This window comes from Stylophora pistillata, chromosome 5, assembly GCF_964205215.1.
Source record: "Stylophora pistillata chromosome 5, jaStyPist1.2, whole genome shotgun sequence".
NCBI classification, from domain to species: Eukaryota; Metazoa; Cnidaria; class Anthozoa; order Scleractinia; family Pocilloporidae; genus Stylophora; species Stylophora pistillata.
In genome coordinates, this window is record NC_142523.1 from 16072628 (window position 1) to 16144200 (window position 71573).

At 39.7% G+C, this 71573-nt stretch overlaps 6 protein-coding genes and 4 pseudogenes across 7 annotated transcripts; 6 read left to right on the forward strand and 4 right to left on the reverse strand.

The window, feature by feature from the left end:
* Positions 1-2048: 2048 nt before the first annotated feature.
* On the forward strand, positions 2049-2501 carry LOC148730531 (uncharacterized). Its single transcript, XM_088761811.1, has one exon. It carries the CDS (start codon positions 2049-2051, stop codon positions 2499-2501), a length of 453 nt encoding a protein of 150 aa, XP_088617937.1.
* A 3446-nt stretch (positions 2502-5947) lies between these two features.
* On the forward strand, positions 5948-9775 carry LOC111320434 (uncharacterized). The gene is made up of 3 exons (XM_088761308.1): positions 5948-6175; positions 8152-8556; positions 8775-9775. Exons 1-3 carry the CDS (start codon positions 6047-6049, stop codon positions 8982-8984), a joined length of 744 nt encoding a protein of 247 aa, XP_088617434.1. The 5' UTR covers positions 5948-6046; the 3' UTR covers positions 8985-9775.
* A 9962-nt stretch (positions 9776-19737) lies between these two features.
* Positions 19738-21818, forward strand: LOC148730532 (uncharacterized). The gene is made up of 2 exons (XM_088761812.1): positions 19738-19893; positions 20027-21818. The coding sequence occupies exons 1-2, from the start codon at positions 19738-19740 to the stop codon at positions 20693-20695; spliced, it is 825 nt and encodes a 274-aa protein (XP_088617938.1). The 3' UTR covers positions 20696-21818.
* A 5371-nt stretch (positions 21819-27189) lies between these two features.
* On the forward strand, positions 27190-28967 carry LOC148730533 (uncharacterized; annotated as a pseudogene).
* Positions 28968-29344: 377 nt separating this feature from the next.
* LOC148730534 (uncharacterized) lies at positions 29345-30569 on the forward strand. Its single transcript, XM_088761813.1, has 3 exons — positions 29345-29850; positions 30180-30351; positions 30433-30569. The coding sequence occupies exons 1-3, from the start codon at positions 29473-29475 to the stop codon at positions 30567-30569; spliced, it is 687 nt and encodes a 228-aa protein (XP_088617939.1). The 5' UTR covers positions 29345-29472.
* Positions 30395-32091, reverse strand: LOC148730535 (uncharacterized). The gene is made up of 3 exons (XM_088761310.1): positions 31798-32091; positions 31462-31707; positions 30395-31063 (listed from the first exon to the last, which is right to left on the reverse strand). Exons 1-3 carry the CDS (start codon positions 32040-32042, stop codon positions 31039-31041), a joined length of 516 nt encoding a protein of 171 aa, XP_088617436.1. The 5' UTR covers positions 32043-32091; the 3' UTR covers positions 30395-31038.
* A 373-nt stretch (positions 32092-32464) lies between these two features.
* On the reverse strand, positions 32465-34621 carry LOC148730536 (uncharacterized; annotated as a pseudogene). The gene is made up of 2 exons (XR_016001776.1): positions 33943-34621; positions 32465-33643 (listed from the first exon to the last, which is right to left on the reverse strand). The product of XR_016001776.1 is annotated as an uncharacterized LOC148730536 (transcript).
* Positions 34622-49943: 15322 nt separating this feature from the next.
* Positions 49944-59568, forward strand: LOC148730537 (uncharacterized). Its single transcript, XM_088761313.1, has 3 exons — positions 49944-50072; positions 58429-58833; positions 59042-59568. The coding sequence occupies exons 1-3, from the start codon at positions 49944-49946 to the stop codon at positions 59399-59401; spliced, it is 894 nt and encodes a 297-aa protein (XP_088617439.1). The 3' UTR covers positions 59402-59568.
* LOC148730538 (uncharacterized) lies at positions 53547-57848 on the reverse strand (annotated as a pseudogene).
* On the reverse strand, positions 54838-56978 carry LOC148730539 (uncharacterized; annotated as a pseudogene).
* Positions 59569-71573: the final 12005 nt, after the last annotated feature.

The following is a 71573-nucleotide window of genomic DNA, read 5'->3' on the forward strand; positions in this document are numbered from 1 at the left end:
GATTCGTAATAAACCCGTGAAAGTGATAAATGAGATACAATGAATATATGAAGATCATATATTCATATATTCATTGTATCTCATTTATCACTTTCACGGGTTTATTACGAATCAACTTAACGGCCTGCTCCCAGTTGGCTTGTTAGCTCAATTGGTAGAGCGCTGCAGTAGTATCGCAGAGGGTCGGTGGTTCGAGTCCCGTACAGGCCTGATTTTTTTCAGGTCTGATTTTCGCTATTGCTTAAATAGCGCTATCTACTGCGAGGATCGTGCATCATACGTATCTAATACCACAGTTCAAAATACATGATCTTCATGTATTCATTGTATCTCAATGATATATTGCTGACTATGTACATAAATCATTGACAAATAAACGTTGAATTGCTTTACCTGTGGTGTATAGTCGTCCTTTTGCCTCAAAAATGTTTTTTTTTTGAGCGATTTTGAATAAGTCTGATTTCGACGTTAATGTAATGCATTGAAGAAAGACAAGGGTGGAAGCCTTGTTTTGAAAGGGTTCAAGCGCCCGAGCAATTTTGAACCCGAAAATCGCATCGCTCCGCTTTCAAACCTCGCAGCATTAAGGTCAAAAGATGCACGATTCTTCTCGTACCTTCCAATCGAAAATCCATCCAAACGGACTGGAGCTAGCCCTCGAAGAGAATCAAAATCCCACAGTATTTTAGCGTCTGCAATGCGTTGCAAGATTCTCATGTGCCAGCCAGAAACCGTCATGTTAATTTCCCTTTTCTGATTGGACGACGTTCAACGAGAACCAATTCAAAATATCTAACGAGGGTGGGGAACCATTGGCGTTTAGTGACCCCTCAACTGTTTACCCACCAGACTCAGGTCGTGTGTCTTGACGCTCACCGGAAGCGACTTACATTTTCGTCCATTGTTCGCATCTCCTTCATCAATTGCATCAAAAGTAAACAGGTCACCCGGCAACATTAAGAGGCCGAGCCAGGCTTTTGATGAAAGCATAGGAAATATCGCTGCACTTTCCCATGCGCACTTCTCGCAGACAAGCGACGAATAGCTAGGCCTTGTCACGGCGCCATCTTTACGGGTAGGCAAAGCGGTCAGAAATTACAGTGTTTGTATGGGAATCCCATGGCAAATAACTTTTCCCAAAATCAAATTTTACGAAATTTATGAATCGCAACGTTAAAATACTGAGCAGAAGATTGTATTCACCAAGTTTGAAGAATGTAGGTTAGATAGAAGACGCTCAATTAATTTTTCTAATTTTCCATACATTTGTCTGTAATTTTCCGCGCCGCCCCTTCTACCCTGCGAAAATTTCGCTCTGTGCATTCAAAGTCTTTTAACCGATCAGCCGGGATTGCAATATTTGAATACTAAACAATCTGTTTACTGTTCATTCATTGGCGAACGCGAACAATGGGCGAAAATGTAAGTTGCTTCCGGTGAGCGTCAAGACACACGACCTGAGTATGGTGGGTAAACGGTTGAGGGGTCACTAAACGCCAATGGTTCCCCATCCTCGTTACATATTTTGAATTGGTCCTCGTTTAACGCCGTCCAAACAGAAAAGGGAAATTAACATGACGGTTTCTGGCTGGCACATGAGAATCTTGCTACGCATCCCAGACGCTAAAATACTGTGGGATTTTGATTCTCTTCGAGGGCTAGCTCCGGTCCGTTTAGATGGATTTTCGATTGGAAGGTACGAGGAGAATCGTGCATCTTTTGATCTTAATGCTGCGAAGTTTGAAACGGAGCGATGCGATTTTTGGGGTCAAAATCGCTCGGGCGCTTGAACCCTTTCAAAACAACGCTTCCACCCTTGTCTTTCTTTAATGCATTACATTAACGACGAAATCAGACTTATTCAAAATCGCTCAAAAAAAAAAACCATATTGAGGCAAAAGGACGACTATGCACCACAGGTAAAGTAATTCAACGTTTATTTATCAATGATTTATGTACATAGTCAGCAATATATCACTCTAGGTGAGGCAAACGGTAAATCTGGTACATTCACTATAAAACAACGATCGGCTACACAAGCAGATTGTATGGGCCCCCTGTGGTCAGACACAGTGGTTGTTAAGAAGTTACTGGAGGACAGTGTAGACGACCAGCAGGAATTCATCAAAGAGGCTAGAATGCTTCATGGCCTTCAGCATGAAAACGTTGTTTCATTCAAAGCATTCTGCCAAAGGCCTTGTGCTATCATGTTGGGATATGTATCTTTTGATTTTTCGCCGTTCGGTGATGACATCGATAAAAAAGTGCATAGCCTTCAAGAATTTCTGGGTTTCGTCGATAAACAAGATGCATTGGAAAGTTTTAATGAGTGTGGATTCGTCGCTAAGACTGCCAAAGATATGGCCAGTGGCTTGCGTTACCTCCACAGTAAGGACATTACTGACATTGTGCATAGAGACCTGAAAACTGCTAATGTGTTGGTGAGTAACCAACATTATAGCAACATTACAAGCGAAGAAGATCTCTCCAAAGAACTGTAGGAAAACCCCATCATGTGCAAAGTAACCGACTTTGGGGGAAAATCTGATAGATTACCAGTAGTCAGTGGTGTACCGCAAGGGAGTGTACAAGGAGCATTATTATTTAGCATTTATGTAAACGACCTTCCAAACATCTGTTAGAATTGTTCAACTCAATGCTATGTGGACGACACAAAACTTCTATTATCCTTTAGTGCGAATGATTCTGCCAAACCTATAGAAAGAGTGAACTCTGATCTACAACGTATACGCGATTGGTGTTTCGACAATTGCTTAATGCTTAATCCTGAGAAGACTAAACTGATGGTCTTTGGCAGTCGAAGAATGTCTCTTAAAGTTCCAGACTTTAAGTTGTCCCTGCTCGGAAAGGAAATCATCCCAGCTCAAACAGTCAAGGATCTTGGTGTTATTTTCGATCCCACACTATCCTTTGACAATCATATCTCTGCGACTTTCTCATTTTGCATGTCGAAACTATCCCAACTAGGTCGCATTAGATTCGCCTTTAACAAAGATCTGCTTGAAACTATAATTAACGCCCTCGTTTTCAGTAAGATGTACTACTGTTCGTCAGTATGGTCGTCCACATCAGCTTGTAATGTTCATAAGCTACAATATGTTCAAAATTTTGCCGCCCGAATTATTTGCAATGTAAAGAAGTACGATCATATTTCTTCCACATTAGGGTATCTACGCTGGCTACCGGTAAAAACAATTATCCTGTACTATCGTGACGCTACCTTATCATTCAAACATAAACCGGGCTAGCTAGGTACCATTTTGATACCCATGGCTATTGGGACCTAGCTATGCCAATCTTTTTGTAGGTTTTGTCGAACACCAATTTTTCAGCCAATAAAACGGCTTCAAACCTGAACTCTACGGTCGCTACATCGACGACTGTATGGGCGCCACCTCCTCTACCAGAGAGGAGCTGACTCAATTCATAACCGCAGTCAATTCTTTTCACCCGGCTCTAAAATATACCTGAGGAATTTCTGACAATTCTTTATCCTTTTTAGACATCAAAGTTTCAACTGAAGGCAACTGTTTATGCACTAGTGTGTATTACAAACCTACAGACTCGCATAATTACTTGTTGTATTCGTCTCCGCCGCATCCACCTCACGTTAAGAATTCCATTCCTTTTTCTCAGTTTCTAAGACTTCGTCGTTTATATAGTGATGACTCTGATTTCCACCACAAATCAGAGTCAATGTGCCAGTTTTTCGATAAACGTGGTTACCCTGATTCTGTCGTTCAAGCGGGTTACCACCGCGCCCAACTTATTGATCGACATTCAGCACTACAAACGTCACAAAAGGAAAATTCCGACCGCATTCCATTCACTCTCACGTTTCACCCTCATAACCACTCAGTTAAATCCATCATTCTTAAAACCTTTAAATTACTTCAAAACGATCCAGAGACAAGCACCATCTTTTCACAGCCTCCGCTCATTTCATTCAAACGCGACAAAAACATAGGCAATTTTTTGGTCGGAAGTTCTTTTCAGACTAATGACCAACCAGACACTTTTAAATGCGCTCGTGCACAATGCAAAACGTGTCCTTTCATTGACAACACTGAGAAAATATCGGGACCCAAACGATCCATTAAGATCACCGATCACTTCACGTGCACCTCCAACAATGTAATCTATTGCATAACTTGCACTTATTGCAAAAAAATTTACATCAGCGAAACAGGCCGAAGACTAGGTGACCGATTCCGAGAACACCTTCGCGACGTGGAGAGGAATGACAAGGACACATCGAAACCAGTCGCTAGACATTTTAATTTACCTAACCATTCTAAGCAACACATGGCAATCTGCGGTCTTTCCTTACACTTAGGTAGCACGGAAAGCCGGAAAACTCTTGAACAAAAGCTCATCTTTCAAACCAGCAGTCTAAATTCCACAGGTATAAACGAACGCTTTTCATTCCACTAATTTATTAGTGTTTTTCTCGTTGCCATATTCCCACCAATCACGTAACTCCTTTTTCTGCCTTTAAAAGCATACACAATCCACAATTCCCCTATTCGCTCCGACGAAGGGCTGAACGCTCGAAACGTCAGCTTTTATAATCGTAACGGTGGCCAATTTACCATTTCAACTTTGTTGATATATTCAAATTATTTCGTTACCCCCACCGACGCAGCCCCAAACAGTTTCTTTGGAAACTATCAGCCTTTATTCACTTTCATAAATGGCTGCCGGATTAATATTCTTTTGTTTAAATTTAAATTAGCCCTTCTGGCCTCGCTTGAGATAATGTATTCTTTTGAATTTTGTACTGGAGAACGAGGCAAGAAGGGCTAATTTAAATTTAAACAAAAGAATATTAATCCGGCAGCCATTTATGAAAGTGGTCTATAAATCGTGCCAACAACTAATCACTGATCGTTGATAAAATAATTATGAAAACTTTTAAGTTAAAACTATTGATGAGCGTAATTATTGTTATCATCACTAGAAGTTTCAAGAAAATTTTGTGTTTTAACTTCTCGGAATTAAGTTAGATTTTTAAATAAAAGCCGGTTAAATATGGAAAATATTTAATTCCCCACTGTACCAGCCAGATCTGTGATTATCAATCTGCTAAATTCATTATTTTCGAAGCACTTGGGACTGCTCTATATATTTAACTAGAAGGCAGTCATAGGCCATTGCAATAGTTTTCGAGAAAACGACCACCAGCCCCTTCTGGTGAGCACAGGCTACAAACAAAATGTCGCCAATTTTTAATGCACATACGTTAGAGTGAAATTATATCTAGGAAGAAGTGAAAATAGAGCACTTTTCCCTAAAATGCGCTTCAGGTCTCCAGGAACACCACACTTTACATCCGAAGGCTTTCCCGCTTTTATCTTCCCACATTTTTCGAATTACAACACGATTATCTGTGATATTAATAACGAGCTAGGTCAAACTAACTTAATCACCTATAGCTATTTCCTCATTCAGACACATTATTGTTTCAGTTAAACAAGATACTTGGTGAGACACGTCTGCAATGTGCACCTGATGATCAAAACACATTCATGAACGGAGTTTAAGGATTAAAACTATGATCTCGCCTCAGAGTGAATCTAACGCACGGCGTTTAAAACGTTTAAGAATTGATGCAGACTACGTGAAACCGTCCAAAGACCAAACTAAGATCATGTCACACAGCATATCAAATGTCTCTTCCTCATTAATATGTCACGTTTGATAAGAAGTGGAAACTTAACTACGTGGTCCAGATGTTGAGAGTTGTTTCTCTAAACTTATGGGGATTACTTGTCAATACGTGCTTGACCAATGAACGTGACAAGGATATCAGAATTAAGTTGTTTACCCGTGTGTGATTTCAAGTAGTTTCAGACTTCCCGTTATCATTAGCTCTGTCGCTTCCTTAATTAAGTTCTCGATTTAGCCTGGTAACTAACAGTTTACATTTCAAGGAAATTCTGTAGGATATAAAAATGCACACACGTTGGAAGATATTTCATAGCAAACATAAAGTATTCAAGCAAAGTAACCATCCGGGCCTAGTATGACGAAGCTTCTGATAGTCGCTACTTTGTTATTTTTCTTACTCAAACCAGGAGTAAGTTCAATGGGAACAACTACCAGTCCTCAACAACAGAATCCTCAGGCTGACGCTGACAAAGAGCCATGTGAGGTAAACTTTGTGCTTTATTCTAGTAGCTCTCAAGAGCGGTTGAGACTCACGCGAATTAATTAAATCTTATGTTCTTGCGCTGAAACTATTATTTCTCACGCAGTTAAGGTTTCTGATTAAATTCTGATTACATGTAATGAACTCCTTGTTTCCTTTGTGCTCGCTTCGAACATTTTCTAACAGTGGGAAGTCTCGCTCAGAATAATGAAATGCACGTCTTAGCTACTAATTCATTTTTTTACTGAAAAATTTATAGGGAAGCATGGTCCCATATCCCCACCCGCTCCAAGAAAGTAATGCCTGCGGTGTCGCAATCGAAGGCTTTGGAATCGAAAATCTCACTATTTGCAACCAAATCAACTCTAGAGCTCTTAAAAACTAACAAATTTAAAAACTGAAAAAAGACTTTTAACACTCATGTCTGCCAAGCCAAGTGCAAGACAAATCCTTTATCAATCATTAGTTTTAGAACATCTGTTGAAAGATATGATTTCATAAAGATTTACATTTTTATCACAGTGACTTGTGTTGCCATTGAAAACTAAACAGGGGTCAATCTTCGTAGATTGATCGTCGATGGAAGGAAACAATACACAAAAGATCGTCGTGACAGTCATTTGACTACAGTCTGTGTGCCAAACAAGCCCTGATGTTCATTTAAACGTTTTCTGGGCTTTTTTTCCTACGCGTTCTCTCGTTGACGAGCGTCGGATCGTGACACCGGATACCAAAAAATGTTTCAAAGTTTTTTAAATTACATTTTTTATATATACGCAAATAAAGTAATTATATTTCGGTGAAGCCTCTTTCTTTAACTTTCATTGCCCCTGTTTACCATACAACCTATTAGCTGAATAATTGTTCTGTGTATGGAGGATTTTGCTCGCTATTGCCACTACGCACTCCAGCTGCGCATAAGCCATGTTCGTGCATGTTCGGGTGGAAAGACTCGTCTCCCGCAATGATCACGCGAGAGAGACCAGCCGCGATGAAAGGGATGTTTAGCCCCATAACTTACGGGTCAAATTGGTTTAATCGTGCAGCCTAAGGTCAAAACTGAAAAGAAACTCTATTGGACAATTGGTTCCCATAGAAAAACAAGATGAAATGAGAAATGATATTTTACACATTAACTTCAATCAGACAGCACTTTACGGACATACCATAGTGTAACCATGATATTTAATTTACCGGGCTGTGGAAACGCCAAATTGTCACTGGGCCTTAATTACTTAAAGTAGAGGCTGATAGTATGCTATAAAGTAGTATAGTTCGGGTTTCACTTTATAGCCATAATTCGCATCGCATCGAAGAATCGGAATGTCATTGACTCGGAAACTTATTCCGTCGCCTCTAAGACTTTGATATCCATTATTTTTCGAACAGAGTATTCGATAGCATATTCACTTTTCATTTTGAGCTCCAGAAGGTCTATCGAGGTCGGAAAGGAACGGAAAATCCGACCTTAAAATTTTGAAAGTCGGCCGCATGGACTTCAGTTAAATCATTTGTTGTGATCGCATTAGTACTACTTAGCATGGGGAGGTAGGGGGAAAGCCTCTCTCACACAAGGCAATCGCACTACACGGTTGCCAATGTTTTTTCTCACAGGGGAGGTGTTAGGACACCTTGAATAAAATGCGATGACAAATTTAAAAAAAACCTGAGATAGCTTAGAAAACGCGTGATGACTCTTTTTGTTATAGCACCGAACAACAGTTAGACCTCTACAAACACAGAGCTAATTTTCCATTCAGTGCAAAAACTGTTTTGCCAGAATTTATGATTTTGTAAGTGAGAGTGATCAGTAATAAGTATTAAGTATTTTATTTTATTCTATGATTTTATATTATAAAATCCCCTGATGAGTGAGCAATCACGAAACAGGTTTGTAGGGATAAAAGCGTAGTCTTTGTATTTTTCTAAATCAACACTCAATCTAGCACGTCGATCCAATTACCTTTTTTTCTTTCCAGAAATCCATCTTTGCTCGGGGATTTTCAGGGATTCCAGGGTCCAATGGCATACCAGGAGTGCCGGGAATTCCTGGGCCCCCGGGGTTGCAAGGACAACCGGGAAAAGATGGAGCCAAGGGAGAGCCTGGTGTCAAGGGACCAAGAGGCATAACAGGGACAAGAGGAGAAAAAGGAAATCAAGGGTCACGTGGTAAAAATGGAGCACCTGGAATGATGGGAATAAAAGGAGATAAAGGCAATGAAGGGTCACATGGTAGCAATGGCCCGCCAGGAATGAAGGGTGCGAAAGGAGGACTGGGGCCTAAGGGAGAGAAAGGAGAAAGTGTGAATAGTGCAGTGTCACAGACCAACTGGAAACAGTGTGTGTGGAAAAAAGATGATGGTAGAGATAGTGGAAAGATCAAGGTATAGAAATATCTAGAACATGTCATAAAAAAATTTGGGAGTTGGATTAAATAAATATTTTTAAAATTCTAAAATGGAAGTTAACAAAATTAATTTGTATACAATTCTGTGCCTCATAGCAGGCAGGAAAAGTACAAAGTCATTGAATTCTTTCCTAATGTGTACCATTATTATAAAATTTTTTTGCACTGATACTGTCTTCTTGCCATTTGTTCCAGGATTGCTCATTCAACAAGCTGCAGTCTGATACAGCCATTAAAGTCTCATTCCAGGGAAATATGAGAGTCCAAGGCACTTCAAGTAAATGCAACCGGTGGTTCTTCAAATTTAATGGAAATGAATGCAGTGGACCAATGACAATTGAGGCTGCTGTGTACAACCATTGGCCATCTGGTAATCCCAATCTGCTTCACCACAGATCATTTTAGGGATTTTGTGAAAACATCCCACAAGGCAGGGTTACTGTGGAGTTATGGGTAGGAAAGTGTCCCAGTGGTCATACACAGGGTGATGCCGCCACTGGATGGGGATCAGTATCCCGAATAATGATCGAGGAAGTCTCTAGAGCCCAGTCCTAATTTCTCCTGTCGTTTTCAGACAAGGAACGGTGAAGACTATTCCATTTTGTTTTTTCCGTCATCCTAGCTCGATCTCAAGATTTTCTCCTATTATCGAGGTCCCAAAGTAAATAATATATTCTTTTATGTCGCTGAAAATGTTTTCTCTGAACATTTCCCCTACTTTTTGCGTGAATGAGATGACGTAATTTCGTTTTATTAACAGAGTTAACAAGGTTGCTGATCTCTTTTCAGTCGCGTGCTAGACTTCGCCGAGATGGAGGGACTACTCGTAGTCTATAATTTACAAGTTTTCACCAAAGTGGAGGTGGTAGATGTTTAACGAGCAGTGAAGGGATGGAGTAGATATCCACCCTAGAATTGAAAAGTTATTTTAGTATAGCACAAAAAGATGAATTTAACTCGTTTATTCCTGCAACGGTTACGATATTTTCGGGCGCAAATTTCGTGTGCGTTTCCAAGAGGTGAATATCAAAAAATAATCGGAACCTGAGTAGTCAATCAGAGCGCGCCCTAAACGCTAGTCTCGGTAAATACCAATAGCAATTATATTATTATCACCATTGTCATTAACATTACTATTATTGTCATTAATGTTATTATTAAAGAATTGTTTTAAATAAAAGTTAATCGTGCTCGAACATCTTGCAGGTACAAAGCTTGGTCATATTTCAGCCATTATTCATTGACCGACCGGCTAGATCAAGTGACATGTATTGGTGGTTCCGTTTACTGATAGGAACTTACCTCAAAGAATTTGTCAAACTTAACATAAAGTGTGCTATCAACCTCTTGAAGGCTAGATTTTGAACAGAAGCGCGAGGTCACTATGCTAAGTTTAGAAAGACGAGTTGACCATGGAATACATGTAACTTCTTGTATCAGCCAAATCTGTAGTTATTACTCGGCTAAATCCAACACTTTCGTAACGCTGAGAAATTCCCTAGATATTTCACGTAGAGAAAACTTCTCTAATTCCAAAGAAGGCCAAGGCCACAATGAAAATTAACAAAGAAATTAAAACTTGTCCTCTCTAATGAACACTAGCTAGCTAGGGTCAGATAAATCATGGCGGCAATTTTGGGCATAATGCAATGGTCAAAGTATGGAGCTTAACGCCGGGATGAAGACTTAACTTCGTTTACAGTTAACTGTAGCCTGAGAATGTCAATGGTAAGCCTGGTCTGCTTTTCTTGTTTCCACTCTAGAAATTTGATGCAGTAAAACGTTGTGTTCTGAACTCTGGTAGACCTTTATTGTTAGCAAGGGGGAGGGGATCAGCTTTAGAAACTCTCTACGATGGCCAATCAAATCAACTGATCAAACCAATTATCTTGCAATACCCCCTTACTGATACAGCCCCAGGTTTCTTCAGAAAACTACCCTCTTTCAACATCTAAGGACTTGCCCGCTTTTATCCTGCGCATACCGGTTTTTCAAATTACAGCACTGTTATCTGTGATATTAACGCTGAAGGTGGTAAAACTTCAGTTATCTCCTCAATCAAACCGGTTATTCTTCCAGTGTTTATTAGATACTCAGCAAGCCAACTTATTAGGACCTTAGGAGGGAAACAAGCACGCCTGAACAAGCACGCCTGAACAAGCACGCCTGAACAAGCACGCTGAGTGCAAGGCACCACATAAGCGCTGGAGCAGGAAGGGACGATGGGGGCTGTAGCCCCCTCCCACTTAGAACAAAAATTTGGTGTTTTGATGCGAAAATATCGCTTAAATGCGAAAATATCGCTTAAAATTTCCAAAGTATTTAGTCTCGTGATTTTTTTTCACAAATCCTTATATCAGCATCGCGCTTGTCAAAATAATATGTTGTAAAACATTTTTTGAACAGCTCCGCAGTTCAACTGCAGCAATTTCCGTTAAACTGGACAGCATATCTATAGGAAATTTGGGAGCGAAATCGAATGCGAAGCTGAAAGATTTTAGGATGTGCTATTTTAGAATCTGTCTTGAATACGTGAACACTATAATCGACTGCAGTTCAAAACAATGTTGGGACGCTAGTAAGAAAGTACCTTAAGCAAACTCGTCAAGCGGAAGGCGCGAAGAGCCTTGGATCACATAGATCAAAGATTTTTCTTTAATGTATCATACCTAGCTGCTGCAACGTCTGGTTTCTCTCGCTGATTAATTCAAACTCTAAAGTCTTACTCCAATTCAACTTCAACCCCTGACTTTAGACTTCATGATAACTCCAAATACAACTTATCACTATCAATCGAAAGCTAGACGCTTATATTCTCACTTGGTTGTGTTCTCTTAACTTTGAAGGTTGACACCACACCTGTGATTTTTGGGAGAGAGCGGCATATATGACCGTGTGATAAACAATCTACCGCATCAGAGGCTTAAATCAGTGATAAACTCCACGGTCAAAAAACAATCACAGATGTTAACCTTACGTAGGAGAATATGAACAGTTCAAAGTCTCTTGCCTTACGCATATAACTAGGCGTTATTAATCAAGCTTGTTCGGTTAAGATGGCTGGAAATTAGCGGAGTTATTTTTCGCATTTCTTTGGACGGAGACAAAGTCGAGGTCCATAAAAACGCGAAAAAAGAACCCGGCCAATATCCAGCCATCTTGACCGAACATGCTTGGGTAATAAAGGATTTATCATATAGCAAAAATATTTCGCTTTATTGTTTACTTCGAGAGCCGAGAAAAGCTATAGGGCGCTTTGGAAATGAGTAGGAATGTGCCTGTGGCAGTGTGAAAGATACCCCCCTCCCCCACGTTGCTAAACGCCCTGCCACCTCTACACCAAGGCTTAGATGACAAAAGCTTCTTCTTTGATGTATCATGCCTGGCTACTGCAACGTCGACAGTATTTTCTCCCTAATTAACTCCAACTCTAACCTAACCTCAACTTTAACTACTTTAGACTACAACTAATCACTATTAACCGAAAGCTATGTGCTTATATCCTCCTTTAGTTGTTTTCTCAACCTTGGAAGTTGACACCACACCCGTGCTCTGTGATAGCGGCACATATGACCGTGCGATAAACAATCTGCAGCAGCGTAACCAGAAAACCTCCACAGATGTGAACTTTACAGTGGTAATTATGAAAACCAATCAAACTCTTTAATTATGCATAAGGTAAGTGAACCCATGTGTGACGTGTTTATTCACTTCCAGGGTTACAGTTATCATTATCACTCTTTCCAGTAAACATTTTTATTTACATCGCAATCCAAGAATATTCCAGGTTAAACTTACACGTTCATATTTTGAACGAGTTTTTTTTAGCTCTTTGACGTAACGTGTTAAAATAAATGATTGATTGATTGATTGCTTGATGATTGATTGATTGAACTAATTTAACATTTCACTCACACTACTTTCACTTTGTAAAACTGATTATAAAAGTTCATCGTTTGTAATACTCGTGCTATCTGTTTCGCTAGTGGATGAGCAAGGTCCATGTAGTTTAACCAGGTGCCCATTGGGCTCCTGGTTTAACACGCTGCTCTAAACTGGGTTCCTCAGTACTTAAACAGGGTATATGACCTTCGTCCAGTCCAGTTCTCGAATGAATTTTTCTTCAACACCTAAATTATATAACTTCGTGGCACAAGAAATTCTCAAAGAATGAACTGTTTTCGGTTTAATTTCTTAACAACCAACTTTTCTATGTACTCCGTGAGCTTCTGTACTTCTAGCATTAAAACATTCGAGCAAAAAAAAAAAACTTCCGAAGCTTTAAAAAACAAAACACACCACTCATCACACTGACTAGCTTTCGGATCAAGGTTCAAAATTATCCGAGCTTTTGAGATCATGGATCACAAATATGGATAACAATAGGAAAAATGTATATCGTGGAATCTAAAACCTGAGTCAATATTTTTTTATCACGAAACCCGCGTATCTCCCTAAAACGGGACCGAAGCTCTGCGTGCCGTCGCGCTAGTTTGCTGACGAGAATGACGGGATATAAAAATAACTGCTAATGTGGTATAAATTGGCCACAATGGTGACGCTTTTATTTCACCCCACATCAAGAACATTGATATAATAAACATCACGCAAAGGTGGGGTTAAATATCGGCCACCGCCACAAGAATGTGGCAACCCCACCAAGACGACCGCAGTGCTTGGAGGGCAACGGTAACAAACCTAATAGAACAAACCTAATAGAACAGTAACGATGCGAGCCCATGACTGACCATCGTTACGTTCCACATGAAAACGATAAAGCTGTGTAAATGAGATGAGCGGAAGCGGGCACAGCCCGAGTAACATACTAACGATGAAAGCAGTCTGGAAAGCGTATCATTATCCAGACACAGACAACGTAACCGAATAAAATGTCTGTAGTCGTTAAGCAGTCGAGAATGAACCGACAGCCCAATCCCTGACTCGATTCATCCAGGACGCAATCTAGTATTAAATGTCAGCTTGTCGAGCATGAAAGGATAAATTATTCTAAAAGGAAGAGGCGAACGAAAATTAGCAAACTAGGAATGGACAGCCGTACAATTGATAAATTACGCTAAGGCGAATGCACCGCAGGCAAGAACACGAAGAGCGTAGCAGCTCATGTCTGAACTACATCATGATTCATTCATCCCCAAATACGAAATTAGTTGGCATGTAAAGTGCCCGACCTGATGTAGAGCTTCAACGCGTCGGACTTCCAGCGACTAAGAGCCCGGATTTGAGCGTCGGAGAGGAGCGATTTGACCGGACAGAATGGAAGGGAATCTTCGCGTGCAATAATGATATCGTAGGGCCGGTTGTCTGTGTTATGTTTAAAGCGAGTGAGTGTGATCTTGACCCTGCAGATGGCGGCTGAACTCGCAAGAAAGCTGATGATGCAGTACTGGACAGCGCTACTAGAACAATCACGGCTTTTGGTCGCTAGCTCTCCGACGCGCAAAAACCCATAAAAGGCTAATAAAAACATAGTGGAAAACGTAGTGTGCTGAGAGGCCGAAGAGTTGGTATGGTGCAAGGAACGAACCAGTTGATGGAGAACAGATCGTGTAATGGGCAGCCAAATATCGGCCGACTTCGAGCGACTAATAGCCCTCAAAAGTTTTTGAATGACGAATGTTTTGGTAGGATCGTGTACACCGGCTACTTTGTGCACATAACTAATAGCGGAGAGATAAGACGTTACTGTGGCGGGTGCCAATTTTCGTGCGTTTAGATAGGAAATGAAAAGGGCCAGGGAAGTGCAATTCAAGGGGAGAGAGCGGAAAGCTGAATTGAAATAATGGCTGTAAAAATCGTTAAAGACTACCCACGCTCTCTGATACATTTTCCGGGTAGCGGACGATAGTGACGACTCAAGCAGAGCCCTCAAATTAGTGACCAACTCTCCGGCAGAAGGCTCTCGGGCACTTTCGTGGGAAATTCGTGCACTCCCGGACACAGTTCCTTGAATTTGTCGACCTTGACTGACAGCGGTGATTTCCCCTTGAATGGCCCCGCTGGAGGAACGCTCCCCATCACTTTCAACGGGAAGAATTGAAGGTGCTCTGGGGTCTTGTGGGTCTGTGCTGTGGGTCCCTCCGGTTCCCAACGCTTGTTGTATCGCCTGTGAAATGGTCGTCGTGATGGAGGTGGACAGAGCTCGCAGATCAACGGAGATCAAGTTCTGGTTGTGGTCATTGCTCCGGGTCTGAGTGGCAACAGCCACGTCTGGAGAAACCTCAGAAAGGTCGGAACCTCGCGTGCGTTTCGTTCGTCTTTGCGTGTTGGACTCATCAGAATGTGCACGCGTCGTCCTTTGCGTGTTGGACTGATCGGAATGTGTACGCTTCTTCCTTTGCGTGTTGGATTGATAGGAATGTGCGCGCTTCCTGGGTGGCATAGCTTATCAAGAAAATTTCTTTGATCAGAAACGAGAATACGGTAAAATAAAGATTAACATTGAATCGCAAAGGGGCAGCACTGGAAATAATGCACTTCGTAGCGACGGTTATGAACTTAAAAGTCACTGTGAAATAGCGCCAGACGTAATATCATGCTTAAGGTAAAGGCGGAATACTGAGTGCAAAGGACACACCCAGAAACTGAGCGGTCGGAAAGGATTGTACACTTTTGTGGTAACAGCCAACACCTAACTTTGGAGCCGGAGCCAGTAAAATAAGTATACGTGTGCAGCCAGAAGGTGTACATACGTTTCGTACGTAGTAACGACAGTATAATAAGTCGTGTAATCAATAAGTCGTGTAATCAAACAGCAAGCTTGCTCGGGACCGTACTGGAAGAATAGCGGCCCTCAGTCTTTTTTGTACGCACCTCGCTGCGCTCGGTCCGTACTGTCAAGAACTCGGGCCAATATTCTCCCGGTACGGCCCTCGCGCTTGGTTAATAAGATATAGATATCAAGCCGGTCTCGGATCCGACAGCCTCCTTCTTTTATGTATCAGGACTACAACATTTCCTCTCTGATTAATTCAACTCTGAATCTAAATCGTAAAACAACTTCTTTAGACTACAACTTTAGCTAAGACTACTGAATTGCTATCAACAAAAAGGTATTTACGTGCTTATATTCTCACCTGGTGGTGTTTTCTTACCTTCAAAGTTGACACTATACCTGTGCTCCACGCAAGATAGCGGCACATTTGACCTGTGATAAGCAATTTGAAGCATTTTGATAAAAGGCTTAAATCAACGATAACCTCCATAATTAGAACACATTTATTAATGTGAACCTAGCGCTGATAAAAAGGTTTCAAGTCTTTTAAAAATAAACACTTAAAATAGTGATAATTATAGAAACATCACATTCAAGAATGGATCAGCAAGAACCACAAAAATATTATTCTTAGTTTAACAAACTACTCAAAAGAAGTCTGCAATTTGTACCTTTAAAACACGTCAACAGATTTTGAAGATGAAAGTTTATCACACCGCCTCGTGATCAGCGTGCATCGAAAAGAAGGTGTTTGAAAAGTTTTGCGCTATTTCAGAATTGATTCAACGTACACGATTACCGTAATTGACCAAAGGACAGAGGATATTGAGATGTTAGGGGAAACTATTTAGAGTATCTCGCAAATACATCAATTAATTCGATGCTTCAACAACTCCCCGGGAATTTGAACTTTGGAAGATTGATTTGTTCAAATTCCCGACCCCCTTAGCAAAAATTATGTTCACATGCCGCACCCAATGTTTTTATAAGAGGAAAAATCAGCGACTACTACTCTCTACACCTTGACCAAGCTTTAAAACCCAGACCTTGTAGACCAATTCTTATTAGCCATTCGTTTGCTAAAATGAACTGTTTACTTATCACCCCACCATATTTTATAAATCCGCTGGAAATACTTGAAGCTTCTGGTTCAAATTCCCCACCCCAGCCAGGCAAGGTTCAGATTTCCCTTCCCAGGCATGGACGACGGTAAAATTCTATAAGTTTTCTGGGGAGGGGGATGTTGAAGCTATGTCGAAAACGTGAACAAGCTGTAGTATGCTTCCTTTTTAGGTCACGGTTTATTCACTTGAGTTAACGATTATGTTACAACGCTTTTCTTAAATCCTACTTACAGCTCCTCGCATATTTGAACAAAAAGACATTAATAACGTTGTATCACAGGCACATGGAACGAGGCCATACATGGGTGAAAACACGTGCCGCATACAGATTGTTTGATTACGTAATAGATAAACGAAATCCCTCATTATTTTGATTAGTTTAAAACTAATTATCTTCTCATACAGTTTCCATCACTTGATCGGCGCGTAAGGAGAAGGTACCGAGAGTCTTGGATCACACAGGCTTCTTCCTTAATATATTATGCTTGCTACTACAACGTCTACGTAATTTTCTCTATGATTTACTCCAAATCTAACTCTTAAAACTCTAAAAACAACTTTTTTATACCAAAACTCAAGCTACTACATTATGGGATTTTATTGCAAATTTCGCAACGTGCGAAATTTGCAAGAGGGTATCGCGCTTCATACATTCCTCATACAACACACCTATTCGGCATATTTCGGACAATATCGACGACAACCTTCTCAAACAAGTGAAAATGTGTGAAATGCAGACTTTCGTGTCCTCGATTTGACGTCACATTACCCACTAGAGCCATTCCTCTTTAAACTCGGTCGTGGGGCAAGATGGCGGCCGATTTTTCCGTATTTTAACTGGGCACAGAAAATTAAAGATTTGAGCAAATTAAAAAATTTTTGCACAGAAATACTCCAAAAAATAAGCTTATTTCGTTAAGCGAAAACAAATTTTGGGGTTTAGGTGCACTTTAAGATTTTTTCCTAGCATTATATTTTTCTATTTCGTATATACCTTTGTCATATTTTACAATCTTTTATATATAATATTAGATATCCTCATTGTTTATTTATTTATATTTTTTGACCTTTGGTTACGACCTCCCTGAAAATCATGTTTGTATGAGGGGACATCCTCATTAAAGATCACTCTAACTCTGCTGAACTCCAACTTCAACTACTTTCGACCACAACTCCGACTACAACTGATGACTATCAAGCAAAGGCTACGCGCCCATTTTCTCATTTGTATAGGTAATTGCATGGGGCCGAGTAAAATTAAGGATTAATATCACTTGTGTTTGCGGGCAATTTCTGCAACTTCCGAAAACACAAGTGATATTAATCCTTAATTTTACGAGGAACCATGTCATTACTTGTTTATAGTATAAGGGGAAAAATGTTTTCTTACTGATCTCGCGCAAAACGGGACGCCATTGTTACAAAACAAACAGAAATTTCTTTACCTTGGCAGCCGTTGCTAAGCGATTTTCAGCCAATCATTTTCAAGTAAATTTGCTCGGGGCAATTACAAAAATTAAGAAAAAATGCCCTCTGTCTTGACCAATCACAATTCAGTAATTTTGCTCCTTATATGATAAGGTTATTTTATTAAACTTAGGAATCAGTGACACCACACAGAGTATTCGATAGCATATTCACTTTTCATTTTGAGCTCCAGAAGGTCTATCGAGGTCGGAAAGGAACGGAAAATCCGACCTTAAAATTTTGAAAGTCGGCCGCATGGACTTCAGTTTAATCATTTGTTGTGATCGCATTAGTACTACTTAGACTGGGGAGGTAGGGGGAAAGCCTCTCTCACACAAGGCAATCGCACTGCGCGGTTGCCAATGTGTTTACTCAAAGGGGAGGTGTTAAGACACCTTAACACATATCCTCTGTATGTAAAAAAATAAATAATCAGTTCAGTGTCTTCAAAAGATTTGGCAAACTTATTTCTACCGAAATTATGCTTCGCCTTTATAAAACGTTTATGTTACCCCATTTTCACTACTGTTCAATGATATGGCACTTTTGTAATTCAGAGGACTCTGTTAAACTGGACACCTTAAATAGACGTATTTTAAGATTGTATTTAAGGACTGGGACTCGAACTATGATGATCTTTTAGACAAGGCAGGTGTGTGTGGATTAGCCAACAGGAGTATACAAAATATGATGATTTGTATATTCAACTGTCTCCATCTGATAAAGCTAAGATCTACTGCTTACTCTCTAAGGAGCACCAATATTTTATCGCTTCCTAAGCCGTTTACAACCACATATGGTCTAAATTCTTTTAGCTATTCATCTGTTAAGTACTAGAACTCCCTCCCTGACCACTTTAGAAAGACTGTAGATTATTGTTAATTTAAGCGCAAACTGTTAGTGCATGGTTTCTGTTAATATTACATTAATATTAAATTATATTATTATACTAATGACCATTATATTATTATATTATTATATTATGAATTATTTTCTTATCTTTTTAGCCTTGTTCTTGCTGTAACTTTTAAAATTAGTAATTAGGATCGGAGATACTAGCTTGTAAGCTACACTGAAATCCGAGGATAAATAAAGCTTATGTATGTATGTATGTATGTTGAATCATTGAATATTTCCCTCCACGAGAGAACACCCCATTCTGTCGGCTCAAATTTCGCCAAGAAAAAAAACACGAGGAAAGCGAGACCATCACACAATTCGTTACAATCTAGGAAAATAATACGTAACTATACTTTAAGATATAATTTGGATATATCAACAAAGTTGAAATGGTAAATTGGCCACCGTAACGATTACAGAAGCTGACGTTTCGAGCGTTAGCCCTTCGTCGTTCGCTCCGACGAAGGGCTAACGCTCGAAACGTCAGCTTTTGTAATCATTACGGTGGCCAATTTACCATTTCAACTTTGTTGATATATCCAAATTATTTCGTTGCCCCCACCGACGCAGCCCCAAACAGTTTCTTTCGAAACTATCAGCCTTTATACTTTACGATAGGCCCATCTAGAAAGTCGTAGAATAAGATTAAGCTGTCCATGTATTGTTATTAAAAACAGAAAAGATAATCAATGTTCTTTTAATTTATTGATGTGGCTATACCCTCAGATGGGAATACTTTCGTCCAAAAAGCTTTAAAGTGCAAAGATTTAGAAATAGAAACGGCTCGAAATAGAGACATTAGAAAATAGGTTATTTCAGTATTAAAGGTGCTCTTAAGGAGACTGTATAATGAATCGAGAAGAAAATTCTTGGGTTCGAAAATTCTCGTAGAAGGCACAAAAAAGTGGCCTCAAAGCCATGATACTTGAATTAAATGATACTATACTTCATTGAGAAGGGTGAACTTAAATGCTGTTGTTGGATTTATCCCACAGTCGCCAACTCATGTGGTGAAGTTGCTAAAATAATAAATAACAAGCAGTTTCTGGATGGCGAATACTGGCTAAAAATTGGGGAAATGGAATTTCAGGTAAGCAATGAAAGTAAGAAAAGGGCAAAGCATGATTTGAATTTGTAACAGTATTGCAGGTGAACGCTAAGCCTTTAATCCAGCTTATGCTTGGCGATGCAAACAAATTAAAACCTTGTTCTTTCTTTAATAGGTTTACTGCCACATGGCTGACAACAACCAAGACTGGACTCTTATCGCTCGATTCTCAAACAGCGATGGCAAGAATTGGATGCGTGATGATGGGAGGTGGTGGTATGACCAGCAAATTGCTATTGGAACAACAAACAACCCCTCTATGAACAATGATATGATTTCACCAACGTTTTGGTTAGCCAGTGGTAGAGAATTAAAGATTACGCGCAGTGACGACTCCACCTACACCCCTTTGTTACAGACCACAGGTAATTGTTTGAATGGCCAAACATTTCGATCTAAAATCATAAGTTACGGTGACTTTAGAAATGGCACAGGTTGGGCCATTGATCAGTGTCTTGGAAACTGTACGGTTCAATATGGAGGACTGTACAATTCAACAGATGGGTTTCAACAGGCTTATTGCAGTGGACTCATCCAAAGTGCCAACAAGATCGGCTTCTGGTGTGACTGGGGTAGTGGTGATGGATCAGTGATGATGATTGGTGGAGGAGGAGAGGGATGTGATCGTGCAGATCATGGGATTGGAATCACAGAAGCTGACGATACCTCTTTTGATGACGAGGGATGCAGTGAACAAGACTTTGGTTATGGTGTTGGTCGTGGTAATCGCATTTCAATCAATCTGCTATCCCAGTCCTACTCGATGAACCTATGGATCCGTTAAACACAGTGTTACGGTATTTTCCAAACCGACAGAAAAGTACAACTCATACTATCTCTACTATTTTATTGACTAACGTAATAACTACGGAGCGATATCAATAACCAGTACAATAACTATCCTCTTAACTTACTTACGGAGCGATATTAATACCAATACAATAACTACCCTCGTAACTTGAAGCTCTCTATAAATATTATAACTTCAATCTCAGTGCACCACTTCACAACTCACGCGGTTCTCTTGAAACTCTTGTAACTTGTCGACGTCCACAATACTTTCTCCTACACAGCGTTCCACACGGCTGACTATTCCAACACTAACTCCTCTGGGCTCTTCGCAACAGCAGTACTAACTCACTAAAAGGGCCTCGCTTCAACTGATCGCGACTCCTTACATATCTTCTACAAAAGTTCCAGAATGTTCTAGAGATCTGTAATATACTGCTATTTTTAGTAACATTACACTACTATTACGTCATAACGAAAATCTGCTGACTAACGTTTCTAGAAAGTTCTATCAAGACTTCTCGCTCAGTCAGCATGATTAAACGTTCTAGAAACTTCTTTATTCTATTTTTAGTAACTACGTTACGCCACGCTCTCTAAAGAAATATGGGCGCTCTCCATAACACACAGCTAGAGCGTTACTTTTTAAACTTAGTTTAGACCTGAAGAACTTTGCAAAGGATGATGTTATTCATTTAATGTAGCACTGTGATCCAAATTAGAAGAACATTTTAAAATGGTCAGTAATAGCGCATCTTTTTCCTCTCACAGCAGAGATAAAATGACTTGACCATCACCCCAGCAACAACACTAAGATCCTTAAACATCTTCAGCTTCTCATTGTCAATAAATTAATTGCCATTAGGATTTTTCTGGGAAAATCAAATTCGATAGAATCAGTTTGAGTCAGACTCACAACTCATCGATCTTTCAAGGAAATGTGAAGTATTCATTGATGATTCTTTAGTAATATCAGATATAAAATGTGCAAGATGTGTTTAATGTTTTAACTGAATATTTCATCAAGAAATTTTTGAGACTTCATCAAGCCTTCCATAAATTCCGATCAAAAATCACAAGTTATGGCGACTTTAGATAAATAATAAAGAAATGGCTGATACATTTAATACTCACTTCTCAACAATTGCAGGCAAGCTGAGGAATTTGTTGCCTGACATGCCTTTTGACATCGCTAAGCTGAGTAACTATGTAAGATCGCGGACGGACGAAAGCGTTATCTTCTCTATTCCATCAATAACAGAAAGAGATGTTGTTAGTTACCTCTTAAAAATCGATTCCAACAAATATACTGGAATTGACGATATCAGTTCTCGAATGCTCAAATGGACCGCTCCATTTATTGCACCCTCAATTGCAAAGTTGATCACCCTTTCTTTTTCTTTAAAAGTGTTTCCCAGTCGCTGGAAAACTGCCAAGGTGACACCGATCTTCAAGAGCGGAGACCCTACTGACGTTACAAACTATCGTCCAATATCTTTTTTGCCCATACTACCTAAGATTGCTGAGAGACATGTTCACAACGCACTTTACAGCTTTCTGTCCGAATATGACTTAATTTATACTAGACAGTCAGGCTTTCTTCCAAGACATAGCACAGAAACTGCCTTAATCAAGGTCATCGACGATCTCCTATTCAACCTCGATAATGACTGTGCTAGTGGGATGGTCCTGATAGATTATCGTAAAGCGTTTGACATGATAGATCCTACCCTGTTCCTGAAAGAAACTTGAATTTTATGGGCTTAGTACGGAAACCCTCTAGTGGTTTACCTCTTATCTGAGAAATAGACGCCAACTTGTCAAATTGGGGAATAAACAATCTAATGTTGCCAACGTTCCTCATGGCATTCCCCAGGGGTCAATACTCGGCCCCTTGTTATTTATCGTCTTCATCAACGACTTACCCTTTCATGTTACTTCATCTACAAGGAGATATCAGGTGGTGTTTTAAAGTTGCAGAAACGAGCAGCTGGGGTAATTTCTGATGCTGACAACCAAGCGTCTAGCGTCAAGCTGTTCAATAGATTTCAGTGGCTCCCTTTTTATGAAGAATCTAAAATAGCTAAATGCTGCGTTGCGTACAAACGTGTCAAGCGTGAAGTACCCTTATATACGGAAGGCTCTTTAATACTTAATAGTCAGCAACATGATCGTGCTTCAAGATATAGCAACACTAATTTTATTTTCCCAAGATTTAATCGTATGACCGAAGGCGGTAGATCATTCGTAGTCACTACCCGTAAATTTTGGAATAGCTTAAGTCTAGAACTGTGTCATTAGAATCTTTTAAGAACAATTATAGAAACAACCTTCTTAATGTACAAAGGAAACTAAATCATTTTATAGTCTAACATATGATTCATCACTTGCTCTCAAGATACATTTTATTTTTACTCGTAATTCGTCTTCTTATTAGATAATTATTCCTAGTTTGATTGATAGTTATGTTAGAATTCAACCGTACATTGCTTGTTAGAATTTTTTAAATAGAGGGCCACAGGTTTATTAGTTACTTCAACTATTCCGTGACACCCTCTCTAAATTAACTAAAGTGTATTATTATTATTATTATTATTATTATTATTATTATTAGAAGTTTGCGCCAGTGATCAATATTCGGGAAGTTGTGCGGTTCAATATGGCTGACAGTACAAGTCAACATACGAGTTTCAACAAACAGAATGCAATGGAAACCTTCAAAGCGCCAACAAGATCGGCGTCTGGTGTGACTGGGGTAGTGGTGATGGATCAATGATGATGATTGGTGGAGGAGGAGAGGAATGTGATCGTGCAAATCAAGGGATTGAAATCACAGAAACTGACGAAGCTTCTTTTGTTGAAGAGGGATACAAGGCGACCGAATATGACTCTGGTTTTAGTGTTCACTCAAAAAACGCTCCATCCCAGTCCTATTCGTTCAACTTATGGATACGTTAAAAATGATCAGGTCTTAATTTTTCAAACTTAGTTTAGAACTGAAGAACTTTATAGAGGATGATAGTATTCATTTAATGTCACATTGTGATCCAAGTTAGATGAGTATTTTGAAATGGTCAGTAATGGCGCATCTCTTTCCTCTCAGAGCAAAGACAAAATAATTTGTTCAGCCCCCCAGCCGCAACGCTCTAATCTTTTAACAACTTTGGATCTTTACTGGCAACAATTTAATTGCCATAAATTAGAACTTTTCGAGAAAATCAAATTCAGTAGAATTAATTTAAGTGACTCACAACTCATCTTCTCAAGGAGATATGAAGTATTCAGTGCTTATTGTTTAGTGACGTCAGATCTAAAACATGCAATAGATCATTAGTATTTTAATCGGTGTTTTGATAAGAAAATTGCCAAAACTTAGTTGAGAACTACATGTTTAATTGAATGAGCACAACTGTTGTTTTTAAGCTTTTATCTTGTCCAAAAGCGACAAGTCTCTTTTGCCACTCAGGAAAAAGGAAAATTTCTTCGCAGTTTGCATCAGAGCGGACATATTACTTACCAATAGTGATTGGGTCTCCTAACAGACTCAGAGAAATTCAGTGACCAGGGTCTAATGCCTGACCTCTTTCCTCATTTTTTAATTTTGCCGGTTGAAGCACCTAGCTATCGATACAAATAGCTTCATATTCACGTGTGTCGCACTTAACCTGCTCGACCTAACTCCTCACAAACTGTATCCGCTCTCCACTATCTTACAGCATCAGCGGCGACAGACAAAATACATCAAATGAATTTCTCAAATGTGATTGGATAACAGCCTTCGCAGGTGTAAATTAGGAACGCGTAGTAACCAAACACCGACAAACAAACACACAAACAAACACCAACAAACATCAAACACCTACGTTCCACTTAACTTTGGTTATGTTATAATAAATGTTAGGTCACTTTTTCTTGTTTAAGAGGAAATGTGGCCAAAAATCGAACATTTTCAAAATATGGTGGCAACAGCCGAAAAATCGATTCGGCTCATATTCTCAAGTTAGCTAGGCCTTAAGCCTTGGTCAAACGGCGCATGATAGTCGATGATAGTTGATTCTCTTCAAACTATCATCAACTATCACCAACTATCATTCGCATGGTCAAACAGCCAAAAAAGTTCGTGATAGTTGATAGGGACCTTAAGGAGGCTCGAAAGGGTTTTCAACAATTAACAGCAAGCGCCAATCAGTAAAAGATATCAGGACTGTCAAACTTATCATCAGGATAATAACTCGACATATGCATAACACTATGTTAGGGCAATCTTTTAAGGGGGTTCGTCAGGCATTATCTGTTGCCATGGCAACAGTACAGTAGTGCTAAAAGACCCTCTAAAAATCAGTTTTTGAAAGATATCTCAAAAACCAAGTCGGTGACCTAGTTTTTTTTTTCAAATTTCTTAAACGTCATCACATTCTCTACCTGTATACACGATATAAAAAAAAAATACCGAGTAGAACTTGAATTATTTAGGAAAATGCTGTTTTAAAATGTAAAAAAATTTCCACAAGACAAATTTTTTTAAAATTTTCTTCAGGAATGCGTAATGATGTAAATAATTTGTATACAAAAAATCAGGGTAGGTCACCGAACTAATTTTCGAGATATTAGTTCATCAACTTAGCAAGGTTTATTTCCGGTTTTTCCAATTCTAGCTCACACTTTTATATCCGGTCACGCGTTTTTAACTATACCGCTGACTCACAGGCTCATTTTCGCGAGGACGAGTTCGTGTCCGCGCGATTAATCGATGGATGCCCTCAAAGCGGAAAAAATCGTTCATCCTGAAGATGGATTCACATTGTTTTGTAATTTTACACCTACCTGAAAAATAAGTCATCATTTGAGACTCAGACTACTTACTGTTATGACAGTTGGAAATGAACTCCGGAGAGAATTCTCTCTAGCGGAATTCGATATATGATGACAAGTTGATTTTGCAGATGGCGCCAATGCCAGTACTCCATTGAGGCCGGTAATGTTGAGTTTCTCGTACACTGATTGTAGTGTAACATGAGACAAACCAGCATCTGCCAGCTTCTGGACCATGTTTGTCGAAAGATTAAGCTTTCCATCGAACGTCTGGATGGTATCTTGTCGTTGTTCCGAGAAGATGGCTTAATCGAAGGCCTTATTCAGCGATGCACATGCATTTACCATGATTGACCGATATAATTATTGTTCATGTGCAATTTGAAGTGGAGGAGTGAAAATAATTTGTAGTGAAAAGAATTTACTTTAACGTCTTCCAGATTGTCATGAGTGTCAAACTCAGTGGAAATTAGGGTTTCGTATACGTCAGTAATTTGTTTGTCGTCGCAGATTTCGCGAATTTCTAAAATTTGCGAGGTACTAGAGGTATGAACAAGACTTGGCTTCATTTTTCTTTTTTTTCTCTTTGCCACTGCTATAACCGTGAACTTTCATTATTCCATTTTAAATGGAAAACAAAAAAAATTTTGCAATCCTTTCATAACAAATGCGAGTTTGCCTTTTCGCAGTTGTAATTTACAGTTTATGGAGGGAAATATCAATCTTTCTCACAAGTTTAAGATGAATATTTTATTTTAATTTTACCGTCTGTAGTTGAATTAGAATTAATTTAAAGTCTCATCTACATTTTTACGATCCCTTGTTTACTGAAAATTATGTTTATTTTTATAGCAACATTTCCAGTTCTCCATTTCTGTTCATAAAACTGTCGATGTTTACAATCCTGGATCCAACAATGATTTCATTTTCCTTTTCATCTTCCAGTGAGTTGTGTAGGAAAGTTCTCGGTCATTTCATTTTATTAGGAGTCAAATACAATGCGAAACAAATCGTAGCACTCAGAGGTATCCACTTAAATTTCTCGCGGAACAAAGTAAGACCTACCGAATGCACTCGACACGACTTTATTGATGGGGTGTCGACTTCACCATCCTCCTTTAGCTTGTTAAATAAAAATTTTTTGACCACTTTCGGCAAGAACCCTGCCATCCGAACATTTTCTACCTGCTTTCAAAAAGTAAACTTTCCATTTTTGTTTCTCAAATAACCACTTCCGCTGGAAACAATAGAGCTAGAGGTACCCGGCAATTTTGAAACGCTCATGGCGGCCATGTTTGTTTACAACTCGCCCGCGGATCTGATCGCGCGCGCCATCGCTTATTTCTCTCGCGAGTAATAAGCTTGCGTGTATCTTGGAATCCATTCTCTCCGCGGTCAAAAAAACCCTTTCGAGCCTCCTTAAGCATCGACGACGTTGGAAGTCACGGACGTTCGCCGGAAGTGAATTATCAGCTGTCGTTAGCTGTTGCTATGGATACACCGTCCGTCCCTGATGAAAGGTCACGTCGACAACGCAGGATCGCTTAGTTTGACGTCCTGGAGAAAACGTAGAAATACAGGTGGATTTGAGATTAAAACTGCCGTACTTCGAAGATGATTTGATGTCATTCACTCCGACAACCTCATTAAATTTTCTCGGCTGTTGTACTTGTAGTCATGTCAAGCTTGCAAGTTCCCTGTGAAGGAGGAAATTACGCTGGACCAAGCAGATCCTCGAGGTTAGTTGTCATGCGGCTTAATTTTTTTTGGACGAAAGTCTCTGAGGTCTCACGAGTAACTTAGCGTAATGCATACTTTGAGAAAAAAAATTCTTAGCCTTAGGTCAAAGTTAACTTCGCCACAACAAATAAATGGAAAAATTCGTCCGTTAGTTTTATGCAACAAACAGTCGGCAGTTCCTATTTTGTTTATCTTTTTTGTCCGGCCCGGCTCAAAAAGCGACATCTAGCTATACGAATGTACACACTTTTTTCTATAGTAATCTTTGTTAAACGAATATCTGAGGTTAGTAGAAGAATATAGATAGCCGTGATACCGCCCAAATTGGTTTGAAACTAAAATGTGTGTTGCATCTAATAAACTTAATCTTACACGTAAAGCATATTATTTAAGCTTAAGTAATAGAGCACTTTTTCCGTGTTTATATAGCCTCATCTAAACACGAGGTTGGTTGGGAGAATTCAAGACAGTTAGCAACTGTGGTGGTTATATACAGGCCATGCCATTTGTTGGCTGACTGGTAGAATACATATTATTTACTTTACTGACGTACTACTATCCTCTGTATAGAGCATTTAAGTTAGCCAAAACTCGCTTGGAAAGGAAGGATTTTCAGCTTGGGAATGAAAAATATAAATTTTACCAAAATTAGAGAGCACGCTCGAAAACTGCAAGTAATGTTTAATTGGGGGACTTAATTTACATATCCTACAGAGAAGTTTAACACTGCATTTTTTAATCACTTCAGATCAACTGGGCATGATGTTCATGTAAGCTAACGGGATACTTGTATAAGTTGTCTTTTAAAGACTGAAATGTCATGCATTGTTTTAAAACAGTGGTGAAATGGAATGGAGTGAAGAGAAAGACATTCTCCTGTGCCACGAAGTCTTGCAGGCTGAGCCGTACAGGGCTAAAGAGAAGACTGTGGGCAGGGCACAGGCATGGGAGAAAATTGCCAACATTCTAAACAAAAGAGCAGAGTTTAAAGTTAACAAGAGGTCTGTAAGAGATCATTATATGGTCTTGGTGGAAAAATTAAAAAAAAAAGACTTCACAAGAATTAAAAGCCAGTGGCATCAGTCCTGAGCCAACCAAGCTGGACAGGCTACTTGAAGAAATCATAGAGAGAGCTGAGGCCTGTGATCAGTCAAGAGATGAGGAGGATGACAAAGCAAGAGAGAAAAAACAGAGAGAACAAGAGCAAGCTAAGGATATCAGGCTCAAAGCCATGGAGTCATTGAGTGAAACAAAGAAACAGTCACTTTCAGATGGGGATGGTGAAAATCAAAACAAGGCCAAAAAGAGGCGATCCAATGGAACTGAAATGGTGGCCTATTTGAGGGAGCGGGCTACTGAAGAGAATAGACTAAAAGAAAGAGATATAGAAATAAGATCTGTGCAGTTGGAGAAAGAGGCTGAGAGGCAACAATTGCTTGACAAGCAGCATAACAGCCTGATGCAACTGCTGTTACAACAGCAGCAGCAGCAACAACAACAACAACAACAGTTCCAACAACAACAACAGTTCCAACAACAACAACAGCAACAGTTGCTACAAATGCAAACCTACATGGCTCAACAGCAACAACAGCAGTATAAGATGCCTCTGGCAATATTAGAGAAGAAAAATTGAAATAAGCACACTGCCTCCTTCCCTGGCCCAGAAAAGAACATCAATGCTTGCTTCAATTAAGCTTGTGAAAATGTTTATAGTGAACTGAGAAGGGTCCCTCTTGAATGAGCACCCTACCGTTTTAACCCAACTTTGGAATAAGTACCCTGGGCACCACTTCTTTGAAGATTTACAATATTGTTGGATATATTTCGAGCTACTCTTTTAAAGTGTATATGACATGAAATTTTTTTTTTCTTTTCTGCTAGTTCGATATATAGAACAAACGGTTCGAGAGTTAAAAATCGTTGAAAATAATTATAAACACATAGTTTTCGTTAAACTACGCGCTAAGTTGGCTTAAAATTTGTCCCCTCGAACGCGCGGCCAAAAGGTCACGTGAACTTAACCTGTGACGTCAGGTTGTTTGACTCTCATTAGACCACTTTCATAAATGGCTGCCGGATCAAAATTCTTTTGTTTACATATAAATTTGCCAGGGTGGCCTCGTTCTCCAGTACAAAATTCAAAAGAATACATTATCTCAAGCGAGGCCACTCGGGCAAATTTAATATTAATCCGGCAGCCATTTATGAAAGTGGTCTATGGCGGAAAAGAAGAGGCCAGTACGGAAAGGTGGACGTTATTGTGTGGCTGGGGCGCCCAACAATAGAAGCTGTACGAATACCAGCTACACACGGGGTATTTCGATGCACCAGTTTCCTGTAAATCCAACAGTGAGAGCCCAATGGGTGAAATTCGTGCAGCGGCACCGAGTTGATTTCGGCGAACCTGTTGCCAAACATGCCTCGTTGTGTTCGGCTCACTTTGAGAAAAGTTGTTACGAGGGCAGCTTGGCATTTTCGCTGGACGGTATGACGCAAGTAAAACGGAACAAAGTTCTTATCAAGGGCTCTGTTCCAACAAGACATGCAGTTCTACCAGAAGGTCCTGAAGTTCTGACAGATCGCAAAAGGCGACAGGTAAGCGTTTTCTCGTGATCTCCGATCATTAACATTAACATGTGTAAGCTTTTGTGATGTAAATAACCTATTCTGTGGTGAGTTTATAAAATTTTTGGAAGCATTGTGTAAAATGTCCGTATCTAATTGCGGTTTTGCCGTGCTGAAAGCAAACTGAACTGCCAAAACCTATACCTTAGTGAATCATCATCATGTTCACTGGAGTTTTGAGTATTGATTTATACAAGCTTTGTGATCGTTTCGAATCCTATATATAATCTTAGCAAAAGCAAGGGTGTCTTGTGCTCGATATATTTTATCAACCAGGATATTTTATGTTTTTGCTGCAGCTAAGGCGTGATGCCTTTGCAGAGTTTCATGAGTTGGAGGCGAAGAAAAAGAAGGTTGATGAGGCCAGGGAAGAATCAATGAGTCACCTTGTAGATGATCATGATGATGATACAAATGAAGAGAATCCGTTCAACATCGCACGGAGGATATCTTCTACATGTTTTTTCCATGGTAAAAGCATGCGAAACAAACAAACAAACAAACAAACTAAAAATGCACTAACATAATTAAATAAATTTATTTATTTTACAGAAGCAGAGCAGGCTAAAGTACAGATGTCTATCAGTGACAATACCCCAAGCAGCAGTCAACCCACTTCAAGACGACCTTACAATTGCTCAATATGCCTAAAACCATTGCAAAGTCACAAAAGCCCTTGCAAAAAATAAAGTGACCAAACTTTTGTCACAGGAAGGTTTTCTGCATAGTACAATTTTCCTTTTTACTTCAAATTTTCCATGCCTGCATTGTACTGTACTCATCAACTTACAATATTTGCATTGTACCTACAACAAGGTGAAATTTTAAATGTAGTCAAACTCGTGTGCATGTAGAACCTACGCTGTTTCTGGTTCACAGTCCATACATTACCAAACAATAGAACAAGAAACAACCACCCATAACAATCAATTTGAAAATTGTTGTTTACCGAGACACAAAACAATGTATGTGAAATTAGTGTAGAAGAATCACGTCATAGTTTTGATGATGTGTACTATGCTACTCTTTGTCATGAGCAGCAGCAAAACCTCTGGTATTTTGTGACTGGTATTTTGTTCTGATATTATGGTAAACACAGGCTGGTAGTGGTCTTCTGTTATCCCAGCCCATGTAGCCACAAAGCCACCTCGTGGTCCATCAGTATGCAACAGCTCTAATGAACCTAGAGTAAAAGCACAATGAAAATTATATGGGAAGGTGTGTAAGAATGCCCTACATTACTACAGGACCCTGCCTTTCACCTCCCCATGACACACACATTGAAATAAAAAAATATTTATGTTTACGAATTGATAATGAACTGCAGAGCATTTCTCAAGCTTACATTTTCAAACAAGCTACTTTGCAAGCAATCTTATTAGTTCCTGTTTTATGTTAGGTGAGTGCATGAGATAAAAGTCCAAGTAAATGCCAAATCTAACTTGGTCAACTTTTATAGCTTGAGATGCCTTAATTTACCCTGATTTATCTGAAGCTTAATGCTTTATGCCCACCCAAGTGATTATGCTAGTTTAAACATTGTATGTTTTTATTTCTGTTTTTTACTAAAAATGTACTGACTCGTTTTCTGACATTCCACCTCGGCGACGGTAAGTCCCTCCATCCTGGTTTCTCAACAAGGGAGCCACTTGGAGAAGAACTGCGCGGTTCGTAATCGCATCGTAGTCCTCGTGTTGTGTGATGCATTTTATCCGTTCAATGGAACCATCAAAAACCATCTTTGCAGATGAATTTGTTACCTCTCTGCAACATCGAAACTCCAGGGCACCAACTAACGTCCCGGTATTACATTGCTCGCAGCGACACCTGAAGAAGACAGCAAAAATGAATTGTTGTCTAACAAAGATTTGCTATAAGTATATATACAAGGAATTTTAAAGGACCAGTTTTACTAACCAGGAATCTACGTCTACAGTTCTCTCGTATCTAGCCTCCAGAGTTGACGGGGTAAGTCCATCAACATCGGTTTCTTCGCTCGAAACGCCAGTTTCTTCGTCGTTCTCGTCCGCGCGCGGCTCATCTTGATATGGAGCTATCACACCAGTGATAACTCCCCATTCCTCTTCAGAACTGTCGCTTATTCCACAATCCATACTCTCTATAGAGTCAGACGACTCAATACTCTCGGAATCGCTGGACATTTCGAAGCGTGAAACGATAGAATTAAGCGAGTAATCACAGCGTGTTACAAGGAAACACTGATATTTGTTGACCTTGCCAATCAAAGGATCAAACAACCTGACGTCACGATTCCAATTCTCGCCCCAGTCTCCGGGAACAATTTTACACATAAATTTAGCATGTTTCGGGGGCTAAAAATCGACCAAAAAATTTGTTTCATTCATTTTAAAATCTCAAACCGTTTATTATACACATGGAACTAGCTATCAACGAAAAAAAAAATTTCGTGTCATATACACTTTAAAAATTTGGTTTTTTTAACTATGATTGTATTGGCCCCAACTAAAGCAACAGGCCAGTACGTATTAACTTCATTGATAAAAAAAATCACCATCTACTTCAGTTGGAGTTTGTTAGTGTGACTAAATTGACTGCTTACATATTTGTTATGCTTAACATATCTTTTATTGTTGTGATGTCTTCTTGCTTTCTGTATTACATTTTATATAATTTGTTGATGACACAATTTATTTATACCAGCATATACATTATAATTACTTATCCTCAAAAGGTATATTACAGCTGAGAAATTAATGCCATGTATAGAACTTTAAAATTTACATGACTTGCTATAATATCAAACTGGGCACATTACTTTGAAATAAAATTTTGATTAAAAACTCTATAAACTTTGCCATACAGTGTAAATGAGCATTTAAACACAAGCCCTTATTTTTTATTTTTGTACAGAAGATTAAGTGATTAAACAACCACAGTCCCCACAGTTATCATGTTATTTTTTAAAACTTGTAAGTGCATAAAAAGCAAATTGATATTAGTTTTTTATGTATCTGTCCTGTTATTGGCAATGTATTTCATCAAAGCAGCTGTGGATCCACATGAGCTACTTTGACAATTTTATGATGAAATTCATGATCAATTACAGGATAGAGGCATTTAAAATTGAGGTCAATTTGCTAATTCACCCATTCTTTGGAGTAAGTGTCAACCCCCACACATGTAAGAACAATGATCTATACACGCTCCCTTGATTCCGTTTTTACTCTTCAAAAGGGTGTCAAACCCCTTCCAGAACAAAGTGAGGAAAAAGGCTTGGTACCCTTTTCGGGGAGAAAAGCAGACTCAAGGGTGTGCTACAGACCATTGTTCTTACATGTGTGTCATCAAACAATCAGGTTATAACTTCAGGCAAAATATTCTTTAAGGGAGGGTGGCTCAATGTCAAAGAATGTAGCAGTGGTGTTTCCATACATGCATGTTACTGCATTTCGTAATAATGCACTAACCACATAGTGTTTGCCAACAGCACTTAACCCGATTTTAAGATTTTTCTTGAAATCAAGGAATTTAAATGATGCCACAATGTCACCAAAAATCCACTCCACAGATATTCGCACAGAGCTCATGGACTTATTGAATTGCTCCATGGGAGCAGTGAGTGGAGCTTCTTTAAATGGTTGCTGTAGGTGGAGCCTCAGTGGATATGCTGGGTCGCCATAATTGCACATGGCCTCGCCAGTGACAGGACTGAATGCATTTCTCTCCAAATCGTCCAGTAGCCCAGAGTCTTTAAGCATTGCTGCATCATGTTTTTTACCTTCTGTGTGAGTTTAAAACAACAAAATGGCTCAATCAGTCAATCAATCAATCAATCAATCAATCTATCTATCTTCTCCATCAATCAAAGATTTAACACATACATTTCATTTGAACCCCTGTAAAGGGGATACTTAATTACTGGCTGCGAGTAAAAGTTAATCAGACTAGTGTAATTCAAGCGTGCATAAGACTCCTAGTATTTACTGTACTGCAATAGCCAGCAAGATCGCAAGCACTACTCGCAGTTTGGCATGGAGTCTTGTAGCAGTACGATAAAAATGACGATAATTTTTCACGTACCTACGGGTCCGTACAGGTGAGCGATGAGTCCATTTGGCAATGACACTGACTGGAATTTTAAAGCATGTACACGCTTGTGGCCATTGTAAACTATGTTTTGGTTTTGGCCTGGCCTACAAATAGGCCGCACTGTGCCATCGACAAATCCAAAGCAGTTGGACAGTGCTGCCCCTTTGTCAGCTATGGCATCAGCGTACACTCGCAGTTTGTCTCTGCTGAAGAGTTGGTCATTCCGCTTTGTTATCTTGGCGTGATTATGGTCGAAAATCCACTTCTCAAAACGTGTCGTGATCATGCTTATCTCTGGCACTGCCCGTCCAAATCTGGATCATGTCACCCAAACGACACGGGTATGCTAATCGTTTTAGCAACATGCACAGTCTCTCTACGCGGTTGGCCTTTGTTCGTTGGTGGCAGCACAGACTCGCAGGCAATCCAAGGGCATCAGCAAGTCTGACAATGTCCATTTTTCTTACTCGAAACTCATTAAAGCACTCTTTTTCGTCCATAGAGTCGAGATCAAAACGATCGTAGTCGGCGTGAGGAAATGATAGATTTCTGGAGAAACTAGCGTCATACAGCAATAAAAATTCTTCTTCGGAAATAAAATGATGACTCCATGCTAGAGAGAGCATTTCTCGAGCTTCCTTTAAACTAGACATCGTCAAGATCGAGACCACAGAAAGGATGCGTTTACACTTTCACGGTCGACCAACTACGTCTGTAAGTTAGCGTAATTGTTTTGCTTAACGCAATCATGTCACGAACTCTGGTGGCGACAACGTCGTTCCCAGGTTCCCCCTCCTGCAAACGATCGAACGTCCGTGACACCCAAAGTCATCGATCCCTGATGATAGTTCACCGGCAGTCGCGCGAGCAAAGTCACGCGAGCAGCTAGTTCCAGGCTCTTTCCGCGTAAGATGTGAACACTAACATGGCTTCGCGTGAGACAAACAAACTTGTTGAAGTATGAATTTACGACGAAAGAGGGCGGCAGCTTGCCTAACAGTAATCGATTTGTTGGAGGAATGTACGTCTATTAGACGTAATATCAGGTTATTACTCCATCTCGCCACTGAACGTTTAGTGAAACGCTGTTTTTTCGGCGGTGTCTCTTCGAATTCCTGCGAGTTGACGCTTTCTCCAGATTCTTGGTTTTAAATATTTTCTTTCTCATTATTATTATCTTGGGTATAAAAACGAATTTCTGAAGCTGAAGCTGAGCCTCGCGAGGAGCTTTTGGCGACCATATTAAACGAGTCCGCCGATTCTCGGGGAAAACAGCTGACCAAAAACTATCATGAACTATCATACGCGTGGTCAAACGAGAAAAACTATCATCGACTATCATGAAGAATTTGAACAAACGCAAAATTAATGATAGTTTGTGATAGTCGATGATAGCGCACGATGGTTGGTGGTCAAACGGAAGCGCGCGCTTCAACTATCATCGACTGTTTAAGAATTGGTTCATGCTTTAGCGTGCACTATCGAGTTATGGAGCACGCGGGAAGTTTCGAGAGCACGAAAGAAGCGTAAGAGTTGCCCGAGGCGATAGCCGAGGGCAACTCTAGCTTCTTGAGTGCTCTCGAAACTTCCCACGTGCTCCATAACTCGATAGTGCACAGCTGAAAGCATGAACCAATTGTTTTAGAACATAGCCGGTGGAATTGTGCATCAAATGCGACGCGAAAAACGGACAACAATATCAGTTGAAGCGAATCGTGACGGCGCTGATGCCGAGTCTCCTTTTCCTTTGTTTTTCTCTTTTTCTGCCTCATTTAAGAACTCTAGCCCATGTGAAAAGGTCGAAACATTGTCTTCGTTTTCGGACTAGCAGGCCGAGTTTCTGTTTGTATCCATTATTGTCGCGAAATGTATTATTTTTCCCCGCACTAGCAATGGTCGCTCGCGCGAAAAAAAAAATTCTGGCGAAGTCGGATTTGCTGACGCTATCAGCGTGTACTATCGGGATTTTGAGCACGCTTAAGTATAATGAATTTGATTGCGCGACTCTGCTAGCTATGTTCTAACATTAACTATCATCGACTATCATGCGCCGTTTGACCAGGGCTTTATGGTGAAACAAAGCACTGCATACTTCGTTGGCTGAATATCGATTTATTTTCGAGAAAATCGACAAAAGCTGAATTTCGTCCAAATGCCGCTTTTGAAGCTCAAAATTGCAGACGAATCTCGGAGCGTCGCGCCACGAATTGAAAACACTTGGACCGATAAAAACTACTAAATCTTGAAAAAACATCAAATACATAATTTGACAGCAATTTGAGCAATTCTTGATCATTTATTTACACAACGTAATTGAATTTATCCGACCCTCTTCTAACAAGATTAAAAATAGGTCAAAAGTAACATGTTATTTAACTATGTGCTATACAAAATAATCGACTGAAAAGCTGGCTTTTGGAAGGCGAAGTGTGGTTCTTCTCGATCTCCAAAGGATTTTTTGGGGAAATGATTCAGTGCGATTTAATCAAATTCTAAAGTTGGATAAAGTGAGCCGATTTGACGATGCCGTCAGATATTCGAAAATGTACACATTCACACGCAAACTCGATTGTTTCGCACTTTACATCCACTCTACAGCTTATTTAATATCATATCATCTTACCGTCCATATTGCTGTACCACAAAAGTGGATTACAGTCCTGAAATTGATGCATTGTTCCCATAATAGCATTATAACTTGGCAGGATAGTCAATAGCTCCTGATAATGATTGTTTACAAAGCGTATCTCAGGGTTTTTCTCTTTCCATTTGGTTGAAAAGGAGGCTGTAGTTACTTCACGTGGGAGATCTTTGTTTAAATATAAGTCTTTAACTAAACCGCGAACCAAATGTTGGCGAAATGTTCCTAGTTCACAAACATGTTTCTCGTGTGCGGAATAACGCTAATTAATTCAAAATTAGGGTCCACAGAAATCGACAACTCGTGAAGCACGTGGCTACAGGAACTAAGGTCGAGTGTTACATAAAGGAAACAGGAGCAAACAATTATTTAACTCCGATCTTTATTGAGTTCATATTTTTATTTTGTAAGGCATGGGTCGCACTTGGCAAAGTTTGGTGTGAATGTGGTCACTTTGGTGTAAAAATCTGTCATCGGGGCACATTGCCTAATGCGACCCTAACTTTTTCGGTTCGCAAAAACTTTGAAAACCGGCCAAAACATCAAAGACGCCGTAGTGCTCGGTTGGGGCAGGCAGATTTCGGAAAACTCGGGCTAAACAATAGCTATCACGGCGGTAACTGTCATCGCTTGTCAGTAAACAGCAAAGGACTCGACTGGTCGCGGAACTGACCAGGCATATGGCGCTCGAAGTAATATTCGCTGACGTCGATTTCTCGCTCTCATCATAGCGGCAGTCAAAACAGTTAAACAGGCGTTAACCCATCTTTCATAGATCATACGAAAGACAAAAAAGTGCTCGTGATTTAACTGAATAAGAAGAATAAGCATCACCTGTTGATTTGTAGAGTTGACCAAAGGCAAGAGTACTAAGCGGCAAGCAAAGCGCACTTGAATTCTACAACACAACTGCCATGTTTATTTCACCTGGTGGTCTCTCGTTACATAAGATAATTTATTCTGACGACCAGATGAGATAGCCAATCAACATCCCTTCTTCTGGGAGAAAGAAAAGAAAGCTTAACATTTTTGGAGTGTCAATAAAACAGTTACAACGTCGACGAAACTATGATATGAGTAAGAGGCACTGTTTATAAGTCAACATGCCTGTAATGAAATCATGGTCAATTAGAAACCAGTGTCAATTACTTAATTATATAGTCATTAAAACGAACAGGAGGATTTATGGATCGCCGCGGTCTATTTACTGCAAGGCTGTTGGGCTGAGCATTTTGCGTGTTGCTTGCATTGTTGTCACTGTTATTTGCCACTTCACCAGGTAAAGATTTGGTAGACGCCGTCTGTTCTTTTGGTGCTGTTTGGTTGGAAGAGTGAGGGACATGAGATGGGGAAGTGTCTCGAGTCTTGAGGTTTACTTGTGTGGGTCTAAGGTGAACTCTATTTCGTCGATATGTGCTTCCATCAGGTCTTTTGACCTCATAGGTGCTTGGGCCTAGTATGTTGGAGACTTCACCAAATTTCCAATCTCTTCCTTCCAAGTGTTGAAAGAATATGTGCTGTCCTACGTCCAGTTCAGGGAGACTCTGCGCTTTCCTATCATGGCTTTTCTTGACGGCGTCTTTGCGCGCTTGACGCCTTACCTCAATGGGATCATTGCTCGGATGCTTGTTGAATGAGGGTACGAGTGAGCGCGTCTTACGTTTGAACATGAGTTCAGCAGGGCTAAGACCAACGTCCTGTCGCGGGGTGTTGCGGTGCTCCAATAGAGCTTCAAGCGGATCACTACCTTCTTTGTGAGTCTTGATCAGCAGTTTTTTCATGGATTTCACGGCTGCTTCAGCTTTTCCATTTGCCTGCTGGTGCATGGGTGATGAAGTCACGTGGATGATGTGCCAGGCTTTAGCAAACAAATCGAATTCAGAGCTGGAGAACTGTGGGCCACCGTCCGATACAATCATTCTGGGGATTCCGTATCGAGCGAAGTGACTCTTGACTAGGTTAATTACATGTGTGCTTGTTTGAGTACTGAGGAGATCAACCTCGATAAATGTAGAATAGTAATCAACAGTTACTAGGTAGTACTTATCCGCAATTTGGAAAATGTCAAGTCCAATCTTTTGCCAGGGTTTGTCACCCTCCTTGTGTTGCTTGAGAGGCTCACGTTGATTCTTTGGCTTCATTTCTTGGCAGGCTTCACATGAGTCAGCCAATTGCTTTATGTCGCTCGCCATTCCGGGCCAGAATACAGAACTTCGTGCTCGTCGGAGCATACTGTCAGCACCAAGGTGAGAGCTATGTAGCTTCTTCCTTATTCTTGACCTCAAAGATTGAGGGATGACTATTGCTTCGCCTTTAAGGAGTACGCCATCAGCTGCAGATAGAGTGTCACGGATGTCAAAATAGGGCAATGCTGAGGGAGGGACGTTGCGTTTTCCATCTGGCCATCCGTTCATCACTAGTTCCATTACATCTTGTAGACCATTGTCTTTCTTCATTGCTTCCTGTATTTCTTCCAGGTGAGCATCAGGAATGTTACCGAATATGTTGACGTTCATGATTCGGGCACGGTTGTCGTGACTGTGACCATTGGAGTTGAGGTGAGCTCTACTTAATGTGTCAGCTAGATGAAGTTCAGATCCCTTCACAAACACAAAGTTGACATCATAGCGATTGTAGTGCATCATCAAGTCTTGAGGACGTTCAGGGGCTGTGCTCAGGGGTTTGCGGAGTATTGCTGACAGGGGTTTGTGGTCATTCTCTACTGTCACTGCCCGACCATAAGTGTACTGATCGAAACGCTCTAGTCCGTACAGCACGGCTAAAGCTTCCTTCTCAATCTGAGCCCAATTCCTCTCCGATATCGTCAGTGCACGTGAAGCATACTCAATAGGACGTCCGTCTTGAAGAAGTACTGCACCTATGCCATGCTGGCTGCTGTCGACTTGGATTACAATTTCCTTTGAAGGATCAAAATAAGCCAAGCATGCAGATTCAGACAGCTTTTCCTTGAGAGTGCCGAATGCTTCTTCGCATTCTTTGGACCATGCAAATGAGGCATTTTTGCGAGTTAACTTTCTCAGTGGTTCGAGCGTATCTGCAAGATTTGGAATGAATCTGGATACGTATTGAGCCATGCCACAAAAACGTCTTACGCCTTCTACGTCACTGGGAGCAGGCATATCAACTATGGCCTTAACTTTAGCTTTGTCCACTTCTATGCCATTGCTAGTGATCTTGTGACCATGGAACGTAATATCTTTGAGTCCAGTTTTTTGCTTATCTTCATTGAGTGTAATGTTCCTTTCTTTACATCTTTGTATACACTTCGAGAGATTCTGGTTGTTGTCAGCGAGTGCTTCGGATTCAGTTGCACCACAACCAACGATGATAATGTCATCAACAATATTGAAGACACCATTTAAGTCTTCCAGGGCTTCATCAATTTTCCGTTGAAAGATTTCACTTGATACTTTTAGACCAAACGGTAACCTCTTCCATCGATATCTACCAAATGGGGTTATCATTGTAGTGAGTTTACTTGATTGTTCATCAAGTCGAACATGCCAATAAGCCTCTTTGACGTCAAGTTTGCTGAAGACTTTGGCGTTCTTGAGCTTAGGGAGTACGTCATCCAACACAGGTAGTCGGTAGTGCTCACGTTGAAGTGCACTGTTCAGAGGTTGAGGATCTATGCAGATCCGGAGCTTACCGTTGTTTTTGTGCACGATAGCCATTTGACTGACCCATTCAGTCGGTTCAGTAACTGGTTCCAATACGCCTTTGCTTACCAGCCGATCCAGTTCCTGTTTGACATCATTTTCAATGGCTAATGGTACTTTACGACATGGGAGTACTCTGGGGGGTACAGACTCATTCACCCTCAGAGATGCCACTCCCAGGTCACCCAGTGGAGGAGTAGACACTTTTGAAATGAAGGCATTACAGTTGATGGTTATAAAACCAAGTTCCTGTATAGTATTCAGGCCAAGAAGATTAGTAAAGCCGTTAGGAACTACAATGAATTTGACTTCATGTTGAGTGTTGTCACTTGGATTAGTGGTAGTTAAAGAAGTTTCACCCAGAGGTTTGAGATTGGTCTTGTTCCACATGTTGAGAAGAATGTTTGTTGGAGATACTTGCTGCCTTCCAACATGTTTTTGGCAAATTGTATTTACGTCAGCAGCACTGTCCAGTTGGAATTTCACGATATGGTCATTGATAGAGAGATTTGCTGTGACTCCAGTTTCCTCATCATTAATGGCGAAAAGCCGTTTGTCATCAAAGTCATTATTAGGGTCATTATGATCATCCGATTGAGACGCAACAGCATGTACTTTCTTCGAACATTGGAATTGAAATGGTTCAGGCCTTTGCAATTATCGCATGTCTTACCCCAAGCTGGGCATTTTTCTCGTTTTCGTTCATGTTTGTATCCACAATATTTACAATCAAACTGTAAATTGTCATCACCTGCCTTCGACACGCTGCTCTTGTTGGATCTGGTTCTCCTGTCTTGCAGTTTTGGGTTGGATTTCCTGGAGACTTTGTTCAGATTAGATGGAGTTGAATGTGAGGCGCTTCCGATGTTGTTTTTAAGCTCCTTTACTTGTTTATTTGATTGCTCGAAAGCTCTGCATATTTTCAGGGTTTTGTCGAGTGTGAGGTTGTCTTCTCTCAATAGAAGCTCTTTTAGTTTTCCAGTCACCGTGAAGACGATTTTGTCTCTCAGCATCCTATCCTTTTCAAGAAAGTTGCATGCGGTGATTCTTGTTTGTAGCTCAGTGAAGAATTTGTCAAAGGGCTCTTGATACTCGATGTTCCAGAACCGATGTGATTCCATCACCTCGTTGTCTCGTGGGTTGCAGTATTTTTCGAGTGCTTCGAAGACTTTTTCGGGGTCATCTTTATCTCCTTCCTCGTTCCACGTGAAATTATCGTATACTTCGAGGACATCATTTCCAGCACAATTCAAGATGATTGCTGTTTGGATTTGTTTTTCCTTCGCCGTCGCTCCAGAAGCGGCTAAATACACTTCGACTTGTCGTCGCCATCGTTTGAAGTTTTCTGAGATATTTCCAGAATTTATGTCGAGTTGGGGCGGTAGACGAAAATTCCCTGTCGCCATGATTGAATTTTACAATCCCGTAGCTGCCACCATGTTGATTTGTAGAGTTGACCAAAGGCAAGAGTACAAAGCGGCAAGCAAAGCGCACTTGAATTCTACAACACAACTGCCATGTTTATTTCACCTCGTGGTCTCTCGTTACATAAGATAATTTATTCTGACGACCAGATGAGATAGCCAATCAACATCACCGTGATTTTTATTAACAATGCTTCAACGGGACGCATTTTTTAACGTTTGTTTTCCTTTTTCAGCTCACTGCACTCTCCCCATAACACGTCGATAAACGTGTCTGGTTTATCAAAGTGTCATTACTAACATTTTTTTCACCTAGTGCGACCCTGATAGTTGAAACCAAAAGTTTGCTCTCCGGTTGCGGTTTCAAATTTCCTGTGGTTATTTGCCGGCAAAGTTGAAAACTTTGCCCAAGTGCGACCCATACCTAAATTATTCTTTAGGTTCATAAAGCTCATTTTAGGACAAAAAGAACGAAAGATAAACCTAGTTCGGTGATTGAAACCTCTGCTTGCTACAATACTACTGTATTTTACTGTTGATAAGTTTTCAACTTCCCTGCACTCTTACTAAATTTTCTTCAGTTGACGGTATGTAATATTCAAAATGAGTTACAGTCAAACTTACCAAATGAAATTTAGAGGGGTGTTTTTGTCGTTAATCACTGAAACCACACTAAGTATCTATAGAAACACTTGGTGCTTACTTTATGTAAGAAGGAACCGCTCGAGATGACAATTGCCTCGAGTAGAGGTATGGATCTTAATCGTATTTTTTTCCTCTTCCTCACTATGTAACCTCTATTGATTGTTTGATTAATTACAGAAATTACCTTGAAACTGGAATTTTCGTTTACTAATAAAATGAATTGCAGAGAAAAGATGTGAACTCTGCAACAGCATTGCGTGTCGTTCTCCTCATAAGGATATCTGCTGCTCGTTCAAAACTATAGTAAAGTACACTGTGACTTCGACAGACTTCTTGCCTGTTCAAGGCGGATTGAGAGCAATTCCGCTAGTCTCGCTTTTTCCGGGCCAAAAGACGAAGTTGACCTAGTTCTTAGCCGAGCAGCCATATTCTCTCCTCCTGCTGACATACATTCCATGACAATTTGTCCCTCGCTTAGTGCAAAGCTTGGTTTGGGGTGAACGAGAGGCTCTAGTTCGGAGGCGCAGAGTTCCTTCTGATATTTCAAACCATGCTCAATAATACATCGCCATATGATACATTGATTGGCTTTGAACTTCTATTAGAAGTAGTCATTCACTTCTTAAATTCATTATCTTGGAAGGAAGGATTTAAGGAGATAGGCACAACGCTTGTTTGTTTACTTTCTTTTTTCTGGTTAAATCTAGATGTCAATCTTTTCCCGATGGGCGTGAACATTCTGGTCTGACCAGACAACAGGCTTATGCAGGCTTATGTTAAATTTTTCATTACGCATCAGCCACCGCTCCATAATATTTCGCCATATAATGCATTGATGGCTTTGGACCCGACCATATTTGATGGGGATAGATCACTACTTGGCTACTTTCTTGGGCAAGAATACTAAATAACTAACTAGTTGAGTTGATTTTTCAAAGCCACTGTTTCCAAAATGCAAGTATTTGATGTAGGTATACCGACTCGCACTCGAGTCTACTGTGTCAGCTGGTGCAATGATTACTCGAAGCGTTTCTTGAGTTCCGAGATACACAGAAGTGGTTTTATATCCAGATGTGAGCTTTTTTTGGACTGCTGCCGGGAAAAGGTGGGTGTGAAAAATGTGACCGTGCAACCTGGGTCGCAGTCTTACTACCGGCACGAGTAACTTAACAAGGCACAATAGCCTCTGGGATGCGTAGCAAGATTCTCCTGTGCCAGCCAGAAACCGTCACATTAATTTCCCTTTTCTGATTGGACGACGTTAAACGATGACCAGTTCAAAATATCTAACGAGGGTGGGGAACCATTGGCGTTTAGTGACCCCTCAACTATTTACCTACCAGACTCAGGTCGTGTGTCTTGACGCTCACCGGAAGCAACTTACATTTTCGCCCATTGTTCGCATCTCCTTCATCAATTGCATCAAAAGTAAACAGGTCACCCGGAAACATAAATAGGGTGAGCCAGGCTTTTGATGAAAGCATAGGAAATATCGCTGCACTTTCCCATGCGCACTTCTCGCAGACAAGCGACGAATAGCTAGGCCTTGTCACGGCGCCATCTTTACGGGTAGGCAAAGCGGTCAGAAATTACAGTGTTTGCATGGGAGTCCCATGGCAAATAACTTTTCCCAAAATCGAATTTTACGCAATTTATGAATCGCAACGTTAAAACACTGAGCAGAAGATTGTATTTACCAAGTTTGAAGAATTTAGGTTGGATAGAAGATGCTCAATTAATTTTTCTAATTTTCCATACATTTGTCTGTAATTTTCCGCGCAGCCCCTGCCAAAATTTCCGCGCCACCCTGCGAAAATTTCGATCTGTGCATTCAAAGTCTTTCAACCGATCAGCCGGGATTGCAATATTTGAATACTAAACAATCTGTTTCCCTGTTCGAAATGAAATGAAAAACTTTATTTAAGTGTCTATGTTTTTAGCTATAAGCTAATGGGGGACACTAAAAATAATTTAAAAGTCACTTACATTTACATATGTAGATGATAGTTATTTACAGTAGATAATTAAATAGATTATTAACGTTATTTAGTTTAGTTTTAAATTTCAACGAGAGTTGAAAGGTCGACTTTTCTTATGTTCTTCTTGAACGAATTTAGAGTTTCTATCTTTCTTAGGTGTCTTGGTAACTTCGACCAGATGAGAGGTCCCATATATTTAATAGAATTCCTACCAAATCTTACAGTTTCGAATCTTGGCAGTTCAAAGTCACTGTTCCGTAAATTATATTGAGTGTTCTTTATATTAAATAAGTCAGAAATATTCTCAGGTACGAGACTGTGCTTAACTTTAAACATCAAAGTGGCAATGTCTTGTAGGCGCCGATTGTTCAACGTCGGTAGTTTGGCGCGACTTAGCAGTTCTTGATAGGACGCGAACAATGCCGTTCATTGGCGGACGCGAACAATGGGCGAAAATGTAAGTTGCTTCCGGTGAGCGTCAAGACACACTATGCTGACTATGGTGACTATGGTGGGTAAACAGTTGAGGGGTCACTAAACGCCAATGGTTCCCCACCCTCGTTACATATTTTGAATTGGTCCTCGTTTAACGTCGTCCAATCAGAAAAGGGAAATTAACGTGACAGTTTCTGGCTGGCACATGAGAATCTTGCTACGAATCCCAGACGCTAAAATACTGTGGGATTTTGATTTTCTTCGAGGGCTAGTTCCGGTCCGCTTAGATGGATTTTCGATTGGAAGGTACGAGGAGAATCGTGCATCTTTTGACCTTAATGCTGCGAAGTTTGAAAGCGGAACGATGCGATTTTCGGGGTCAAAATCGCTCGGGCGCTTGAACCCTTTCAAAACAACGCTTCCACTCTTGTCTTTCTTTAATGCATTACATTAACGACGAAATCAGACTTAATCAAAATCGCTCAAAAAAAACATTTTTGAAGCAAAAGGACGACCATGCACCACAGGTAAAGTAATTCAACGTTTATTTATCAATGATTTATGTACATAGTCAGCAATATATCACTCTAGGTGAGGCAAACGGTAAATCTGGTACATTCACTATAAAACAACGGTCAGCTACACAAACAGATTGTATGGGCCCCCTGTGGTCAGACACAGTGGTTGTGAAGAAGTTACTGGAGGACAGTGTAGGCGACCAGCAGGAATTCATCAAAGAGGCTAGAATGCTTCATAGCCTTCAGCATCAAAACGTTGTTTCATTCAAAGCATTCTGCCGTTGTTTCATTCAAAGCATCCTACTCTACTCGTTTCTCAGTAGCTGGAAGCTTTTATATAAAACAGGCGAAATCAAATCATCAGTTGTTTTCCTTTTCTAGAGTTGGTGCGAAAATATGGAATGGCATCCCCCCTGAAATTCGTAAGCTAAAGAAAGCACCTTTTAAACGTGAGCTAACTCACTTGCTTTTGAAAATTCTTGAAATTGAGGAGATGAATGTTGACTTGCGCTACCTTGACCTTTCTAGCTTATATTTGTATTTCAACTGATTAGCTTTCTCTTTGACCTGTTAAAAACTCTCTTGTGTGACTGGCTCAGTTAAAACCTTTAACATGATTATTACTACTATTATTTATTATTTATTTTTATTTGCTCATTTATTTATTTCATTGTTGCGTGTGTGTGCGTGCGTGTGTGTGTGTGTGTGTGAGAGCCTATACAGTGTCTGTTTAGGTAGCCCGCCTAGAATAGCTTTGCTAACTGCGGGCTACAAAAGCCTTTATTTCTTTCATTTTAAAAAAATAAAGCCAATGTTGTTGTTTTTGTTGTTGCCAAAGGCCTTGTGCTATCATGCTGGAATATGTATGTTTTGATTTTTCGCCGTTCGGTGACGACATCGATAAAAAAGTGCATAGCCTTCGAGAATTTCTGGGTTTCGTGGATAAACAAAATGCATTGGAAAGCTTTAATGATTGTAGATTCGTCGCTAAGATTGCCAAAGATGTGGCCAGTGGCTTGCGTTACCTCCAAGGACATTACTGACATTGTGCATAGAGACATGAAAACTGCTAATGTGTTGGTGAATAACCAACATTATAGCCACATTACAAGCGAAGAAGATCTCTCCAAAGAACTGCAGGAAAACCCCATCATGTGCAAATCAACCGACTTTGGGGAAAATCTGATAGATTACTAGTAGCCAGTGGTGTACCGCAAGGGAGTGTACTAGGAGCATTATCATTTAGCATTTATGTAAACGACCTTCCAAACATCTGTTAGAATTGTTCAACTCAATGCTATGTGGACGACACAAAACTTCTATTATCCTATAGTGCGAATGATTCTGCCAAACCTCTAGAAAGAGTGAACTCTGATCTACAACGTATACGCGATTGGTGTTTTCGACAATCGCTTAATGCTTAATCCTGAGAAGACTAAACTGATGGTCTTTGGCAGCCGAAGAATGTCTCTTAAAGTTCCAGACTTTAAGTTGTCCCTGCTCGGAAAGGAAATCATCCCAGCTCAAACAGTCAAGGATCTTGGTGTTATTTTCGATCCAACACTATCCTTTGATAATCATATCTCTGCGACTTTCTCATCTTGCATGTCGAAACTATCCCAACTAAGTCGCATTAAATTCGCCTTTAACAAAGATCTGCTTGAAACTATAATTAACGCCCTCGTTTTCAGAAAGATGTACTACTGTTCGTCAGTATGGTCGTCCACATCAGCTTGTAATGTTCATAAGCTACAATATGTTCAAAATTTTGCTGCCCGAATTATTTGCAATGTAAAGAAGTACGATCATATTTCTTCCACATTAGGGAATCTACGCTTGTTACCGGTAAAAACAATCCTGTACTATCGTGACGCTACCTTATCATTCAAGTGTAAAACGGGCTAGCTAGGTCCCATTTTGACTACTGGGACCTAGCTATGCCAATCTTTTACTAGGTTTTGTCGAACACCAATTTTTCAGCCAATACAACGGCTCCAAACCTGAACCCTACGGTCGCTACGTCGACGACTGTATCGGCGCCACCTCCTCTACCAGAGAGGAGCTCACTTAATTTATAACCGCAGTCAATTCTTTTCACCCGGCTCTGAAATATACCTGGGAAATTTCTGACAATTCATTATCCTTTTTAGACATCAAAGTTTCAATTGAAGGCAACGGTTTATGCACTAGTGTGTATTACAAACCTACAGACTCGCATAATTACTTGTTGTATTCGTCTTCGCCGCATCCATCTCATGTTAAGAATTCCATTCCTTTTTCTCAGTTTCTAAGACTTCGTCGTTTATGTAGGGATCACTCTGATTTCCAACACAAATCAGAGTCAATGTGCCAGTTTTTCGATAAACGTGGTTACCCTGATTCTGTCGTTCAAGCGGGTTACCACTGCACCCAACTTATTGATCGACATTCAGCACTACAAACGTCACAAAAGGAAGATTCCGACCGCATTCCATTCACTCTCACATTTCACCCTCATAACCACTCAGTTAAATCCATCATTCTTAAAACCTTTCAATTACTTTAAAACGATCCAGAGACAAGCACTATCTTTTCGCAGCCTCCGCTTATTTCATTCAAACGCGACAAAAACATAGGCAATTTTTTGGTCAGAAGTTCTTTTCAGACTAATGATCAACCAGGCACTTTTAAATGCGCTCGTGCACGATGCAAAACGTGTCCTTTCATTCACAAAACTGATAAAATATCGGGACCCAAACGATCCATTAAGATCACCGATCACTTCACGTGCACCTCCGCCAATGTAATCTATTGCATAACTTGAACTTATTGCAAAAAGATTTGCATCGGCGAAACAGGCGGAAGACTAGGTGACCGATTCCAAGAACACCTTCGCGACGTGGAAAGGAATGACAAGGACACATCGAAACCAGTAGCTAGACATGTTAATTTACCTAACCATTCTAAGCAACACATGGCAATCTGCGGTCTTTCCTTACACTTAGGTAGCACGGAAAGCCGGAAAACTCTTGAACAAAAGCTCATCTTTCAAACCGGCAGTCTAAATCCCACAGGTATCAACGAACGCTTTTCATTCCACTAATTTATTCGTGTTTTTCTCGTTGCCATGTTCCCACCAATCACGTAACTCCTTTTTCTGCCTTTAAAAGCACACACAATCCACAATTCCCCCATTCGCTCCGACGAAGGGCTAACGCTCGAAACGTCAGCTTTTATAATCGTAACGGTGGCCAAGTTACCATTTCAACTTTTTAATATATTCAAATTATTTCGTTACCCCCACCGACGCAGCCCCAAACAGTTTCTTTAGAAACTATCAGCCTTTATTCACTTTCATAAATGGCTGCCGGATTAATATTCTCTTGTTTAAGTTTAAATTAGCCCTTCTGGCCTCGCTTGAGATAATGTATTCTTTTGAATTTTGTACTGGAGAACGAGGCCAGAAGGGCTAATTTAAAATTAAACAAAAGAATATTAATGCAGCAGCCATTTATGAAAGTGGTCTATAAATCGTGCCAACCACTAATCACTGATCGTTGATAAAACAATTATGATAACTTTTAAGTTAAAACTATTGATGAGCATAATTATTGTTATCATCACTAGAAGTTTCAAGAAAATTTTGTGTTCTAACTTCTCGGAATTAAGTTAGATTTTTAAATAAAAGCGGGTTAACTATAGAATATATTTAATTCCCTACTGTACCAGCCAGATCTGTGATTATCAATCTGTTAAATTCATTGTTTTCGAAGCACTTGGGACTGCTCTATATATTTAACTAGAAGGCAGTCATAGGCCATTGCAATAGTTTTCGATAAAACGACCACCAGCCCCTTCTGGTGAGCACTGGCTACAAACAAAATGTCGCCAAATTTTAATGCGCATACGTTAGCGTGAAATTATATCTAGGAAGAAGTGAAAATAGAGCACTTTTCGCTAAAATGCGCTTCAGGTCTCCAGGAATACCACACTTTACATCCGAAGGCTTTCCCGCTTTTGTCCTCCCACATTTTTAGAATTACAACACGGTTATCTGTGATATTAATAACGAGCTAGGTCAAACTAACTTAATCACCTATAGCTATTTCCTCATTCAGACACATTATTGTTTCAGTTAAAAAGATACTTGGTAAGACACGTCTGCAATGTGCACCTGATGATCAAAACACATTCATGAACGGAGTTTAAGGATTAAAACTATGATCTCGCTTCAGAGTGAATCTAACGCACGGCGTTTAAAACGTTTAAGAATTGATGCAGACTACGTGAAACTGTCCAAAGACCAAACTAAGATCATGTCACACAGTATATCAAATGTCTCTTCCTTCTTAATATGTCACGTTTGATAAGAAGTGGAAACTTAACCTCGTGGCCCAGATGTTGAGAGTAGTTTCTCTAAACTTATGGGGATTATTTGTCAATACGTGCTTGACCAATGAACGTGACAGGGATATCAGAATTAAGTTGTTTACCCGTGTGTGATTTCAAGTAGTTTCAGACTTCCCGTCATCATTTAGCTCTGTCGCTTCCTTAATTAAGTTCTCGATTTAGCCTGGTAACTAACAGTTTACATTTCAAGGAAATTCTGTAGGATATAAAAATGCACACACGTTGGAAGATATTTCATAGCGAGCATAAAGTATTCAAGCAAAGTAACCTCCGGGCCTAGTATGACGAAGCTTCTGATAGTCGCCGCTTTGTTATTTTTCTTACCCAAACCAGGAGTAAGTTCAATGGGAACAACTACCAGTCCTCAACAACAGAATCCTCAGGCTGACGCTGACAAAGAGCCATGTCAGGTAAACTTTGTGCTTTATTCTAGTAGCTCTCAAGAGCGGTTGAGACTCACGCGAATTAATTAAATCTTATGCTCTTGCGCTGACACTATTATTTCTCACGCATTTAAGGTTTCTGATTAAATTCTGATTACATATAATGAACTCCTTGATTCCTTTGTGCTCGCTTCGAACATTTTATAACAGTGGGAAGTCTCGCTCAGAATAATGAAATTTACGTCTTAGCAACTAATTTATTTTTTACTAAAAAATTTAACATGGGAGCATGGCCCCATATCCCCACCTTCAGGAAAGTAATCCCTGCGGAGTCGCAATCGAATGCTATGCGGTCCAAATCCTCACTCTTTGCCACCAACTCAACTTTAGAGCTCCTGAAAATTAAAAAACCAGGAACTATAAAAAAATTACCACTCATGTCTGCCGAGCTGAGTGCAAGAAAAATCGTTCATCCATCATTAGCTTCAGAAAATTTGTTGAAAGATAGTCTCATAAACATTTACATTTTTATGACAGTGAGTTGCCTTGCCATTGAAAACTAAACAGGGGTCAATCTTCGTAGATTAATCCTCGATGGAAAGAAACAGTACACAAAAGATCGTAGTGAAAGTAATTTTACTAGAGTCTGTGTGCTAAACCAGCGCTGTTGTTCTGTTAAAAGTTTCATGCGCTTTTTTTCATCTGCCTTCTCTCGTTGACAAGCGTCAGATGGTGACACCAGTTTCATTCAAAAAATGTTTCAAAGTTTGCTTGAAAATCTTTTAAATTACATTTTTCATTATACGCAAATAAAGTAATATTTGGTGAAGCCTCTTTCTTTAATTAACAGTACCCCAGTATTCTATAATACAAATTCGCTGAATGATCGTTCTGTTTATGGAGGATTTTGCCGGACAGTGCTTGCTGTTGCCACTGCGCACTCCATCTGCGCATATGCCATTGTCGTGCATGCTCGGGGATGCTCGGGTGGAAAAACTCGTCTCTCGTAATGATCACGCAATAGACTAACCGCAATAAAAGGGATGTTTAACCCTATAATTTACGGGTCAAATTGGTTTAATCGGGCTGCCTTTGGTTAAAACCGGGAAAGAAAATTTATTGGACCATTGGTCCCCATAAAAAAAACAAGAGGAAAATGAGAAATAATATTTTACCCATTGACTTTAATCAAACAGCACTTTACGGACATACCATAGAGTAGACATGATATTTACTGGGCTGTGGAAAGGTCAAATTTTCTCTAGGCCTTACTTGAAGTAATATAGTTCGGGTTTCACTTTATAGCCATAATTCGCATCGCACCTAAGAATCGGAATGTCGTTGATTCAAAATCTATTCCGTAGCTTCTAAGACTTTGATATCCATTATTTTCCAAACAGAGTATTCGATGGCATATTCACTCTTCATTTTGAGCCCCAGAAGTCAAAAAGGAACGGAAAATCCTATCTGAAGAAAATTTTTTAAGTCTGCTGCGTGGACTTCAGTTTAAGCATTTGCCGGTTGTGATCGCATTAGTACTACTTAGCCTGGGGAGGTAGGGGAAAGCCTCTCTCACACGAGACAATCGCGTTGCATGGGTGTCAATGTGTTTACTCATAGGGGAAGTGTTGGGAAAGCTTGAGAAAAATGTGACGACAAACGAATGAGTTGCCAGTAATCGATCTTTGAGTTTGCGCAATGATTTCTGGGACCGCCACGGGGCAAACATGACATTCATTCTTTATTCACACTTATTCTACTAAAAAATACAACAACGAGAAAGAGAAAAAGTAGAAAAAAAAGAAGAGTGTTTTAACTATACATGAGTTTACACAAAGGAGTGGAAAGAGTGTGTAGTAGCCAAAGGAGCCAAGCTTTCGAGTTGGCTACTACGAGCATCCCGCTAGAAAGAAATTATAGGAGAGAGGTTATCGCTCTTTAGCCGCTGTTTTATCAGAAATTGATTCGGGTCACGTTGATACAATGGAAGCGTAAGTTTTTGTTTGAACAGCTGCGAAATATGTAGTAAAAAATCGACCGATAAACTTTTCACCATGCGCAAGGTATATTGCGACATCCTTGATGGTCTCGAAATTTCGAAATATTAGCTATGAATCGCCAAGAAACAACTCGTTTAAGCCTTTTCAGTTTTGTTTAATTGTGTTGTGTACCTCTAACTATTTTTAATACAAAAGAGCGCTGAAACAGCTACCTCAGATCAGCACGAGATTGAAATTGTGTGCTTGAGCATTAAATATCATCGTGATACGCTGAAGTAATTAAACACCTACATTGCTTAATTATTAGTTGTGATCTATGAGAACGAACCAGCGACGATAATCGGCTAAAAACTGAACCTTTTCTTCTGCGATGATGAGTAGGTACAAATGGGTTGCTTAAGGAGCGATACACAACTGAATTTATATCTACAGGGATCACTGTAGAAGGTGCTGCTGAGGTTAAGGGATGTTTTAAATGTAATAGAACAAGATGCGATCTTTGTCGCAATTTCTTGGTTGAATCGAATTCACTTTAAAAGTTTTCAAACAGGCAAAAGTTACAAGATACGATCGAAACTTTCCTGTGATTCTAAGAACATCACTTATTTGACTTCGTACAAGAAATGTTGCCTACAATACACTGGTTCCACAACAAATGACTTTAGAGTTAGATTTCGCAACCATAAGTCTGCTATGGTCACTAAGAAAAAGACCTGTGAAGTAGCGGTACATTTCAACAAAACACCACATGATTTAAGCAATGCATTGATCAAGTGCAGGCGACCGTAAACAATTCAGGTAACATCGAGAAACTTCTAATTACCAAAGATGCATATTGGAGCGCACATTTGTTCTTTCTGGCACCTTTCAGCTTGAATAAGCGCCAGGAATTTCACTCCAAAAAAAGAATGAACTATGATTAAGGTGGAGAATTTTTTCAAATCGGGCGGGCTTGTGACACTGCTAAAATATTTGACAACAAAGGCCAATAATTACTGAAAAACAATAGCAATTCCGTGTACGATGCCCAAAATCAAAATCAAAATTGTTAATCGTGCCACCTATGGTCAAAACTGAAAAGAAAATCTATTGGACAATTGGTTCCCATAGAAAAACAAGATGAAATGAGAAATGATATTTTACACATTATCTTCAATCAAACAACACTTTACGGACATACCATAGTGTAACCATGATATTTAATTTACCGGGCTGTGGAAACGCCAAATTGTCACTGGGCCTTACTTAAAGTAGTTACGTTATAATTCGCTTCGCTCAAACGAACGTAATATATTTTACCCTTATATTCCCGTAATATAAACAGATCGCGCGAGAAATATGGTAGGATGCGCAAGCGGATCCAAAACACAGTTTATTATAAGATAGAAATTAGAAAGTTATTATTATTATTTATTTATTATTATCAGTTTTTGTTTTTTTATTTTTTTACAATTCTTTAGATACTACTGTATGCAGAAACTAATATACGCTCGACAATATGTTATAAACCTAAATACTTGGTTACATGTAATCTGTTTTCAAGGCTTTCTTCAACATACATATCCTTGGCAGAATCAGATTTCCACCTATCATGTATTTTAAGAAGTCTCTCTGGAATCGAGTTTCCACTATTACGTATCGCAGATGTAATACCACCGGATCTTAAACTATGAAGACCATAATTCTTAGGGTTGTAGTCCAACTGACTTAAGGTATTCCTTAAGATATCTCTACAAGCAGTATAAGAAATATTTCCGCTTATCAGGATATGGGTAGAACTACTACGGTGAAAAACAAGGGGTCTAAACAAAGGGAGGGGACTACTCAAGTTAATACCAGATAAATCTACGTAACGTTGTAAAACACCAACAGGACAGTACTTAGACCTGGATGCACTAATAAAGACGAAATTCCCTTCCCCATAAACATCTGCCTTACTACAAGGCACGAAGATTCGTATGTAATAAATGTGAAATTCAATATGCTTAGGAACAATGTTGCATAATTCATCATAACGAAAAAATCCTGCGAAAACGGAAGAGCATAACGCAGCGATACGAAGATTCTTTAAAATGGCATCTTTCTTGTTATGAATATCTAAAATACCCCTTATGATGTCTGTGGTAATAGGCTTCTTTTTCATAACTGGCTGTGACTTCTGGCGTTTAGCAGCTTCGATGATATTCCTGCAAAATTCACTATCAAAAGGATTACGATCCAAACTAGGGACAAAAGATTGTAACCATTTAAGGGCTGCATGGGCTAAAATTATTGAGGAACTAGAAGCGCAAGACTGCTGAACTTCAAATAGATATAGAGAAACAACACTAAGAGGAAAAGGTAACACGAATGTAAGCTTTAGTAGTTGTATCCGCCCTGAACCTCAATATAACTTCTAGAACCTCGTAAACGTTGATTGAAGAAAATTGCTGAAAGCTTTTCCAGGAATTACTTGATAGCATTATCTAGAAAGACAAGAACAAAGCATAAATACTAAACGAACAAAAAAGAACAAAAGAAAAAACGTCCTTTAGAAACCGTTCAAAACTCAATCGTTGTTGGGGCCAGTGCCCCGTAAGACGATAGACTATCGTATGGGCCAGAGCCGCGTAAATCAACAACCATAGATTGGGTCAGCGCCACATATATCAACTATACTCCGTTTAAAACAGTGCCGCATGAAATGATAGGCTGTAAATGGGCCATTGCTTCATACATGAACAGTACACTGCCTTGGCCAGCGCCACCAAATGTAAATAATCTTTAGGCTAGTGGACACTCCGTCCAATAAATTACTCAGTAAATTTCAAGCTAAAGGCAACAATGTTTCCTGTGAAAAGATCAGACCCTAAGAGCTAATTAAGGTTTCTTCCGTGGGTTAGAACCTCATTCTCGATATGAATACTGTGAGCCACAAGATAACGACTATACTTGTGTGCAATTAAAGGCCAGAAATGAGCCGAAGGCCAAAGAGGTACAACGAGCGTACCAACGGCCTGCTGGGATTTGAGATAATGCAAAACGCGTAGGATGATACCAACTGGAGGGACTACTAAACAACGTTCTCCCCGAAGAGATTGAAAGAGAAAATCAACGTTCGAGGTGTTTGTTGTGTCTTACTGCAGAAAAGTGACGCCAATCCTTGGTTAAAACGGCCGACCGAACTTTAATAATCACTATCTAAACTACAGTTACACAATATATCACAACCTCAATATGCATGCAACTTAGCTATATATGTTTACTCTCTGGGACCTCTCATGTCATGTATCTTACACCTAGTGATGGTTCCTATTATTTAAATCCTAATTCATTAACACTATAACATTAATTAAACCCTAGTTCATTAACACTATTACAGTGTTGGGGTTCCAAACCTTGGAAAAATACTCGGGGAGCTTGTGATTATAATAATTAGCAAAGCAATCTACACTAAGAGGGCCCCACAGGCCATCACGAAAAAGAAAAACTTCTTTAGTAATTTGCCAATCATCACTGTCAATTAAACGACTTATATATTCAGCTTGCTGATTCGAAGTGCGAGGGATCCATTGCACTTCTAAATGAATTCCCGATCGAATACAAATATCATAAAATCCTTCGGGCTATTTTATGCAAATCTAATTTCATGCTGCCCACTTCAACAATCTTAGCAGCTACTTGGCTATCTGTAAACCATGCCACTTAACGTGTGATACTTCCAACGCTGAGGCAAATGATTGTAATGATAACTCAATAACGGACAACTCCCTCCACGTTGAACTTTGACTTCTCTCGTTCTCCGACCACATTTTATGGCACACAAAATCATTGTTAAAGTCAATAATTGCTCCACCTCCAGTAGCACTGGCATCCGAATAAACAAAATAACTTGGATCTTTACTTACAAAGCAATACCTAGTGTTGATATTAACCAAATTTTCTTTCCAAAAATACAGTTCTTCGTCGAGAAGTCAGTAATCGTCGAGAAGGGATATAGAATCCCAATTATCCCTGCACAATGTGGACAAGACATAATGTCTGGTCATTATCCTGCCAAAGCTACCAACTACGGGGCCGGTAGAGATAATTTGACCTGTGAAGGAGGCTAACTCTCTAGCAGACACTTTCAAATCGGCTTCGATGATATGATCAATTGTATTGATAATCTTAACAATTCTTCTTTCTACAATTTTTAAAGTACCTAGTGCGGAATTCCAGGTTAAACCCAGCCAGTCCAAAACTTGGATGGGTTCCCATACCGATTTCTCTTCATTGACAACAAAACCCGCGTTACACAAATCCGCCCTTACTACCAGGGCCTTAATGCGACAACTTTCGCTATCCTGAACAATCGCCCAACCGTCGTCCAAGAAGATAGCTAAACAAAGACCCTGTATTTTCCAATACTTTTCTAAAGGCTTCAAAACCTTTGTGAAAACATAAGGGGCAGAGGAAAGACCGAACGGGAGCAAAGTAGAAACATAAAATACTTCATTGATGGAATTAGGCGCCCGCCATGAAAACCTCAGAAAAGTTTGGTGCTCTTGTGCAATGTCGATATGACGACAACCGCTTTTAAAATCGAAGGAAAACATGTACGCGTCTTTCGCAAAATAATCGCTCGTCTTTCGCAAAATAATCGCTCCGACGAAGGGCTAACGCTCGAAACGTCAGCTTCTGTAATCGTTACGGTGGCCAATTTACCATTTCAACTTTGTTGATATATCCAAATTATTTCGTTACCCCCACCGACGCAGCCCCAAACAGTTTCTTTCGAAACTATCAGCCTTTATTCATTTCGCAAAATAAGACTAGCAATTTTCCAGTCCTCGTACTTAACACTTTGCTTAATTAAGGACTTATTGACGTGGCGCAAATCGAGAATTAATCTCTTCTTACCGCCTGGCTGTATAGAAACTGACAACGGATTTACAACAAAAGGCTGCGGCATAAACCATACGAACCCGATCAGAATTGAGAAGCTCAAGAACAGTTTGGTCCACGAAATCAGGATGAAGTCGAGTTGACTTATTATTCTTAAGCTTTATGGCCAACGGAAAAGTGACGAACGGCAGCCTGTAGCCGTTTTCAATAATAGACAAAATAAAATCCGGAGCACCTATAGATCTCCAGAACGCTGAACTATTCTTCAAATTACCCTTAACACTTAATGAATGTCCGCTTTCAAGTGCTTAATTCTGAGCAATTTGATCTACCTGCGCCAAGGCATCTTCATAGCTTTGGCTGAATTGGTTGGCCTGCGGTTGGCTTGTTGTAGGAGATTCCAGGGAATGAATTGTAGCTAGGGGGCTCGTAACTTCCAGGCCCGGAAAAGGATCGACAGTCCTTAGCCCAGTGTCCAAATTTGCCGCATTTGAAGCAGCGGAAGAAGTCGCCAGAAGTGTCTCTAACGGCCTCAAAGCTAAAGGCAATGACAAAAACTAGGGTTAGGAGGTAAAAGGGAAGTGGGGGGGGGAGCGTAAACCAGAAAGATGAATAAACTGCATGGAACCGCAAGTGTGAATGGGACTCAAGAGACAGCAAAGAGTATAAGTACTAATAGCTGGCCAATCAGGAGATACATGTAAAACACAATGTACAATAGTGGGTGCGGCAGGTGTGAAACGAAAACAACTGCAACTAATTACTTGGAATAACAGCGGAAAATACATTATACGTTCGGGTTTCACTTTATGGCCATAATTCGCATCGCATCAAAGAATCGGAATTTCGTCGACTCGGAAACTTATTCCGTCGCTTCTAAGACTTCGATATCCATTATTTTTCGAACAGAGCATTCGATAGCATATTCACTTTTCATCTTTAGCTCCAGGAGGTCTATCGAGGTCGGAAAGGAACGGAAAATCCGACCTTAAAATTTTGAAAGTCGGCCGCATGGACTTCAGTTTAATCATTTGTTGTGATCGCGTTAGTACTACTTAGCATGGGGAGGTAGGGGGAAAGCCTCTCTCACACAAGGCAATCGCACTACGCGGTTGCCAATGTGTTTACTCACAGGGGAGTTGTTAGGACACCTTGAATAAAATGTGATGACAAATTTAAAAAAAACCTGAGATAGCTTAGAAAAAGTGTGATGACCCCTTTTTTTATGGCACCGAACAACAGTTAGACCTCTAGAAACACACAGTTAATTTTCCATTCAGTGCAAAAACTGTTTTGCCAGAATTTAGGATTGTGTGAGAGTGATCAGTATTAAGTTTTAAGTATTTTATTTTATTCTATGATTTTATTTTCCTGATGAGTGAGCTGATGAGTGAGCAATCACCTGATGAGTGAGCAATCACGAAACAGGTTTGTAGGGATGAAAGCGTAGTCTTTGTATTTTTTTAACTCAACACTCAATCTAGCACGTCGATCCAATTGCCTTTTTTTCTTTCCAGAAATCCATCTTTGCTCGGGGATTTTCAGGGATTCCAGGATCCAATGGCATACCAGGAATGCCGGGAATTCCTGGGTCCCCGGGGTTGCAAGGACAACAGGGAAAAGATGGAGCCAAGGGAGAGCCTGGTGTCAAGGGACCGAGAGGCATGACAGGGACAAGAGGAGAAAAAGGAAATCAAGGGTCACGTGGTAAAAATGGTGCACCTGGAATGATGGGAACAAAAGGAGATAAAGGCAATGAAGGGTCACGTGGCAGCGGTGGACCGCCAGGAATGAAGGGTGTGAAAGGAGGACTGGGACCTAAAGGAGAGAAAGGAGAAAGTGTGAATAGTGCAGTGTCACAGACCAACTGGAAACAGTGTGTGTGGAAAAATGCTGATAGTAGAGATAGTGGAAAGATCAAGGTATAGAAATGTCTAGAAAATACCATAAAAAATTTGGGAGTTGGATTAAATAAACGTTTTTAACAAAAATTAACAAAATTAATTTGTATTCAATTCTGTGCTTCATAGCAGGCAGGAAAAGTATAAATTCTTTGAATTCTTCCCTAATGTGTACCATTATTATAAAAGGTTTTTTGCACAGATACTGTCTTCTTGCCATTTGTTCCAGGATTGCTCATTCAACAAGCTGCAGTCTGATACAGCCATTAAAGTCTCATTCCAGGGAAATATGAGAGTCGATGGCACTTCAGCTAAATGCAACCGGTGGTTCTTCAAGTTTAATGGAAATGAATGCAGTGGACCAATGACAATTGAGGCTGCTGTGTACAACTATTGGCCATCTGGTAATCCTAATCTGCTTCATCACAGATCATTTGAGGGATACTGTGAAAACATCCCACAAGGCAGGGTTACTGTGGAGTTATGGGTAGGAAAGTGTCCCAGTGGTAGTACACAGGGTGATGCCCACACTGGATGGGAATCAGTATCCCGAATAATGATCGAGGAAGTCTCTAGAGCCCAGTCCTAATTACTCCTGTCGTTTTCATACAAGGAACGGTGAAGACTATTCCATTTTGTATTTTCCGTCATCCTGGCTCTCAAGATTTTCTCCTATTATCGAAGTCCCAAAGTAAATAATATATTCTTTTATGTCGCTGAAAATGTTTTCTCTGAACATGTACCCTACTTTTCGCGTGAATGAGATATGAGATAATCTCGTTTTATTAACAGAGTTAACAAGGTTGCTGATCTCTTTTCAGTCTCGTGCTAGACTTCGCCGAGACGGAGGGACTACTCGTAGTCTATAATTTACAAGTTTTCACCAAAGTGGAGGTGGTAGATGTTTAACGAGCTATGAAGGGGTGGAGTAAATATCCACCCTAGAATTGAAAAGTTATTTTAGTATAGCACAAAAAGATGAATTTAACTCGTTTATTCCTGCAACGGTTACGATATTTTCGGGCGCAAATTTTGTGTGCGTTTCCAAGAGGTGAATATCAAAAAATAATCGGAACTTGAGTAGTCAATCAGAGCGCGCCCTAAACGCTATCCAGTGTCTCGGTAAATACCAATAACAATTATATTATTATCATCATTGTCATTAACGGTACTATTATTGTCATTAATGTTATTATCAAAGAATGATTTTAAATTAAAGTTAATCGTGCTCGAACATCCTGCAGGTAAAAAGCATGGTATTTCAGCCATTATTCATGGACCGGCCGGCTAGATCAAGTGACATAAATGGGTGGTTCCGTTTACTGATAGGAACTTACCTCAAATAATTTGTCAAACTTAACAGAAAGTGTGCTATCAACCTCTTGGAGGCTAGATTTTGAACAGAAGCGCGGGGTCACTATGCTAAGTTTAGAAAGACGAGTTGACCATGGAATACATGTAACTTCTTGTTGTATCAGCCAAATCTGTAGTTATTACTTGGCTAAATCCAATACCTTCGTAACGCTGAGAAATTCGCTAGATATTTCACGTAGAGAAAAATTCTCTAATTCCAAAGAAGGTCTATACCACAGTGAAAATTAACAAAGAAATTAAAACTTGTCCTCTCTAATGAACACCAGCTAGCTAGGGTCAGATAAATCATGGCGGCAATTTTGGGCACAATGCCAGGGTCAAAGTATCGAGCATAACGCCGGGATGATGACTTAACTTCATTTACAGTTAACTGCAGCCTGAGAATGTCAATGGTAAGCCTGGCCTGCTTTTCTTGTTTCCACTCTAGAAATTTGATGCAGCAAAACGTTGTGTTCTGAACTCTGGTAGACCTTTATTGTTTGCAAGGGGGAGGGGATCAGCTTTAGAAACTCTCTACGGTGGCCAGTCAAGTCAACTGATCAAACCAATTATCTTGCAATACCCCTTACTGATACAGCCCCAGGTTTCTTTAGAAAACTACCCTCTTTCAACATCTAAGGACTTGCCCGTGCTTATCCTGCGCATGCCGGTTTTTCACTGTTATCTGTGATATTAACTCTGGAGGTGGTAAAACTAATGCTATCACTTATCTCGCTAATCAAACCGGTTATTGTTCAGGTTTAATTAGATACTCAGCAAGCCAACTTATTAGGACCTTAGGTGGGAAAGAAGCACGCCTGAACAAGCACGCCTGAACAAGCACACCTGAACAAGCACGCCTGAACAAGCACGCCTGAACAAGCACGCTGAGTGCAAGGCACCAAATAAGCGCTGGAGCAGGGCGGGACGATGGGGGGCTGTAGCCCCCTCACCCTTAGAACAAAACTTTGGGGGAAAATAACCCCCTCTCCACGTTTTGGTCCCGAAATATCGCCTAAAATTTCCAAAGTATTTAGTCTCGTGATTTTTTTCACAAATCCTTATATCAGCATCGTGCTTGTCAAAATAATATGTTGTAAAACATTTTTTGAACAGCTCCGCAGTTCAACTGCAGCAATTTCCGTTAAAGTGGACAGCGTATCTATAGGAAATTTGCGAGCGAAATCGAATGCTAGGCTCAAAGATTTTAGGATGTGCTATTTTAGAATCTGTCTTGAATACGTGAACACTATAATCGACTGGAGTTCAAAACAATGTTGGGACGCTAGTAGGAAAGTACCTTATGCAAACTACATACATACATACACACATACATACATTCTTTATTTGGTAAAGTAGGTTGAAGAAATGGCAGCTAATGCTGATGTGAACCTGCTATCTACTAATAAACACCTAAAAATATATGCGTCTCCTAGTATGAATAATCATACGTATCAATAATACATTATATATACGGGTAGGATAAGTAAGTAAATATATATATATAAATATTAGTATCAGTCAAATTAACTCAAACAATGCATTTAAAGGAAAATAAATACAAAGATAAGATTTAAATTAAAAAATTTGAAATAAATAATAATTGTAATAATAATAATAAGATAACAAGATGGCAAACTAGATATCAGTGGTACTTAAATTCGTCACTGATATTGTTGGTAGCAGTGGAGTTTGAGCCGAAATTAATTTGGTCAATGCATTTATAGAATTTCTTAATACTAGCCTTAAAAGAAGAGTAACTAGGCTTAGACTTTAACTGACTAGGTAGGCAATTCCAAACAATACTAGCGCGATGAGTGAAAGAATTGTGCAGGGCTTTGGATTTGGGACATTTAAGAGCAAATCTTAAGTTATTTCTTAAATTGTATGAAGTCTGGTGCTTTGTAAATAAACTGTTTTTCAGGAGCTACGTTATGAAAGGCCTGGTATGTAATACAGGCAAGTCTTCTCTTATACATGTAATGTATAGATGTCCATTTTGCTATGCTAAGAACTTCATGTTTTGGGATATTTGTGCTGATCTTGTGAATCAGTCTGGCAGCACAGACGTGCGAATCCTCGAGGTCGGCCAACAAGTTGGAAGATCCCTACAAAGATATACAATAAGTTACGCTTGGCAGAATACCTTTGAAGTAAATAGAATCCAGAGTGGATCGGTTGAAGATCCTCATCTGTTTAAGCTTAGAAATCTTTGCATTGAAGTTTGAGTTCACCATTTTAATATGAGGAGACCAGTTAAGCTTGTTGTCAAGGTTGACTCTTAGGCAAGATGAGCTGACAACCCAGTTGATTGGTTTATCGTCTATAGTGATTTGTCTAATTGGGCCGATGAATGGTATTTTTGAGATAAACATGACTTAATAAACTCGTCAAGCGGAAGGCGCGAAGAGCCTTGGATCATATAGATCAAAGATTTTTCTTTAAAGTGCACCTACACCCAAAAAATTTTTTTCGCTTAACGAAGTAAGCTTATTTTTTTGAGTATTTCTGCGCAAAAATTTTTTTATTTGCTCAAATCTTCAATTTTCTATGCCCAGTCAAAATACGGAAAATCGGCCGCCATCTTGCCCCACGAACGAGTTTAAAGAAGAATGGCTCTAGCGGGTAATGTTACGTCAAATCGAGAACACGAAAGTCTGCATCTCACACATTTTCACTTGTTTGGGAAGATTGTCGTCGATATCGTCCGAAATATGCCGACTAGGTGTGTTGTATGAAGATTGTATGGAGCGCGATACCCTCTTGCAAATTTCGCACGTTGCTACATCCTTCTACAACACACTTAGTCGGCATATTTTCGGACAATTATCGACTACAACCTTCCCAAACAAGTGAAAATGTGTGAAAAGCAGACTTTCGTGTTCTCGATTTGACGTCACATTACCCACTAGAGCCATTCCTCTTTAAACTCGGTCGTGGGGCAAGATGGCGGCCGATTTTCCGTATTTTGACTGGGCATAGAAAATTGAAGATTTGAGCAAATAAAAAAATTTTTGCGCAGAAATACTCAAAAAAATAAGCTTACTTCGTTAAGCGAAAAAAATTTTTTGGGTGTAGGTGCACTTTAATGTATCATACCTAGCTGCTGCAACGTCTGGTTTCTCTCGCTGATTAATTCAAACTCTAAAGTCTTACTCCAATTCAACTTCAACCCCTGACTTTTGACTTCATGATAACTCCAAATACAACTTATCACTATCAATCGAAAGCTATGCGCTTATATTATCACTTGGTTGTGTTCTCTTAACTTTGAAGGTTGACACCGCACCTGTGATTTTTGCGAGATAGTGGCATATATGACCGTGCGATAAACAATCTACCCCATCAGAGGCTTAAATCAGTGATAAACTCCACGATCAGAAAACAATCACTGATGCTAACCTTACGTAGGAGAATATGAACAGTTCAAAGTTTCTTGCCCTACGCTGATAACTAGGCGTTATTAATCAAGCTTGTTCGGTTAAGATGGCTGGAAATTGGACGGAGATAAAGTCGAGGACCATAAAAATGCGTAAAAAGAACCCAAGCTTGAACAAGCTTGGTCAATAAAGGGTTTATGATATAGCAAAAAGATTTCGCTTTATTGTTTAGTTCGAGAGCCGAGTAAGAGAGCCAACTCTGTTTGTAGCACAACAAACGCACGAGAGTTGTTTCTGTTCTCTTTGTTGTGACTATCTTCTGCCTCTTTTACGTTTCCATAGCTGAAATTCTCCAAGAATTACGAAAGTAGTTCTAATTCTATTCTTTCTTTGTTGTTTTTGTTTTTTTTCTTTATGCGCGGGATCAATGCAGGCAATCCCGAGGGGGCAAGATGGCCCCATCCTGCCCGCTCGGATAGCCAATAAGAACACAGAATTCGCTTCATGTGGCCCACGGACGCTGTGAGCGATGTAATAATTAGTTCTTATTAACCGAGCGGGAGGTCTGTACGGGAGAATCTTGACCGAGGTCGCCACTACAGACCGAACGCAGTGAGGTCTGTACCAGCGACCGAGGTCAAGATTCTCCCATACAGACCGACCTAGCTCGGTTAATAAGATATTTATTATATGGCCGTGTCTTATATGCCAATTTTTTATATTCTTTGTAACTTTTTTTTTCTAGACCGGTCTAGATGCCGGTATAGATAGGAAAATCTAGATCGCTTTCAATATTGATTTCAGCCAGTCAAATTCGTGAGTTCGGTAGTTCCCAGTCGTTGTGAGACACAGTCATACAATAAAGCAGCTTATTGCCTTATCTAGATAAAACACATTGTATTGTATTGTATTGTAATCTTTATTTAGACACGAACAATTCATCAGCCTATAAAAATACATATCACATACGCTAAGATATTTAAAATTAAAACTACATACTATAACACTAAAGCTGTTTTCCGTGAATGCCTTGCGTTAGACTTAAAGAATGTCATTGATCTTACGTTTAAATAACCCTAGAGACTCTGTGTTCCTTATATCGCGTGGTAAACTGTTCCATAATGTGGCGCCATTGTAGCTAAAGCTTTTTCTGTAATAATTAGTGCGCGGTAGTGGAACATTAAGCTTATTTTCAGAGTCCCTGAGGTCATAAGCAGAGTCACGCCACGTAAACTTTGAATATAGATACCTTGGAGCTAGCCCGTGCAGACATCTAAACATCATGGTGGCTTTATGGATTTCCTGCTGGCGTGCAAGATTTTTCCACCCTAAAAACTCGAGTAGCTCAGTTGCATCAGCATCATAGTTAGAGAATGTCAACACACGTCAACATAAGTTAATGATAATTGTAGAAATATCATAGTTGAGAACGGATCAACAAGAACCATAAAAATAGCATCTTTAATTTGAACTACGCAACACAAATATGCAATTTGTATCATTAACAGGTTTTGAAGATGAAATTCTACCACACCGCCTCATGATAATAGTTGATCAAACAGAAGGTGTTTAAAAAGTTTTGTCCAATTTCAGAATTGATCCAGAAAACATGAGTATCGAAATCGACCAAAGTACAAATAAATATGATATCAGACGCTTCAGGTCTGCTGCTTGCCTCAACACCTAAGTGACATAAGGACTTGACCACTTTTATCCCACCGCACATTGCAAACTACAACATTCTTAATTGTGAATAACAAGTCAAACTAACCTGAGTGTGCCATCACCCGGCCTGTTTCCTCAATTAAACACATTATTAAATCACATGAACAGATTTGGAAGATGAAATATATTTACACCGCGACGGTGTGGATCAATGTAACATCCGGTTTCTTCTTACAAAATATAGTCGAGAAGATTTGTCTAATATCTTAGGAGTGTTTTCTTTTTTTTAATAAAACAATTATTCTACTCGCGCTTGTTGGATATGAGATGATTGATACGCGCCTCGCTGCCTATCATCCGTCTTATATCTAACGCGCGCTCGTGGAATAATTGTTAATTATATTATTATGATCCTTGTTATTGTCAATACTATTGTTATCATTAATGTTTTTATCGAAGAAATGTTTTTAATAAAAGATTACGAAGGAAGTGCCTATCCTTTACTTCAACTTGTTCATGGCGAAATATTGTGCAGGTATAAAGCATGGTGTTTCAGCCACTAATTTTCGACCGGCCGGCTAGATCGAGTGACAGATCATTGGCGTTTCCTTTTGCTACTAAGAACTTACCTCAAAGACATCGTCAGACCTAACACTGACAATCAATTAAGGCTGAAAGTTCCTAAAGAAACTGTGGTGCTGCGTTGGTTGGGGTAATAAGATAATTGGTTATATCAACTAAGTTGAAATTGTAAATTGGCCACCACAACGAATAAAAAAGCTGACGTTTCGAGCGTTAGCCCTTCGTCGTTACGGTGGCCAATTTACAATTTCAACTTAGTTGATATAACCCATTAACATCAAATGTGCTATTAACTTTACGGAATCTTGATTTTGAAATAGAGGTGGAGGGTCACTTTAGAAAATAGACCATAGAATACATGTAACTTGTTACTGTATCAGCCAGATCTGTAGTTATTACTCTGATAAAACTATTACTTTCGTAGAACTGAGAAATGCATTATATATTTCACGAAGAGAAAAGTACTCTCGATTCCAAAGAAGCCTTTACGAGTAAATGACAAGTTGTCCCCTCCGAAAGAGCACTAGTTAGCAAAGGTCAGATAAATTATGCCAGACTTAACTTAATTCATTAAAACTCCCTTGATGTTACAGTTTACCAAGAGATAAATTCTGTAGCCCGAGAAATGTTAACATTAAGCCTGCTTATCATGTAATACCCCTCACTGACACAGCATCAGATTTCTTTAGAACATAACCTCCAGCCGCTCGCTGCTGATTACAACACTGTCATCTGTGACATTTGATAAAGGGGTTAAACTAACTAAATGGTATCACGTTTCTTCTCAATCATTGCTCCAGTTTAATTAGATACTCAGCAAGCCAACTTATTGGGACGCCAGGGGGAAACTATAGCCTGAATAAATAATGTGCCGCGTAGCACTATAAACACAAATGGTGGAACAGAGTTTTCAGAGTTAATTCTCTGATCCACCATTATAGCCTGAATAAACAAGCTGAGTGCAAAGCACTAAATAGGCGCCGGAGTAGTGGTGGAACTTTGCGGGCTAACAACCCTCCCTTCCCCCCCCCCCCCCCCCCTGCACGTTTTCATGCTGAAAATATCGCCAATGCAGCATAAAATTGGCAAAATATGTAATATGGTGATTTTTTCACGAATCCTTATATCAGCATCGTGCATGGCACAAAAATATATTGTAAAACAGTTTTTGAACAGCTCCGGCCTATGTCGGAGAAGCTTTTCAACGGCTGCAATTCTTAATTAAACTAGAAAGTGTGTCGATAGGAAATTAGACATAATTGTAAAACTTTTCTCCGTGGGAGCCCAATCGAATGCTAAGCTAAAAGATTTTAGACTGTGCCGGAAAAAATAGAAATATATTTCATCCATCCTGTTTGTTCCTGTAAGTCCTTTGGATTTAGCGGTACATCTGGGATTTCCGGTTGATGAAAAGTAAATACAAAATTACTGAGGACCAGCAAGCACAGATAGCCCAAACTCAGTTGTAATCAACAAGACAATTTTCTCTAGTCCAATCTTGAGATGTGAAAAGGCAGTCTCATTAAGAAAAACATAACAACTTGATTTGAAGAAGGAGTCTTCTTTCCAGAATACAGTGCATTAATACACCGTAGGGGGAAACTAGCTTAAGCAAACTTGCTAAGCAGAAGAGACAAAGAGTCTTGAATCACAAGAGGTTCTTCCTTGATGTATCATGCCTTGTTGCTAGAACGTCTCCGGTATTTTCCCTCTCATTTAATTCCATCTCTAACTCCAAAATTAGACTCTAACTCCACCTACAACTTATTTATATAAAAAAACGCTCCGTACTTTTGTTCTCATTTGCTTCTATTCTTTACCTTGTAAGGGGACACCACATCTAACAAATAGCGGCACATATGACCGTGTGATAAACAATCTGAAACACTAAAAGTTAAAGTTAGTGATAACCTCTACAATCTGAATAAACTCACAGATGTGAACCTTACGTTGATCAAAATGCTTCAAGTCTTCAACAAATCTTTAAAACACTTAAAAGGTTTAATGTACTAAAATGACCAGTTTGTGAGTGTAGGTCTGCATTAAATTGAAGTATGTGATTGTGAGTGAATAAAAGTGTTATTATGTACCATCACCCCTGTGTGTGAGGATTGTTTTACTTAAAATACCCCCCCCCCACCAGAGATTTAAGGGGTGCCCAAAAGTAACTCAAAACATACTTAAAGGAGACACATTTCACAACAGCAATTGTCTCCAATGAGACTGTCAAAAGTGGACAGTCAGCTAGCTCATTAAACCATAGCTAAACTAATCATTCAGCCACAAAACTAAAACTTTGACCAAAGCATTGAGAATCTAAGACACAAATGAAATGGTAAAGTGTCACGAAAATGAATATAAAACAACTTTAATGAAACATCCCAACTTGACTCTTACAATAACCTCTCCTCAGTTGTTAAAATCTTCCCCCACTTTCCAATAACAGCGGTACCATCCAGCAGTACCTCAATTCCAACAGATGCAAGCCAACGCGGTAATATTTCTTTCATTAACACAAATGAAATGATAAACAACTTTTAATTAATCATATCAATATCATTTTTTTATCCTTGCAGTCTCAGACGTTCTTTTTGGTAGCCTTGCAGTCAAACATATCAACTAGGATAGCCCTTCCATGGGAGATGACAAGGGTGTCTCGAAAACTCAGAGCTAGAAAACTTAGACCCCAGACCCGAAAAACTCAGACCCTCTGGGTGTCTCGAAAACTCAGACACGAAAAATAAAACATATTTACACCGCGTGAATGCCACGAGCCGACTTGTTCAGTTACTGTTCGTCGATACAATGGCATTACATTAAAGACAACATAAACTTATTACTACCTCTTATCAGCAAAATCGTTAGAAAATCCGTTGAAACTGGAGTCTTCCCAACTTCTTTGAAAACCTCACTGGTTCGTCCGAAACTGAAGAAACCTAATCTCGAGCCTGATTTGTTCGCCAATTATAGACCCATAGCCAATATTCCATTTGTCTCTAAGATAATTGAAAAGTCTGAACTACCATGGACTATTTCCTTCCTTACAATCTGCATACAGGAAACATCACTCAACAGAATCTGCTCTACTTAGAGTTAGTAATGATATTTTTAGGATACTTGACTCTCAAGGCGAAGCAATTCTGGTTCTACTTGATCTATCAGCAGCGTTCGATACCATAGACCATCATCTTCTGCTCACGAGACTTACGAAATGCTTTAACTTCACTGGAACTGTTCTTCAATGGCTCTCCTCGTACCTACTTGATCGCTTCCACCAAGTGACTATTAGTGATTCTACATCCTCACCGCGATGCTTAGAATATGGAGTACCTCAGGGCTCGATACTTGGCCCATTACTCTTTACTCTCTACCTGGCACCTCTTCAAGAAGTTATACTTACTCGTGACTTAAATTGTATGTTCTACGCCGACGATACCCAAATCTACATCGCTATTAAAGATCCTGAGTATTCTGCCGAGTCTGTAAATATTCTTCAAGCATGTGTAAATGATGTTTTTGCATGATACACTCAGAACATGCTGAAGAGCAATCCAGATAAAACTGAAATTCTGCATTTCACCTCCCGGTCCAATAAGCAACCTTCATTGTTGGAGACCGTAACATTAGCAAATAGTGAAATAGGAATCAAAGGAAAAGCTACGAATCTAGGCATTGTAATGGATAAAAATCTATCTTTTAACGATCATATCAATGAAACATGCAAAAAAACCATTTTTGCTATAAGATCCATTGGACGCAGCCGTCGATACCTTCCCAATGATGCGTTGAAGGTGCTAGTCAACTCCCTTGTAATTTCTAGACTAGACTATTGTAATAGCATTCTATATGGAATACCAAAGTATCAAAGGGACAAACTACAGAGGATCCAGAATATCGCTTCTCGTATGATAACCGGAACACGAAACACTGACCATATCACACGTATTTTAAAGAATCTACATTGGCTGCCAATCGAAGCAAGAGTTAATTTTAAGATATTACTTATAACTTATAAGATCTTAAATGAGCAATCTACTAGTTATTTAGAACCTCTTAGAATACCACCCATCAAGAACACTGAGATCATCAACTCGCTTACAGTTATGCATCCCACCTATTAAATCCAATTCCTATGGTGGACGCGCTTTTTCAGTATCTGCACCGAAACTATGGAACTCAATGCCCGAATAGATTAAAAGAGCGGAAATAGTAGAAACATTCAAAACTAAGCTTAAGACATTTTTGTTTAAAAGACATTACTGTTAATTAATTACTTATTCTTATAATAATCTGTTGTTAGGCGCATTCAGATTAGAATTGCGCCCTATAAGCATCTACTTATTATTATTATTATTATTATTATTACTATTATTATTATTATTATTATTATTATTACGTGCACGGATAATGAAAATTATCTGCCTAGAAAAGAAAAAACAGCTTGCAGTGTTAGATACGTGCAACGACCATGAAAATTATGCTCAACATTCGTATAGATTTTTCTTTTCTTTATCGTATAAGCCAAGTTTATATCCACAACGTGTCGTGTCGTTAGAAGCCATTCGCGAGGTGTGTTGCGTGATGGTTTCCTGTACAAATACAGGACCGGCGTCACGCGACAGTAGCGGAGATAACCTTTCGCGGTCCTTATACTTCGAGAAATTCTCGCGATTGAGTCTCCTGCATTGAATTTTGAGCAGAATAGACCATTAATGGTCGAGGAGAAGTCGTTTTTGTTAAACGTAAAATTTTTCGTTCTTTTCCCAAAAAAAAAAAAACCCTCTTTCTATTCGTTAATCATTAAAGTTCTGGTGACGTGTTTTCCCGCCACTCTTTCATTTTACATTTGATCGTGCATGGCGATCAAAGGTTTCAGGTAAATAACTCATAATTTCCGATTTGAAGATGGCTTTTAAGTTGCCTTATTTTACCAAGTAGGCAATTGTGAATAAGGTGACTGATTTACCGCAATTTCGGAATGAAGATTTTAAGGAAATTGGAATCGTCGGACGCGGTTCGTTTGGAGTTGTCGTCAAAGCTAAACATCTCGTTCACGGCTACGTGTCAGACCACAGGGGGCCCATACAATCTGTTTGTGTAGCCGACCGTTGTTTTATAGTGAATGTACCAGATTTACCGTTTGCCTCACCTATAGTAATATATTGCTGACTATGTACATAAATCATTGATAAACAAACGTTGAATTGCTTTACCTGTGGTGCGTAGTCGTCCTTTTGCCTCAAAAATGTTTTTTTTTTGAGCGATTTTGAATAAGTCTGATTTCGACGTTAATGTAATGCATTAAAGGAAGACAAGGGTGGAAGCCTTGTTTTGAAAGGGTTCAAGCGCCCGAGCGATTTTGAACCCGAAAATCGCATCGCTCCGCTTTCAAACTTCGCAGCATTAAGGTCTCTGCGATACTAGTGCAGCGCTCTACTTTTTCAGGTCTGATCTTCGCTCTTGCTTAAATAGCGCTATCTACTGCGAGGATCGTGCATCATATGTATCTAATACCGCAGTACAAAATATATGAACTTCATATACTTCATTGTATCTCATTTATCACTTTCACGGGTTTATTACGAATCGACTTAACGGCCTGCTCCCAGTTGGCTTGTTAGCTCAATTGGTAGAGCGCTGCACTAGTATCGCAAAGGTCAGTAGTTCGAATCCCGTACAGGCCTGATTTTTTTTTTTTTTTTTTTTTTTCAGGTTTGATTTTCGCTATTGCTTAAATAGCGCTATCTACTGCGAGGATCGTGTATCATATGTACGTTGGAA

Coding starts and splice junctions, on each gene's coding strand:
- LOC148730531 (XM_088761811.1), top strand. CDS start 2,049: ATGGGCCCCCTGTGGTCAGACACAGTGGTTGTTAAGAAGTTACTGGAG.
- LOC111320434 (XM_088761308.1), top strand. CDS start 6,047: ATGACGAAGCTTCTGATAGTCGCTACTTTGTTATTTTTCTTACTCAAA. Junction 6,176..8,151: donor CTGACAAAGAGCCATGTGAG/GTAAACTTTGTG, acceptor TTTTCTTTCCAG/AAATCCATCTTTGCTCGGGG. Junction 8,557..8,774: donor GAGATAGTGGAAAGATCAAG/GTATAGAAATAT, acceptor CATTTGTTCCAG/GATTGCTCATTCAACAAGCT.
- LOC148730532 (XM_088761812.1), top strand. CDS start 19,738: ATGATACTATACTTCATTGAGAAGGGTGAACTTAAATGCTGTTGTTGG. Junction 19,894..20,026: donor TTGGGGAAATGGAATTTCAG/GTAAGCAATGAA, acceptor TTTCTTTAATAG/GTTTACTGCCACATGGCTGA.
- LOC148730534 (XM_088761813.1), top strand. CDS start 29,473: ATGGCGGAAAAGAAGAGGCCAGTACGGAAAGGTGGACGTTATTGTGTG. Junction 29,851..30,179: donor CAGATCGCAAAAGGCGACAG/GTAAGCGTTTTC, acceptor TTTTTGCTGCAG/CTAAGGCGTGATGCCTTTGC. Junction 30,352..30,432: donor TTCTACATGTTTTTTCCATG/GTAAAAGCATGC, acceptor TTTATTTTACAG/AAGCAGAGCAGGCTAAAGTA.
- LOC148730535 (XM_088761310.1), bottom strand. CDS start 32,042: ATGTCCAGCGATTCCGAGAGTATTGAGTCGTCTGACTCTATAGAGAGT. Junction 31,708..31,797: donor ACTGTAGACGTAGATTCCTG/GTTAGTAAAACT, acceptor TGTCTTCTTCAG/GTGTCGCTGCGAGCAATGTA. Junction 31,064..31,461: donor GGTGGAATGTCAGAAAACGA/GTCAGTACATTT, acceptor CTTTTACTCTAG/GTTCATTAGAGCTGTTGCAT.
- LOC148730537 (XM_088761313.1), top strand. CDS start 49,944: ATGACGAAGCTTCTGATAGTCGCCGCTTTGTTATTTTTCTTACCCAAA. Junction 50,073..58,428: donor CTGACAAAGAGCCATGTCAG/GTAAACTTTGTG, acceptor TTTTCTTTCCAG/AAATCCATCTTTGCTCGGGG. Junction 58,834..59,041: donor GAGATAGTGGAAAGATCAAG/GTATAGAAATGT, acceptor CATTTGTTCCAG/GATTGCTCATTCAACAAGCT.